The 72,089-nt window shown below is 31.5% G+C and overlaps 6 protein-coding genes and 1 long non-coding RNA gene across 9 annotated transcripts; 3 read left to right on the forward strand and 4 right to left on the reverse strand.

Annotated features, from left to right (window-relative positions):
- Positions 1-656: 656 nt before the first annotated feature.
- On the reverse strand, positions 657-3,133 carry LOC118027804 (cation/calcium exchanger 2). Of its 2 annotated transcripts, XM_073406728.1 has the most exons (2): positions 1,310-3,133; positions 1,050-1,176 (listed from the first exon to the last, which is right to left on the reverse strand). In XM_073406728.1, the coding sequence occupies exons 1-2, from the start codon at positions 2,594-2,596 to the stop codon at positions 1,060-1,062; spliced, it is 1,404 nt and encodes a 467-aa protein (XP_073262829.1). In that variant the 5' UTR covers positions 2,597-3,133; the 3' UTR covers positions 1,050-1,059. The 2 variants fall into 2 exon arrangements, with proteins under 2 accessions (XP_034887188.1, XP_073262829.1); XM_035031297.2 differs by having other exon boundaries at positions 657-3,129.
- A 13,609-nt stretch (positions 3,134-16,742) lies between these two features.
- On the forward strand, positions 16,743-18,165 carry LOC140955169 (uncharacterized). The gene is made up of 2 exons (XR_012168920.1): positions 16,743-17,117; positions 17,823-18,165. It is a non-coding gene; the product is annotated as an uncharacterized lncRNA (long non-coding RNA).
- LOC118027748 (protein PNS1-like) lies at positions 17,666-19,803 on the reverse strand. Its single transcript, XM_035031196.2, has 3 exons — positions 19,569-19,803; positions 18,137-19,279; positions 17,666-18,045 (listed from the first exon to the last, which is right to left on the reverse strand). The coding sequence occupies exons 1-3, from the start codon at positions 19,653-19,655 to the stop codon at positions 17,911-17,913; spliced, it is 1,365 nt and encodes a 454-aa protein (XP_034887087.1). The 5' UTR covers positions 19,656-19,803; the 3' UTR covers positions 17,666-17,910.
- A 2,097-nt stretch (positions 19,804-21,900) lies between these two features.
- LOC118027751 (small ribosomal subunit protein uS4y-like) lies at positions 21,901-22,260 on the reverse strand. Its single transcript, XM_035031201.1, has one exon. It carries the CDS (start codon positions 22,258-22,260, stop codon positions 21,901-21,903), a length of 360 nt encoding a protein of 119 aa, XP_034887092.1.
- A 4,116-nt stretch (positions 22,261-26,376) lies between these two features.
- Positions 26,377-28,541, forward strand: LOC118027750 (uncharacterized). 2 transcript variants are annotated; one of them, XM_035031199.2, is made up of 3 exons: positions 26,377-26,774; positions 27,211-27,469; positions 28,268-28,541. In XM_035031199.2, the coding sequence occupies exons 1-3, from the start codon at positions 26,580-26,582 to the stop codon at positions 28,333-28,335; spliced, it is 522 nt and encodes a 173-aa protein (XP_034887090.1). In that variant the 5' UTR covers positions 26,377-26,579; the 3' UTR covers positions 28,336-28,541. The 2 variants fall into 2 exon arrangements, with proteins under 2 accessions (XP_034887090.1, XP_034887091.1); XM_035031200.2 differs by having other exon boundaries at positions 27,211-27,456.
- A 279-nt stretch (positions 28,542-28,820) lies between these two features.
- Positions 28,821-31,551, reverse strand: LOC118027749 (protein pns1-like). Its single transcript, XM_035031197.1, has 3 exons — positions 30,736-31,551; positions 29,292-30,434; positions 28,821-29,199 (listed from the first exon to the last, which is right to left on the reverse strand). Exons 1-3 carry the CDS (start codon positions 30,820-30,822, stop codon positions 29,065-29,067), a joined length of 1,365 nt encoding a protein of 454 aa, XP_034887088.1. The 5' UTR covers positions 30,823-31,551; the 3' UTR covers positions 28,821-29,064.
- Positions 31,552-45,303: 13,752 nt separating this feature from the next.
- Positions 45,304-48,700, forward strand: LOC118027806 (cyclic dof factor 1). The gene is made up of 2 exons (XM_035031300.2): positions 45,304-45,544; positions 46,954-48,700. The coding sequence occupies exons 1-2, from the start codon at positions 45,452-45,454 to the stop codon at positions 48,304-48,306; spliced, it is 1,446 nt and encodes a 481-aa protein (XP_034887191.1). The 5' UTR covers positions 45,304-45,451; the 3' UTR covers positions 48,307-48,700.
- The last annotated feature ends 23,389 nt before the right edge of the window (positions 48,701-72,089 follow it).

Below are 72,089 nucleotides of genomic sequence, written 5' to 3' on the forward strand. Positions count from 1 at the left end.
ACCTGATCAAGATTTTTGGTAAATGAGCCTCTCTGTTTGTCTAACTAGGATGATGTATATAGAACATGGAAATCGCTGCATGTTGGAGAAAAGAACCATGACAGCTAAAGATGCGCAAAAAGCAAAACCTGGCAATCAATCAGATGAAATTTCTGTTTCTGTATTGTTCTGCTAAGAAAAACACAAGTTCCTTTTCGTATCTGAAGCTATACTAACCCACAATATTTACATCTATCAATCTGTTTTCTTGACAGAACCATGCTAAACTAGTGATTGACAAGGCAGCTTATCAACATCCCAAATCCCAAGTTCCATCATCTGCATCCGCATGCATGCAAGTCACACACTTAAATCTCCTACTTGGCGAGAAAAATAATCGTACATGCATATAAATCAAACAAATATCTTCCAGAATCATGTTGAAACAATACTAAAATCAAGGATCAAATCATGATATCCAACAGTTGGAGAATCAAATGAAATCCCGAATTATTTTCTAACAGCTTTTTATATGAAAATAGTCCAGGCCCCATTACTTGCTCTGCGAAATGTTCTGTGATTAATATTCTCGGGTCTTGAAATACCAGGGCATCGCACATTAGTATAAATTCATCATTTCGTCAAAATTACAATAAAAATGAATTATGGAAAAATGGTTTTCAAACAAGTTGCTGAATTCATTCTGATAGCTTTCAAATTTGTGTCATCAAGATTACAAATTACGGTTTATGGGCGATTCTAATTTTCATGGAAGCTTAAAAGAAATAAACAAACTTTCACTCAGAAGTAGCTAGTTAGTTCATCACCTGAAGTGCTACTCTAAAGCTATCAATCACTGTACAGGAACGAAGCTAGTTACAGCTAAGCATGTGTATTATCAAATTGGAGAGCTCAAAGTTTGAATTACCCTCGAAGACACAGACATCAAATATATAGCTATGAGTCCTCCTCCCAGCACCCCATCAAGCCTCATATTTCTCCTGGGTAAAACAATAAGTGCCCAAAGCAGGCCACCTACTAAAAAGCCTACTGTCTCCAATAGATATGGATCTTTTGGGATCACAACAGGTGATGGGTACGCGTAACAGGCTGAGCCAACCAGAGACAATCCCAGACCAAAAAGGATGTTGAAAATGGGACCTGCATAACAGCCTGATATAGCAACTTGTGCACCTTCTGGGCCACCATTCACAGCCAAGATCAAATTTGTTATCAAATCACCAATTGAGTTTCCCCAGGAAAGAACTGTTAGTCCTAGTATAGAGGGACTAATTCCAAATATATATCCAAGTGAAACTAACAAGCCTACCAGTTCCTGAGCTAGAATATAACTCCATGTCACACTCATTAAGAACCCTGCTGCTAGCCAAGGAAGCAAGCACTTCTTTGGTGGACCTGAATTCTCAATTGTTGCAGATGCAAGAACCCCAAATGTCATTCCAAACGTCAGCCCAATTCCATTTACTATTAGGATTGTGTTGAAGGTGGCACACTCATCTTGGGCGTTCCAAAGAGCTGATAAGAGAACTGGTGCTAATGTCACTGAAGCAACTGCGGTTGGCTTGGACCATCTCTTTTCACAAACAACAGGAATTGTCAATCTCCTAGGTAAGGAAAGAGGCATCTCAAGGATTCGGAGAAGTGTGCTACATGGAGCTGATAATCTTACGCAAAAGCAACACTTGTTCATTTCTACTTCAGGACCACATTCAAAACCACTTTCCTTCACAAAATTTTGCTCCCCTTTTTCCATGCTGCTTAAAATTGGTATGCTTAAATCACTTCCATTACTTGAATTATGATCCCTTTCGCTTTCATTTATACCACCATTCCAATGGACTTGTGAAATGTAAACAATCATCACATAAACAATATACAACAACAAAAAACCCATAGCACCCCACATGTTGATCTTGCCATAAATCAAAATGAAAATTAAGGATGCAAGAACTAAAAGGAAGAAGCAAATATCTCTAACAAAGGCATCCCTGTTGACTCTAAATTCCTCTTGCTTCGCTAAAATGCTTAAGATTCCAACCACCACACAAGTAACAAAGGAAGCACCACCTAATACTGTATTAAAGCCAAAGTCTGCTGTCCCATCACCCATAAAAGACACCACACTAGCAAAAACATCAGGGGCACCATTTCCAAGTGAAAGGAGGGTAACCCCGGCAATTGTAGGAGACAAATTCAACAACTTAGACAAGTCTTCAAGTGAAGAACAAAAGTATTCAGAAGCCGTGTTCCCCAACAGATAGAACAATACCAGGAGCCAAAGAAAAAGAAGACAATAGCCCAAAAGAGGAAATCTTTCGAAATTGCAATAGAAAAGGTAAAGATAGTCAATATAGCCTTGAGAGACACATGGATTATGTAATTTAAAGTAAAAGCACTTGGTTTTGTAGTTATCTAGATTAACCAATCCCTGGCAGTCTTGTTGACCATTATCCTTGAAAGGTTCAGCACTTCTCAGTACTAGAAATTCAGCAGAATTGAATTGCACAATCAAGAAAGTACATGCCACCAATAGAAAAAAGATGTTTAAGAATAAGACCCATCTCTTGTGCACAGATAGGGAGACCATGGTACTCATCAGAGAAAACTCAAAAAAAAATTTCTCACAACACAAAAATTTGTAACGAAGAAATAAGGTCTATGCTCCTTAGACTTCTAGTTTCATCTAAGCCAGCATTTTAGCCAAATTTGAACGCAGCAACTTTAAAGAAAGAGGTAAGGAATTTATCAGTAACCCATCAGGAAAACTTAATCAAAACCCCTTACCTAGACAACTAGATTGTACTAAATCAAGGATAAAAACTGGGTACAGGATATAGATTAATACAAGAAACTCCTTTGGTGTCTAAGATTTGGTTAAGAAATGAAGACCATGATACCAAACAACATAAACAACACTAACCTCCTTGATGAAGTGTGTTTGAGCAAATTCAAATAGGAGAAGGAATCTCCTGGTTTCCGGTTCCAAAGGCAAAGCAAAGAATCTGGACTGGACCACAGCAAGTAAAAGTCACGGATTTGATACAACGTGAGAAAATCTAACTGGTCAAGACTGGTACACTTGTCTCACGATTGCAACTTGACATCAACTGAAAAAAAAGAAGGAAACTTCCGTGTTGAAAATAAAAAAATAAAAATGGGAACCACAGCACGTGATCCTTACTTGTAGCCTTATCAAACACCATACATAGCAGCACTATGTATTGTGATAGTTTTTTTTTTTTAATTCATATTTTTTAATTTTGATTTTGCATTTATAAAACTAAATTGATAGCTAATTTAAGTAATTTATTAAGAAAATAAAAAATAAAAAAAATAAAGAACCAGAGTGAAATAAACAGAGAAAATGAGTGGCAATTTTAAAATTTACATAAAATTTGATTTTGATCCCACATTTCAAATGATATTTTTTTTGTCTCTTTAGATTTCAAAAATTTATTTGCGATAAAAAAAAATTCATTTTTCTTATTTCTGGGTTCCTTGTTTTAAGATAGAAAAAAAAGTTGTGGAACTTTAGTGATGGAGAGAAAAAAATCATTGGTTGATATCAATTTTGATATCCAAGAGTTCTATTCAATGATAGAAGTTTCACCGGGGTATTCTTTAGCCTTTTCATCGCCTAAGAAGGTAGATCTGAGATTGAGATTGTTTTTGAACTCAAGTTGATTTAAGGTATTTGGACCAAATAAATGCTACTTTGATGCTAGAAATGGGTGTTTTAAGGTCTGTAAAGTATTTTTTTAAGTGTTTTTGGAAAAAAAAAAAAAAAAAGGATAAAACATGTTTTTTTCCATGGAAGTTGGCTACTTGACTTTCTGGACACCTATGATAGCTGAAATCTAAAACAACATGTGACATGTTGCTTGTTGTTTGTTTGTTTTTAAATGAAAGGGTTGTTGCCTGCTGATTAGTACTTAAAAGTGCATTTTTATTAAGGTTTTATATCATCATTTTACACTTGAAGTATCAAAAACTTTTTAACTAGAGCATGTTTTATAATAGCATATTTAATAATATAAGATACCTTTAATTTATGATAAATGTTCATCTTAAATACAAGTCTATCACATAAATCAAGGGATTGATTGACGAGTTTAACTACTGAAATTGAGAAGACAAAGAGAGGGCTAAGCTTAGAAAATAGATGATAGTTTAGTTCAAATTGGAACACCATTCGATTATTGGATTATAACTGGAGCTGTAGAACTTGGATTTAGGTCTGCTCTATATAGATGGAAAGCTAATACATAGGCCTAAAACTTTCATGGAGTGCAAGATTCAAAAAGGCTATTTTCAAGTTCAAATTGTAGTAACAACGGAGAAGTCCGAATTTATGCTGCAGTCCAGACATTGTTCAGTATTCAGTCCATATCTCAAGTTCTGGAAGTCCAAATGCACCGATTCTTTTTTTGTTGGAAAGCTTAGACAATTTCCTAGAACTTTCATGACATAAATCTTTTCAAATTTTGATGTTAGTAACGATGTTTTGTTCAGACAAAAAGATAAGGATTGTCACCAAGTCAAGATGTGGCCACTCACTCAACAATTAGTTATCAAATCAATAGTACAAATTCTGGCCTATAAAAGGAGGCATTTGCCATGCATTTAATCATCTTGGTTGTTCAGATCAAGATCATGCTCTTTATTTTTTTCTTTATATTTTTGTAATGTTTAAGTTTTATTTCATGTTATATTTTCCTTAATCTCTTGTTTATGCTTTTCATTTCCTTTACTATACTTATATTCTTATGTTATTTATTTATGTTTATCTTTTTCATTATGTTTAGCTAAGTTCATTATGTTAAAGTGAAAAGGTTTCACTAATGGTGTTAGGATAAGTATAATATAAACTCAATATGGACTTCAATGTTTATATCCAAGAAAGTTTGTTATAAACATGTCTTATCTTTTTATCTTACTAATTCTTAATACCTTGCTTGTTAAATGGTTAATCTAGATTTGTGTTGTATAACACTTGGTACAACAAATGCTTGTCACTTTCATAACCAACCGTATGGTATAACCTACACATGTGTTATTAAAAGGAACTTGATTTGTTGTTAACATAAGTTAGCATCATGAATTCCTGATAATATTTAAAAGTTTGGTGTTATTTAAATAAGATAATTAATATGATCATGTTAAAAATTTATAATGAACTATTAAGGATACATCATTCGATTGGAACCTCCTTTGTGTGTGGTTTTTAGTTGATTAATAAAAAGAGTTTATACTATACTTATTTCTAATATTATTAATGGATCCTCTAACCTTGACATTTGTTTTTATCATTGTTGAAATTTTTTTTTATCATGGTTGAATCCTTACAATCTTACATCTCAAAGTCTTTAACTTCTTCTTCTTATTATTAGTATTATTATTATTATTATTATTATTATTATTATAGTTAACCTCTCTATGGTTCGACCTCGGTCTTGTCGGGTTTTTTACTACTTCAACACTTCTGTACTTGGGAGAAGACATCAATCTTTTGGTCATGTCACCCACTCCTTAAAAAGAGAAGAAAATAAGTAAGCTCATGCACATGGGCTATTCTAGGACTGCATGCTTTAGACTATTTTTAGGCCCAGGAGCATTAAGCCAACCAATGTCGCACACATGACCCCTTTTTTTCTTTTTTTTTTAATTGATTTTGTTTCCAATTTTATCCTTTATAATTAGATATTTATTGAATTTTATTGTTGATTTTTTTAAAACTTCACCCTTTAATATTTTATTGATTTTTAATTTGACAACAAAATTGTTTCATTTTGATATTTATATGTTTATCATAATGTCAAACAAATACCCTGATATTTTATTGATTCTCAATTTTACAAGTGTCTATTTTTATTATCATATAATTAAATAAAAAATATGAAAAAATTTATTAAACTCAATTGATTCCATGAACCAAGTCATAAATTTAGTTGGTTAACTTTTATTGATTAGGAATCGAGATTCATAATTTGTTCAATTTATTTTTTATGAAATTATTAAAGTCTTAGGCAAATGTCTTAACATTGTGTTAATGCTTGATTTTACAAGTGATTATTTTTGTTATCAAATGATTAAATAAAAAATAGTCTTAACAAAATTAAACCCGATGGAACCTATAACCCAGGTCACGGGTTTGACGGGCTAGGATGCGAAACTTGGATCAATCTAATAGGTTGTCATCGATATTTTTGAAAATATATGCCATCTTGAAATTTATATTTAAACCCATACCTATTTCTACCAATTATCTGAGAAAATGATATCAATCTAATAGGTTGTCATTGCAATATTTTTGAAAAAATATGCTATCTTGAAATTTATATTTAAACCCATACCATATTTCTACCAATTATCTACTTGTCTTTGAATTTTCCAAGTCACTATATCATATCGAGGCAACTTTTAAATGATTTGATTTGAAACACAAGCTAGGCAATGAGATAGGTTAGGAGGTTTTAGGATTGACTCACTGGCTACCAAAAAGGTTTTCCTAGATCTAAACATTCTTTTTTTAGTTCAATTTTGTTTTTTAGATGTGGCCTACAACGTGATATAGACCGCCTATCTAGTTCATTCTAAATGGCACAAAGAACATCTCCATGGCCACCTAAAATAATAACAAGGGAGATTTTGGTTTATTCTTATTTCTTATATGGATACTATGTTTAGTTTTATAAGGCTATAGATTAGGAAAATGATTTATAGTGACTTGTTAAGTTTATAATTTCTTCAATAATTAAATTAATGTGCACCTTGTGAACTACCCCAAATCTCAACTAATGAAGTTGTGAAAACTTAAGACAAGAATTGGTATTTCCATAGCTGGTCCTAGGTTGTTGAATAGTCTTGAATATATGTTGTTATTTCTAACTTCAGTTATTTTTTAAAAACAAGTCCCATGTGAGAACGAGAGACACTATGATTCTTAAGTTAGTAAATATAAGACCATAAAATGATGTACAAGAAGTTATAAATAGAATAAAGTTATAAGGAGTGTTTATGTATGAAAATTTTACAAAGCTTATTGAATTGTTAGATGGTCATTTGTGGTTCTTAAAATTGTTAAATGATTGTAACTTATGTATAAAATTGTCTAGCCTTCCTTACCTAGTGACCAAGGTATTTATAAACCTTTGTCACCTCATGGAGCATGGAGAGGGGAGTTGTATCATTGATGGAGAAATTACTATTTTCATTGATTGTGATGCTTATTATGTTATTGGTGGAGAAGTGTGGGCAGAAAATAACCATTAGTGGAAAAAAAGGATACATGGTTTGTATAGAAAAACTTTGTATGCGCTTGGTATGCGTGCCTACATAAAGAATTTGTGTGCTTGCATAGTTCAAGGAATTGAAAAAATACATAAAGGTGTGTGCTATGGTAGTTTTGAATAAACCAAGGTGAGTGTCGAGTGTTGGGCTAGTGGCCCCAACGATAAGAACTTATAGTCGCATGAATTTGTTTTTGGTGAATTTTTTGTACCATCATTTCCCCCTAAGTGTTTGAAACAATAATGTTTTGAAGACTTTGTAAAAAAAAGAGAAATAAAATAGTTATTGTTTTATACAATGATGATACCTTTTTATAGCTTTCGTTAACATGCTTGCATGAAAGTTCTCTTCATATTTTTCTTAACATTTTTGTAAATGAATGAAAGTTTGATAAGTTTATATGTTCTTTTTAAATAAATAATATTAAATGAAAGCATTGTTAAAATATTATGAAATGGGATGTTGTATAGAGGTGTTGAGATATCAATTGAGATCTTGTTGTGAAGATTTTTGTTAGAGACATTGAAGACACATTAATTAAGAGACATGAAGAATTTATTTGAAGACATGGAAATCTCATCGTAGAGATTTTTTGTTGAAGACCTAGAGATATGTTTGGAGACATAGAGAATTCATGGAGAAATAAAGATCTCATCATGGGTTTTTTTTTTTTTTGGAGGCATTGAAAACATGGAGAAACATTAATGCTTTCATTCAAAAGTTTTAAAAATAATGGAGATATAATTTCTAAAAATTATCTAACCTTATATATTGCATCATGAGGACTTTTTTCTATTTTTTCAGGCCACATCTCTTTCTTCACATATTGTTGGAAGTATCCCCAAGATAAATTTTTTTTTTTATCTTCTATTTTAGAACATGACATTCCTGAGTATCATGACAGTAATCATGGTGAAAGTGACAAAACTTGTTAGGGCTTTTTTTATGTTTGTGCTGCTCTTCATAAGACGTAGGTATCACTCGAAGTCCTTTCCTTGAATGACAACTAACATCTAGCAAGTGTAGTGGTAATAAGTGTCGTCAAGAACTCAGGGAATATCAAGTGATCACAAATGGATCCCTTTGTCATAAACCAAATTTTGACCTCACTTAAATATTAAAAAAAAGTGTTTTAATGAAAAAGTGAACAAATATTCAAAGAAATATATTTCAATCACAAAGAAATGAAGGAAAATATATATATATAATATATATATATATATTGAAATACAGAAAAATAAAGAAAGAAAAGATGCAATTAAGGATGAAATTGAGAAGATATGTTAAGAAAGACTGAAATTGGCTAAATGGTTAAAAATTAGAAAGCTAAGTACTGAATCGAAAAAGGTAGAGAAGTTAAGTGGCCATTTTAATCCAATCAGGGATGCAATTGAATAAACATTGAGAACAAAGTTCAACTTAGTTGAAAATGAAAAAAAAAAAATTCAAGGGCCAAATTCAAAAAGGTATCAAAATTGAAGGACCTTTTTGAAACTTTTATATGTCAAAATGACATCGTTTCATATTAAGAAAATGTAATTAAGTAAAAGAATGTGTTTCATTTAGTTTTAAGTGAAACAATGTTGTTTCATATTATAATTTAAAAACAAATTGTACCAAAACAACGTTATTTTAGTGCACGGGACAAAACAATCCCTTTCTTCTCCCTACATGTGTTTGCTACCATTTCTTTCTTCTTTTGCTTTTCCAAGCTTTTTTCCATGCTTTGGCCATTTTTTTCTCTTTCCCACACCTCTCACAAATGCCAAAAAAACACACCACACTCCTACTCCTCTTTGTATGTGTACTACATGCTTAGCCAAACAACAACACATTGACCCTTTGAAACCACTGCAAAACTGGTGTAAAGAGGTCAACACAAGCATACTTAGCCAAAATATACAACAATGATCAAGGAATGATATTAATTCAAGGGAATTGATGATCATGATCATTCCACCAAGAAAGGTTCTAGAAACTTAATCCTTGCCTATAAATAGAGGGGAAAATATGAAAAAAGAAAAGAAAAGAAAACTTAGAGAGAGAAAACTCCAAGATAGAGAGAGAATAAAAAATGAGTTTGCGTTGAGATAAGTTAAGGTAGATTAAGTTAGAAGATAAAAGAAGGTACATAAAATAATAATAATAATAATAATAATAAACCAACCTAGAACCAACCTTCCCTCATCTAGAACTAGCCTTAAGGTAATTTGAACCTTTTTCCTTCTATTTTTTTTTTTCATTCCTAAAAGTTTAGCATAGTTTACTATTAAAATGGAAAAATAGTGAACATGTTACTATTCCTTCATGGACACTATTTATTCAAGTCATTTTATTTTGTTTTGTGATAAAATTATCTTTATTGTATAAAACTATGTCTTCATGTTTTTACATATGTCTGTATGCATAAATATTTATTTTTGAAAAAGACCAAAAATAACATCGACAAGTTTTGTAAAGTTAGCGTCATATGTTTTTACATTAATATCTGAAACAACATAATCGATTGGAATGCAATATTATTTTTCTATATAACATTCATTATATTGTTAATGTTATTATAGATGATGAGTGCTAATTATTTTTTAATATATTTATTATATACATTATTTATTATAGGAGACTTAAAGAGCAGCAACTGCAATTCGTGAAGGGGTCCATGAGACGGGACATGCTGTGACCAATACTATGCTTAATTTGTATCATAATGGACTTTAGAAGGTTATGGAGGCTAGTCATCTTGAAAGGGCCTTAGTGTATGATGAGATCACTTATCATGAATATGGATATATAGTTAGAGAGGTAGGTCCATCTATGAGCAATCCAGGCTCATCCACGAGCATGGATGATTTTAGTGTTGACCTATACATAAGTACTACATGTTTGTCTTTGAGTTATATAAGTTAGGATGGACCAACCTGTCCACCAGTGTTCTAGGCTCATTTCTGAGGTGGACAAGTTAGAGTGGTGCAAGCCCATTCACAAGCTTTTTAGACCCATCTAAGAGCCAAGATGATTTTTAGTGTAGTTATATTTATGCTTTAATGTTATAAGAATTATGGATTTAGTTTAAACTTAATAAAATGGTATGATAATTTTTATTATGTTTAATTATGAATTATAAATTGTTAATTTTAATGAATTATAAGGGTGTTGAAAAACTGTCTAAGCCATATTTTTTAGAGAGCTATAGAAAAGACATGCAATTTGCCAGAATTTATTATTTCTCAAAATGTTTTCAAGGTTGTGTTATTGTGTTAAACTCCATTTAAAATCAAATAGGTAAAAATACTTTATTTTTTTTTGTTATTTGCAACCTTTGAACTCTTGTTGTTATTTTCCAATACAATTATGCTTACGATAACAACTATAGTTACAGTTAAATATCTAAATCAAACACAATGTAAGTTAAGCCTATTTTATATTATCCTAAAAATAAATAAATAAAATCATACTAATAACTTACCAATTTTGAAATTTATTGTATAGTAATTATTACATTACACTCTGGTTCAAATAAAAAAAAATATAAACGTAAAAAGAGAATGTTCAGGTTGCAAAAAACTATTTGAAAATATCATTAAACCTAGATGATTGACAAAAATATGGTTTGAGTTAAAAAAAAAAAAAATGACATCATTTTTATGAATTATTAAGATAGTGATATATTGGATTGGTCGTACTTTATAAGCTCATAAACTCTATTGGGTTTGGTGACATTATATTTTTAAGCTATATTTTTACTTAATTATATGATAAAAGAAAAGTAGATGCTCATAAAATTGAGCACAAATTCAATGTCTAGATACTCATTTTAGACTACGATAACTCCATAGAAGCAAAAAACAAATTATAAAGGCCAATTTCTAATTAATCGAAGTTAACTCATCAAACTCATGATCTAGATCATGGACTTCACTAGGTTTAATAACTTTGTTTGTTCTAAATCTATTTTTATTTAATTATACGAAAAAAGAGCATCAAAACAAATTATGAAAACTAATTCAAAACCAATCAAATATTGAAGGATAAAATTGAAAAGAACGACTCAATTGTTAATAAATTATGAAGACCAATTATTAACCTCCATCATTAAATGGACTCATTGACACCAACAATGATGTATTTCTTCATTGAAAATTGACTCAACCAACAACATTCTCTCTCCTAACCATTTTTCACAAGTTTCTCTCTCTTCTCTCTAACATAGAAACTAAAATAAACAAACTAAACTCTAGGACTAAAAGAAAAATTGTAGTGGATTTAAGATTAACTATGTATTTTCTCAGTGTTTTATATTTTAGTTTTTTTTTCTTTAATTTTATAATTTTATGATAATTTGAAACCTAATTTCATCTAATTAGGATATCAAAGCATTAAATTGAAAGAAAAAAAAATAAAAAAAGGTCAACAGTTTCACTATTCATTTGAAAAGTGAAACCACCCTAACATCATTTAATTGTTTTGTTAACTAATTATGCTACTTAACATGATGCTATACAGTTTTTAATATTGCGAACCTAAGTTGTATAAAAATAATTTGAGATAGATTTGACTGTGGTGTTAGCAATAACAAAATAAAAATAATGTACATGTAAAATGGTATGTAATTAGCATTTTGGGAGTTGTAAAAAGAAAAAACACTCAAGCATTAACATTAGTTGACATATAATATAACCAATGGTTTAGCAAAGACAAATAAAAACTGGGACTATTTATATAAAAGCACAACCAAGCTATTTTTCTAAATAAGTATGCTAATTAAAACAAGTGTTGGGATTGACCTGATTGTCGATTCATTAACCTGGTATTATACAAGGTTATATTATACATCATTATTTAAGAGAGTCAAATTGAATTTATGAGGTCTAACAATTATCAATAACTTTTAGACATAATAAATTCTCCATTATTATACAGCCAAGAACCAATCTTGATTCAGTAACTTGGAATACATAGATAGATTAGCTTCCAATATCTATGAGTTACCTTTTGGATTAGAGGGTGTTTTGGATTAAATCAATAAGCTATGATTAGAGGGAGTCGCCACTCAATATCATAATTACTAGAAAACCTATGATTTGCGAGAGTCTGGGTAAAGGGACTAGTTATACAAGGAAAAGACATATCACCTCCAGTGCACCCTACCTAAGATAAACTACATTGTTGATTGATTGTTAATCTAAGTCATGTTTCTATTTATTAGTCTCATCTAAAATTCAAGATAGATTCCTTTTGTGAGGAATTCTTTAATTTATCGAGTTAAAACCTAATTGTTCTAAAGCTCAAATTTTAGCACCATACTTATTTCTTAGACACAACTAATTCCTAACATTTATTGCTATTAATTCATTTAATTTAATACTAGGAATATGTAGTATGTTTTAAATCCTAATGAATAATCATAACTGGTTACGATATCTATTTTTTATTTTTCAAGCATGACAAAAACAAGATTTTGTTTTTTATAAAATATGCATGAAAAACTTTTAAAACTTGGTCGTATACAAGAAAAAAAAACATATTTTTATATTTTAAAATGAGGAAATGTTTTTAATTTGTTTTTGGATTTTTCAAAATTTTAGAGAAAACTAGGAATTTTTAATATCATGTTCATATCTTACAATGCAAGTCTACAATTCAATATTAAATGAAAATATTGAAGAAAAACATATATATTTTTTTTTTATTTTCTAAGATAAGATAATTGTTTTTGAATTTTTGAAATTCTACAGAAAAATCATGTATTTTTAATACTAGGTCTGTATCTTACAGTGTATGTCTAGAACCTAATATTATACAAAATTGTTAACAAAAATCATGTGAGGGACCTGAAAATAATTTCAAAATGGTCACTGTATTTTTTGAGATTCTTTTAAAGTTGTTTGACTAGACAATAAAAGAGATATAAACTAAAACTAAAAAAAAAAACTTAAAACGTGTTTGCCGAACACACCTTTCACCTAAAATCAAAGACATTAAAAATGCTTTAAGATAGTGTTTGACATACATGCCTTAGGGACCAAACATGGTACTATTTCCCTAACAAATATAAGGTGTGCCAAACACACCCTTAAGTCTTGGCTGTTAGGTCAACAGACAACCCAAGATGCTTTTTTTTTTTTTTTTTTAATATGGGTTGGACCCATCCTAACTATATGAGCTAGGCTTAAATCCAAACTTGGTCACTGGTCCAGTCGAGTGACCAAGTTCTTAGCCTCTATATAATGTGAATTATTTCACGTTTTGCATGCTTATGGCAACAAAGAATTAAAGTGAAGAGAGAAGGCATAAGTTGGTTTGGAGAAGGATGTGCTGGGGCATTGTTGGCTTGTAGCTTAGTTATGGCATGGTGGTCTACTGGTGTCGTTGTTATGGTCTACGGTGGGGTTGATGATAGTGCAAGCCTTGACATGGAGGAACGACTAGAGGCCAAAAAAGAAGTTATTGTGCTGGGAAGTTGTAGTGTTGAGAATCTGATAACTAAAACTAGTGGAGGTTGTTGTAATGCTAAGGAGCTAGTGGTTCTGCTAGTGACTCGGGGTGTAGTTGTTGGTGCCTTGTGGTGTAGCTGTCTTGGAAGGCAATAAGGAGGTTGACAATGTTTGTTTTGGAGTAAAAGGAAGGGTAAAAATATGTTTGTTTGACTTTTGGTTTTGCAGGGTAAGCAAAGAGTGATATTGTTTTTTTTTTTTGGTTTTCCTCTCTTATTCTCTCTCTTTTTTTTTCCTCCCTCTTTGCTTCACGAAATTCACCTCTATTTATGACTGATGACATAGGGATATAAGGGTGTTTTTTTTTTTTTTTTAATGAATATTAACCTTTGATTAGCCTAGGAAGGATCCCATCCATTGGTCATAAGCCAACAGCCTGATACAGTAAAACCAAGTTGTAAGGCTTGCTATGTTAGGGGTTGTAAATTGGCGTTACAATGGTTATAGGGCTGCAAACCAACATGGACAAATTTGAAGTTGTTGTACAATGTAAGGGCTACCAAAGGGTGTATTTGTTGTTTCATTTAGGGCAAGATGATGCATTAAATGCTTTTAAAAAATAATATCTCAATAAGCTTTTACAGTTCAGATGAAGAATATAAATAAATAGTGCCAAAAAACATAAAGTCTAACACTATTTTATTTTATTTTATTACATATTGTTTGGAACCAAAACACGTTGTTTTGGTTAAAACATATCCAAAACACACCATTTTATTTAAATAAATTGATGTGTTTTTGGTGTTTTTTTTATATATTTAAATTAGATTATAAATCTACTCTTTCAATTTTAGCCCTTAATCTTTCAATTCATTCAATTAGGTCATTAATTGATTTTGATTTAAAAAATCATTTCAATTTTATCCTTTGTAAAATTTCAAAAAAACACCCCTTGATTTAAGGGCATTTTTCAACTTGGTCTTTGGTTGTGGATATTTTTAATTTTGTCTTCAATTGACCTTTAAACTTTTAGTTTCTTTTATTTCACCCATGTTTTTAATCAAATTGGGTCTTTTAATTTATGTGTCTTTTACAAAAAGATCATTGATATTGAATTTTTTCAATTTGACCCCTAATTGACCTCCAAACTTTGATTTGCTTGCAATTTTGTCTTAAATGTCACTCAATTATGCTTGTGAAAATTAAATTTGATCCTCCAAAATTTTATTCTTCTCAATTAAGCTCAAATTAAGCTTTCAAACTTAGTTTTTCAACAATTAAATCCCTAATAAAATTAATTTGAGCTATTAAAAATCTAATTATGTCCTTACACTTAATTAATTTTTAAATATGAACCAAAATAACTCTTAGACTTAATTAAACCTTTAATTGGGCTTATGATTAAACCAAATTGGCTATTAAAAGTCTAATTCAATCTTTAGACTTAATTTTTATGCAAATTTATCCACTAATTCTTTAATTTAACCTTAAATCTACATTGCTTTTCAATCTTGGGTACAATTGGGTTCCCGATTTTTGTTCAAAATCTCAGTTTGATTTTAAAACCTTCTTAACCTACTCATGTCAAGTTACCAATTTTTTTATTTTATTTTTGTTGTTTTTCATTATTTTTATTTTTAGTTTTTAATTTTAAAAGAAAACAAAAATTTTAGGATAAATTCAAAATTAAGTTATGACACCAAGATTGGGAGAAAAATCTGAAATATTATAGAATTTCAAATATTAAAACACTAATGGGGAATCCAAAAGTCTTTTCAAATGCTTTTTTTTTTTTAATGGTAATGTTTATCTAATCCTTTTTTCTTGTTGACTATAAAAATATTGCAGACATAACAACATATATTATCATATTAGAGTGTGTTTTATGAGTATGAAAGTGATTATTTTTTAAAATAGTTTTCATTTCAAAACACATCAAAATAATATATATATATATATATATATATATACATTATTATTAAAAATTATTTTTGATATCAGCACATAAAAATAATTTGAAAATATAAAAAAAATATTAATTTGAAGTAAAGAAAAAAAATAAAAAAATTTCAATTTTTTTAAAAAATACCAAATACATCCTAATAAAGAATAAATTCTTTCTAGTGAGACCAACAAGAAAAAACAAAATGTGGGATTAGAAGGTTACAAAGAGGAATAATATAATAAGTAAGATTTATCATTTTCCTTCCCATGAATCTTTTGCAGAGTTATTTTAAACTCTTCTTCTCATTTTTTTTTTTTGTGTGTTTATATTTATGTTTGTGTTTGTGCGTTCATGTAAAATGTGTATTCAATTATTCTCCATTGCTAGTACTATAGTGATCACTTATTTACACAACCCGTAATAAAATTCATAACGAATTTAAAAAATCAAAATATATTAAAATAATTTAAAAATAAAATAAATAATAAAATAAATAAAATTTTAAAATATGAACGCAATACCAAGTCAAACAGTACTTGACATTCTTTCTTCTGCCCAATTGGCTTTTGAATAAGTTACAAGTAGTGGTATATCAAATCATTAAAAAAAAAAAAACTATGTTAATGTATTTTTAATTATTATTAACTTGGATATTGGAGCTAATTTTATAAATTTTAAAATTAATAATAAAATAATAATTTTAAAATTTATAAAACTCAAACCATCTTTAAAAAACAAATCTACAATTACAAGTTGAACAACCGTGAGGATTTATATTAATGCTGTTTTTTCAGTCACATCAACGTGTCCAATCCAGAGTGAAAAGGAAATAAATTGCTTCAACAATTTTGTTTCTTCAATTGACCCTTTAGTTACCTGAATTTACTATGTTGCCATTTGTGGTTTTGGGTACTCTTTTGTCCCAAATTGATAAAAGTAAAAGTATAGGCTTAAGTAAAAGGACTAAATTGATAAAAGTAAAAGTATAGGCTTAAGTTTTGTATTGAAATTCAAACTCAAGACCCATATATAAAATAGGATCTCATTCCACCCACCAAACTTTTCGAGCTCTCTGCGTCGGTTACAACGAACGAGAGCTACACAAGCTCAAAAAAGTTAAAAAGAAACACCACAAAACAGAATCGATTTCTCCAAAGTCTTGAGTTTTGGATCTCTTATAATTTGATAATTCTAAACATAATAGCTCTGTATTATCTTCTTGATTTAATTTTTTAATTTGTATTTTGGGGTTCAATGGGTTCTACAATTAGAATTGGGTCATCAATTTCTTGCCCATTTCTTCTTCTTCTTCTTCACCAAAATCATCAAATATACTGAGGAATGATAAGATTGGATATGGGTCTCAATTCAGTGGAAATGGGTGCATCACAAAAATCTCTGCCATCACTCCTAATGGCTCTGTTTTTCCTTCTGCTTCTTCTCATGGGGTTAGTTCCTTTTTGCTTTCTTTATTTTATTTTCGGGTACATGTTTCTTTTGGAAAATGTATTGGAATGTAGGTGATCACTTTTTATTAGTATATTATTTTCTTCTGTGTATTAACAAATTTTGGCATGACTGCTGTTGTGCACTTGCATTTCTCAATTCATAAAATGAGAGAGCAACCAATGTTTAGGCTGGTGTAAGGATTTATAGACAGGTATAATGTAGAAGTAAATAAATAAGGGTGTGCTAAATAAAATAATGGATTTATCAATTTTACTCCCAGAATAATTAAAAGATATTAAATGATTTTGCTGGTATATTTTCCTATATGTGAAATGAGATTCATGGGTGTAAGTATTGCAAATGGAGCTTGAAACTTATGTGTTAAAAGAGTTTCTTAACATGATTACTCTTGAGATCAAAATTTGGTAGATATGATTTGCACTGCATTGGAATTTGATCCTCTGTCATCTTAGATCTGCTGTCTGGAGTGTGACCATATTAAGGATCTGATCCAAGTGAAATTCAATATTTCTGAAGATGATCTACGTGCTAGAGAACTTGAGTGGATTGTATTGAATCTAAAAGCAGACATAAATGCCACTTACAGGACAAATTATCTTGCACAAACAATAAAAAATTTGTAATTATAATGTTGTCACAGAATCACATGCCTTTTAACATCAATTGATGTTGCTCTAGTGTAGGTGGTGTGTCTGGTTGTGGTTCGGATTTTCAAACTAAAACAATGAATCTGGAGTCAGCAAGCGAGATGAAGTTAGATTCAGATGATTGTTAAGCTCCACGTCTCTGAAATTCTTGAACGCGAAATAGTATAGTTGTGTCAAGCCGTGGGTTCTCTGGGTTCTCTGCGTAAGCAATGTAGTAAGCTGCAACACATGATTGTTGCCATGCCATTGCTATCCGACACTGCAAGCAAAAAAATTGTCATCGAACTTTGTGAGTTTCTAAGTACTGTTGTAAGAAATGTTTACAACACTAAAGATAGCTGATCTCTTACCATGAAGTAGCCAATCAGGAATGCATAAATTGACACTTCTGTAGCATAGCTCTTGTGAACCACAAATGTCCATGTTCCTCCAACCAGGGTGCATATCGCACCTCCTGCCATCCCACAAAGAAAACAGAAAGACCCTGTCAGATCTCTGTCAATTATAGGCTCCAACCCAACTCTCCTGAGCATCTCCCATGTGTCCATGGATGCCTGCACAAACCCCTTATTATAAACCCCTACTTGCACAAGACCCCACCGATTCCCATAGTTAACTAGTGTTGCAGCAACAGCAGAATAACAATTAGCACAGGAAAACAAGAACTCGTCTGTGCCCCCTGCAATCAAACTAATTGCTCGGGCTGATCCACGGATTACGGTAATTATAGGCACAAGGACTGAGCTGATGCACACACTTCCCATTGAATATTTGATTGTGTCCCGTAAAGCTATTCTCGAGTCCATATCTGCTCCAGATGCAAAGTGGAGGTACTTGATGCGTGCAATTGTAACTTGCAATGTGTTTTTCATCACTTGCGTACTCCATGCCAGGCTCGCAAGGATCACCACAATGAACGAAGTGTCTATCACAGTTCCAACAGCAGTGGCTCCGCCAATCCCAGATACCAAGAAACAGGAATACAAATTGCTTAGGATGATTGAGAGGTTGATTAATGTGGTGGTCTTAGCAGGAGGGGAAGCAGCAGTAACCGACAAAACCTTGGTGGCATAATCGAATCGAGAATTCACCCAGCAAGCATAAAGGGATAGAATCAGGGCAAGAACTATAGCAATGACGCCTATTGTTAAACTTGCAGTAGAGCTAATTAATAGAAACAGGACGCCTACTGCACAGGTTAGCAAGGGGCTAAGCCAGAACGCTGCTCTCAGGGCTCTTGAAGGGTTGCGGAAAGTGAACCATTGCCATGTGAAAGCCACAATCCCAGCGCATGCTGTTGCAGCAAGGAGTGGAGGATACCACTTCTTAGGGTGAAAATTGTGGCTGTGGGAGGAGAGGAGGCCACGGATGGCGAGGCAGATTACTAGGATCGCGATTAGGAGGATGTGAACAAAGAAGAGGGCTCGAAAGAGCCTCTGGACGAATAGCCCCGCCACTGTCGTGGTTTCAATCCGGACGCTTGATTCTTGAACCTGCAAAAAAAAACAAAGCGAGTTGGTAGTTAATAATTTTGTAGAGTCAACTCACAGTATGTGATGCTCAAGAAGAATGAAAAAATGAATGGTCAAAACAATGGAGCAGTTAAAAAGACTAAAAACAAGAAAATAAAGAATCAATATATAAAGACTATTAGAACGGAGAGAGAGAGATGATAAATTATGAAACCTTGGGAATTCTTGACTATGTTGATAGAGAAGGAGAACGGGTGAAGAAAACAAAATCAAGAGATTGACTTGAGGTAGGAGGAGGAGGAGAAAGAACCTTGATGGGGATTAAGGATGGAGGTTTTTCCTCTTGATCTTTACTGTGGAAGTTCTGCACATTAATACCTGTAGCTGCAGCATCCATTTCGTTGGATCTTTCCTTTGGTTGCTACACCTCAATTGATTATTCTGAATCCAATTCTCAAATTCTTGGTCTTTCGTTGTTTAAAACAACTTCTGGGTTCCAATTTCTTTCTTCCACTTTCTTGGCAGCCACGACTCACAAAAGTCTTTGTCCTTACGCTCTTGTTCAAGTGTTCCTATCAAATCATTATCGTATGAAGTTCTATTGCATGAAACTGTCCAAGTCCATCTCCTTCACATTTCCACTGGATCTGACACGTATTACCTTGTGTACACTACTAGAAAATCGATGAAAACCAACATAATTACTGGTAAATTTGTTTTATCAATAAAAATTACCGATAAAAATAATTTCGTTTTTAATTTTGTCGGTTATACCAACAGACGTATTTCATCAGTATATATTGATGTTTTGCCAATAGATTATATTGTTTTTTGAAAAGTTGCAATAGTGTGATGAAATATATTTTTTTTTCAATGATATTATTGACGGAATGACCAAGGGATTCAAACCAGGATCTCCGTACAGTGACATGACACAGTCACCAGCGAACTTACCGACGGGTATACTGATGGGACCGATTCCATCGGTAATAGCCAATATATACCCACTTTGCCGACTATCTCTTCCTTTATTTCTCCTTCTTCTTCCCCTTATTCTTCCTCATCTCAACTCTCCCCTCCCAAATTGCAGCCAACCACCCATCCCGACTCTCTCCCTCTGCTCAACGCAAGTACTCAAGTTTCTTATAGTTTTGTACGTGGTCACAACACTCGTTCTCCGAGCAATTTATTGTGGATTTTATTATTTTTTGAAACTAAATCTATCCTTTTTAGTTTTAACATTTAAATGTCAATTTTTTTTTTATTATTGTTAATTTTATGTATTTTGTTAACGTATGTACTTGTTTGATTGTTATTTGTCAAAGAAACTTGTAGTATGAATGTATAATTTGTAGTTATAGTTTGTTTTAGATTTTGTCAAATTGTATTTGTTTGTAAATTGTTGAAACTTTGTTTGAATTACATCGAATTAGATGTGTTATGATGAAATAAATAAAAGCTTGTTTAATGGGTCCATTTTAATTTTTATTAATTCTATTGTGAAGTTGTGATTTCTGTAAATTTATATATGTATAAATTTGTATGGACATTGATAATTGATAATTGATAATGAATATTTAACATAAGTTTTTTTTTTAGTTTGTTGCATAATGTCGGGGTAAACCAATATTTTTGTAAATTTATTTATGTAACATAGTTAATTAATACATGTTGTCGTCATAATTTCATAGAGGTTCGATAGAAGTAATGGATGATTGTTCATGGAAGTATTAGGACTCACCCCAAGGATTGTGGAGAATTGATTATTGTAATGGGGTTCAAGGTTTTATCAATTTCATAATATATATTCTGAGGAATTTTATTTATGACGGTATTAGGTGTCCATGCAGGAAGTGTAAAAATAATAAGAAATTATGCTATTAGAGCATTAAATTGAAAAGAAAAAAAAAATGAAGAAAAAGGGTTAGCAATTTTATTGTTCATATGAAAAATAAAAACGCAAAAATATCATTTAATTGTTTAGTTAACTAGTTATGCTACTCAACACGATGCTATACAGTTTTTAAAATTATGAACCTAAGTTGCATAAAAATAATTGGAGATAAATTTGGCCGTGGTGTTAGCAATAACAAAATACAACTAATGTACATATAAAATGGTATGTAATAAACGTTCAACTTAAAAGGTTTGGTACTCCTGACTATGGGCGCTAATGAATAAATCTGTAAAATTTAAAATTTTTTAAGAAAAAAAACTATTTTATATTTTTATTTATTATTATTTTTGGGTTGGAATTAGCCTAATCATACGGGTTGGACTAGATCCAGCAGCAGCCCAACCCGGTTGCTGGCCCAAGCCAGTAACCCGGTTTGCTGGTGCACTGTGCAAGCATGCAAATGAATTATAATGCATGCTTGCATAGTAACAGGTTAATCAACAATGGCAAGACAGGGGGAAAGCGAACTTCCCTGGTGTTGGAGCTCATTGCTAGGATTTTCCCTTCCGCTCTTTTTCTTCTCTGCTTTGTAGTCTTTCTCTTCCTCTGCTTCTCTCTGGTTAAGGGCAGTTCTTCGAGTTCATTCAAGCTGGCGCTTCCTTTCCTTTCCATTCCAACTTGAAGCTGACGAGGGAGCCATCTCCACCAGAAGCCTTTTTGGCATCAACATTCCGATTCTTGCCCTTCATCTTCCAGGACAGCCACCACCAAGTGGACCAGCCTTAAACACAAGGGTCTGGAGGCGACGCTCAAGGGAGTTATCAACAGTGAGGGCCAGGTCCGCTAGGACATAATTAAGCGTATTCTGTTTCTCCTCCAAAAGACCATACATGGACATCCTATGGAGGAGGGCTTCACCTTCAAATATTCGACGTGGATTCTTCTCATCCAGAGGGAGACGCCTTCTTGCAGCATTACGGATGTGGTTCAGATCATATTGAAACCTCCATAACTCCCTCTTGGCACGAAGACCATACTCTCCAACAAGTTTCAGCTCGGCGTCCAACCGTTCTTTCTCATATGGGCGTCCTGAATGTCTTCCCATGGTTTCTGTAAAGATTTGACGTGAACCATGGTTTAGTCGGCTTATCTTTAAGAGAGCAAATTGAGCGGAGATCAGCAAGGAAGACTTTGGTTGCTAGCAGGGGTGGATGCTGAGGGATATGATCTCTCAGTTAAGATTGAGTGCTGATATTGAAAGAGAAGATTTATAACCTAATTTAAATAAAAAAAAAAAAACACCAAAATAACATCAATTCATTTAAATGAAACGATATGTTTTAGCTATGTTTTGACCAAAACAACGCATTTTGGCTCCCAACTACATGTAAAAAAACAATTGTACTAGACAACATGGTGCCTAACACTATTTATTTGTCTTCTTCATATGAACCGTAAAAGCTAATTGAGATGTCCTTTTTAAATGAATTAATGTTATTTTGGTGTTTTTTTATTTATTTAAATTAGGTTATAAATCTTCTCTTTCAATATCAGCCCTCAATCTTTTAATTCGTTCAATTAGATCATTAGTTGAATTTTGATTTAAAGATTCAATTCAATTTCACCCATCACAAAGTTTCAAAAACACCCCATAATTTAAGAGCATTTTCAACTTGATCTTTGATCTTGTATATTTTTAATTTTGTCTTCAATTAACCTTCAAATTTCTAATTTCTTTAATTTCACTCCTGTTTTCAATCAAATTTTGTGTTTTTTACAAAAAGATTTTTTCAATTTGACCCCTAATTAACCTCCAAACATTGATTTGCTTGCAATTGTTTTATCGATTTCATCCAACTGTGCTTGTAAAAATTAAATTTGGTTCTCTAAAATTTCAACCTTCTCATTTAAGTTTAAATTAAACTTCCGAACTTAATATTTCCTACAATTAAGTACCTAATAAAATTAATTTGAGCTATTACAAATCTAATTATGTCCTTACACTTAATTAATTCTTAAAATATAACCCGAATTAATTCTTAGATTTAATTAAACCTTTAATTGAGATCATGATTAAACCAAACTAGCCTATTAAAAGTTTAATTAAATCCTTAAACTTAATTTTTATACAAATTTATCCACTAATTTTTTTAATTTAACATTGAATATGCATTGTCTTTCAATCTCATATACAATTAGGTTCTCGACTTCTATCCAAAATCTCAGATTGGTTTCTCCTTCCATTTGAAATCCTTCTTAACCTACTTTTACAAACTTATGAATTTTTTTTGTGTGTTTTTGTTGCTTTTTATTTTTTTTTTAATTTTAAAAGCAAAACAATAATTTTGAGAGAAATTTAAAATTAAGTTATGACACAGGATTAGGAGAAAATTCTAAAATATTATAGAATTTCAAATATTAAAGCACTAACGGAGAATCCGAAAGTATCAGCACAAAAGCTTGAATTACTTGATGTTTCTGTGGCTGATGTAAAATAATGCCCGCTATGTCAAACTTGAAATTAGGGTGTGTGTGTGAACAAAAGCCAAGTCTCTTCATATGCTTGTTTCTTTGATAGTAATGTTTATCTAATCCTCTTTACCTCTTGACTATAAAAATATTGCGGACATAAAAGTAGATATTATTAGAGTTAGAGTATATGTTTGTGAATGTTTTTTTTTTAAAAAAATATATTAAAATAATATATTTTTTTATTTTAAAAAAATTATTTTTGACATCAGTATATCAAAATAATCTGAAAATATTAAAAAAATATTTTTAAATATATATTACGTTTGTGTTTGTGCGTTCATGTAAAATGTGTATTCAATTGTGTTTATATTTATGTTTGTGTTTATATTTATATTAATGCTTTCACACTTGGATGCTTCGTGGGGAGTTGATTTTTTTAGTCACATCAACATGTCCAATCAAGAGTGAAAAGGAAATAAATTGCTGCAACAATTTTGTTTCTTCAATTGACCCTTTAGTTACATGTTTTTACTATTTTGCCATTTGTGGTTTTGTGCAAGTACTCTTTTGTCCTACTATAAGATCACTTACATTCTACGCTTCATTGATAACTTTTTGTAAAGGCTCTCACATCTCATTTCATCTTAGATAACTCATATATTTATTATCTAGTATAGTCTTTATCTAACACATTTTTGTTTAGGAATCATATAATTTTATCGTCTTTTTTATGTTGGTTTTTTTTTTTCAATTTTATCCATAGTCAGCAAATACAAATTAATTGGCTATTAACTTTGCAATTAAAGGATTAAATTGATAAAAACAAGAGTTAAGGGATTAAAATGAAAAAAACACTCCTCTAGTCCATGGTATGATGAGAGCATGTGAACAATTTTTGATACTGTTTAAAACCACCCTTCCATTTTAGTGTATTTCTTATATCAGTAAAATTAACAAAGCTTCTCTCAAACCTTGGGCCACAGGATCGAGTACAACTTCAGAAAGAATTTGTAATTAGGATAATGGAGTCCTAATAAATACTTGGAAATGGAAAACCCAAATTGGATAATCTAAAGTAATGATATTAATCTTGCATGCTTTTGTGATAATTACCATCGTATTTCTGTATTTGTTAATTTGATGGAGTTTAATCTAAAAAATATTAAAAAACAAAATATAAATTAATTTCTTTATACAAATTTTACTTCTAAAAATAATTTAATCTTTTATACTATTCTAATACAAGGTATAAAACTTATTTATCCCAAACAATTGAATAGTAACGAATAAATCATTTGGAAACTACAAATAAGCTAATAATTTTTTGGTTGGAAAGTCAACAAAAAGAGAAAAAAGAAAAAGAAAAAGAGAAGTTAATTTCTATTCCGACAAATAGGAATATGTGTTTATGTACATAGTGTTTTTTCAACGTCTTTCACGTTTTCTTTAATATATTTCCATGTTCATGTTTCAAAAAATGTCTTTTCATATATAATTTAGATTTACATTTCGGGATTGATGAGTGTGTTTTAAAACTAATTTAAAAAAAAAATTTAATTTTTTTACTTCAAATTAATAAATTTTTAATGTATTTAGATCAATTTATATGTTAAAGTTAAAAATAATTTTAAAAAAATAAAAATATTATTTTGCTACATTTCCAAATAAAAAAATACTTTAAAAAATAACTATAAACACACTTCCAAATACACTAACCTTGAACCAGGTTGTGAAGATTTTAGTCATGTAAAATATGTTTGGCAGTGTGGTAGCGGTTACTTTTCAAATAATTTTTCATGCCGAAATACATGTCAATGATTTTTTTTTTTTTTTAAAAAAATTATTTTTTGATATCTGCACATCAAAACGATCCAAAATGTATAAACCATATTAAATTTTAACAAAAAATAAATATATTTGAATTTTATGAGATACAGTTTCAACCGCGTTAACAGCGTTCCCAAACACACACTAATTGGCTCTTCACCATTTGGCACACTATATATACAAAGCTGCCTGAAGAGAAAATGGAGAGAAATGTTTATGCACAAAAATTGTTTGCTGAAATGTTTAAAAGGGATTTTATTTTGAGGAATTACGCAAGATAATATTTTAATTATAAATTATGAATACAAATTTTGTTATTTTGAGGCTTTAAGGGTTTTTTAGTAATTAAAATAAATATAATGATAAACATGTAAATACTCAAATATTTTTATTGATTTTTTTTAGAATGTTAATTGTTAGTGCATATAAAATTTAAAATAAAAAATGTAAAATTTTAAATTACAGCCAAAAAGTAAATTCATGAATAAATTTTAAAAAGTATTTTGTAATTAATTATTTTATAAATAATTAAATATTTTTGTTGATAATTTTTGGAAAAGATGTTAAATGTTATCATTCTTATAAAATTAATAATGAAAACTATATTTTTTCAAATTATAATGTGGAATTATAATTTAGGCTGAGTAATTTTCCAAAAAATCAAAATATGACTTGTATAGTATTTTCTTCTCTTTTTTTTTACTAAAAAAACACAATTTATCTAAAGCTAACTTTTTTTTATCTATAAAACTTACATTGAGTTTACTTTTAAAGGTTTGAAAGATTTACACATAAAAAACTTTGTTTTTTTTTTTTTAATATTTTCAAAAGATAAATAATGCAAAACTTTTTGGGCCCTTTGGCTTAAGTTTTGTATTAAAATTCAAACTCATGACCCTATATAAAACAGGATCTCATTTCACCCACCAAGCTTTTCGAGCTCTCTGCATCGGTAACAACGAGCGAGGTACACAAGCTCAAAAAAAGTTAGAAAGAAACACCACAAAACAGAATCGATTTCTCCAAAGTTTTGAGTTTTGGATCTCTTATAATTTGATAATTCTAAACATAATAGCTCTGTATTATCTTCTTGATTTAATTTTTTAATTTGTATTTTGGGGTTCAATGGGTTCTACAATTAGAATTGGGTCATCAATTCTCTTGCCCATTTCTTCTTCTTCTTCTTCACCAAAATCATCAAATATACTGAGGAATGATAAGATTGGATATGGGTTTCAATTCAGTGGAAATGGGTGCATCACAAAAATCTCTGCCATCACTCCTAATGGCTCTGTTTTTCCTTCCGCTTCTTCTCATGGGGTTAGTTCCTTTTTGTTTTCTTTATTTTATTTTCGGGTACGTGTTTCTTTTGGAAACTGTATTGGAATGTAGGTGATCACTTACTATTTTTATGTTATTTTCTTCTATGTATTAACAAATTTTGGCATGACTGCTGTTGTGCACCTGCATTTCTCAATTCATAAAATGAGAGAGCAACCAATGTGTAGGCTGGTGTAAGGATTTATAGAAAGGTATAATGTAGAAGTAAATAAATAAGGGTGTGCTAAATAAAATAATGGATTTATCAATTTTACTCCCAGAATAATTAAAAGATATTAAATGATTTTGCTGGTATATTTTCCTATATGTGAAATGAGATTCATGGGTGTGCTAATTATTGTCGTGCAGTCAATTTTTCATCTTCATGTGTTTCTCAATGCACGAGTTCCTCAGAAATTGTTGTTTGATGTTTTAGGAGTCAAGTTCAATGGGAGATGTGCATAGAAGAAAAAGCAGTCTTGAATCTCTGTTTTGTTATGATAAGCCTATACCAGAGGAGAGAATTGAGGAGCCCGTAGGTGTTTCGTTGGCTGCGAAAGTAATTGGAGATAATCCTCGGTGCACTGATTGCCGAGCCAAAGGCGCTGTTCTCTGCACCACATGCTCTGGTTCTGGCTTATATGTTGACTCTATAATGGAAAGCCAGGGCATCATTGTCAAGGTCAGGTGCTTAGGTAATTTTTCTTTCGCTTATTTTTCATGTGAAATTTATTTTAGTTGACTGTTATTGGTGAAACCATTTTATTGTTATGGCAAACTATGGTCATCATCAAAACCTACTAATTTTGTACAAATTGAACAACGTGCTTACTTTCTGAGCTAATTGGCCTTGTCAATTACTATTTTGTTTGTTTTATGGAGTTAATTATCCGCATGTCACAAGTTTTTTCTCTGGAAATGAATAATTTTGTATTTCAAGAAAGTGCAATGTACTTTTTTCTGTCTCGTGCAAGCTCTTTATGCATAGGCTCAGCAGGACCTTTTCTGTGTGTCATCAGCCTTTAAATAAAGCCTTTATTATTCTATGTAGGGCAAGTCTACTGAGTAGAATTGATTCTGATGTAATGCTACTATAAAAGAAAACTTGTTTACCGCCATACCATTGACAATTATTTCTTGTGATGAGATCCCTTTCTGCAAAATAGCTCAATTAGTTACCTCTTTAGGGCTCCTTTTTTTGACCATTCACCTTTGCTTATAAATTTTGATGTCTATTCATGTTTGTTGTTAACTTCAACTCACCAAGAAGATATGCTTTAGTGAGTATACATTAGAGTATCTCTGTACATATTTGGGAAGTAGTAAACGTTGACTAGCTTGGCCTGTATTCGTCCATGGGGCTTGGTCTTGTGGTATGATTGCTGCATGCTACTTCAGAACAGTAGCATGGTAGCTGATTGGTGGTTATCTTCATCTGCTGTGTTATATTTCGCAAAGACGACAATGATCCTATGTCACATTTGTTTTTGTAGGTTGTGGTGGAACAGGGAACATCATGTGCTCAGAATGTGGTGGCCTAGGTCATCTTGGAACCAAGTAACTTATGTGTTTTTCTTTCTTAGTGCATTTTGTTGTACCTTTCTTTGATGTTAGCACTTGCAGGTTGTCATAGTTTTTGTAGTCATGTAGCCTCGCATTACTGTATTAATTTTTTTTGTATTCAACTTCTTCATTTCTCAATGGCATTCTTCGTCTATAGTGTATTCTTCTTGATCTTTTGAATGTTAATGATCTGTTTTCACTTTATAGGCAAGCTTCTCATTTTACTGTTTCCATTTCCCTTTCATTCAGATGCAACAATGGAGATGCATTCATTTGCCTTAGTAAGTATTACAAATGGAGCTTGAAACGTATGCAGTTAAATGAGTTTCTTAACATGATTACTCTTGAGATCAAAATTTGGTAGGATATGATTTGCACTGCTTTGGAATTTGATCCTCTGTGACCTTACATCTGCTGTCTGGAGTGTGACCTTATTAAGCATCTGATCCAAGTGAAATTCAATATTTCTGAAGATGATCTACGTGCTAGAGAACTTGGGTGGATTGTATTGAATCTAAAAGCAGACTTAAATGCCACTTACAGGACAAATTATCTTGTACAAACAATCAAAAATTTGTAATTGTAATGTTTTCACAGAATCACATGCTTTTAACATCAATTGATGTTTCTCTAGTGTAGGTGGTGTGTCTAGTCGTGGTTCAAATTTTCAATCTAAAACAATGAATCTGTAGTCAGCAAGCGAGATGAAATTAGCTTCAGATTATTGTTAAGCTCCACGCCTCTGAAATTCTTGAATGCGAAAAAGTATAGTTGGGTCAAGCCGTGGGTTCTCTGGGTTCTCTGCGTAAGCAATGTAGTAAGCTGCAACACATGATTGTTGCCATGCCATTGCTATCCGACACTGCAAGCAAAAAATATTGTCATCGAACTTTGTGAGTTTCTAAGTACTGTTGTAAGAAATGTTTACAACACTAAAGATAGCTGATCTCTTACCATGAAGTAGCCAATCAGGAATGCATAGATTGACACTTCTGTAGCATAGCTCTTGTGAACGGCAAATGTCCATGTTCCTCCAACCAGGGTGCATATCGCACCTCCTGCCATCCCACAAAGAAAACAGAAAGACCCTGTCAGATCTCTGTCAATTATAGGCTCCAACCCAACTCTCCTGAGCATCTCCCATGTGTCCATGGATGCCTGCACAAACCCCTTATTATAAACCCCTACTTGCACAAGACCCCACCGATTCCCATAGTTAACTAGTGTTGCAGCAACAGCAGAATAACAATTAGCACAGGAAAACAAGAACTCGTCTGTGCCCCCTGCAATCAAACTAATTGCTCGGGCAGATCCACGGATTACGGTAATTATAGGCACAAGGACTGAGCTGATGCACACACTTCCCATTGAATATTTGATTGTGTCCCGTAAAGCTATTCTCGAGTCCATATCTGCTCCAGATGCAAAGTGGAGGTACTTGATGCGTGCAATTGTAACTTGCAATGTGTTTTTCATCACTTGCGTACTCCATGCCAGGCTCGCAAGGATCACCACAATGAACGAAGTGTCTATCACAGTTCCAACAGCAGTGGCTCCGCCAATCCCAGATACCAAGAAACAGGAATACAAAATGCTTAGGATGATTGAGAGGTTGATTAATGTGGTGGTCTTAGCAGGACGGGAAGCAGCAGTAACGGACAAAACCTTGGTGGCATATTCGAATCGAGAATTCACCCAGCAAGCATAAAGGGATAGAATCAGGGCAAGAACTATAGCAATGACGCCTATTGTTAAACTTGCAGTAGAGCTAATTAATACGAACAGCACGCCTACTGCACAGGTTAGCAAGGGGCTAAGCCAGAAGGCTGCTCTCAGGGCTCTTGAAGGGTTGCGGAAAGTGAACCATTGCCATGTGAAAGCCACAATCCCAGCGCATGCTGTTGCAGCAAGGAGTGGAGGATACCACTTCTTAGGGTGAAAATTGTGGCTGTGGGAGGAGAGGAGGCCACGGATGGCGAGGCAGATTACTAGGATCGCGATTAGGAGGATGTGAACAAAGAAGATGGCTCGAAAGAGCCTCTGGACGAATAGCCCCGCCACTGTCGTGGTTTCAATCCGGACGCTTGATTCTTGAACCTGAAAAATAACAAAGCGAGTTGGTAGTTAATAATTTTGTAGAGTCAACTCACAGTATGTGCTGCTCAAGAAGAATAAAAAAATGAATGATCAAAACAATGGAGTAGTTAAAAAGGCTAAAAACAAGAAAATAAAGAATCAATATAAAGACTATTAAGAGAGAGAGAGGATGTTGAAGACATAGAAAGATGATAAATTATGAAACCTTGGGAATTCTTTACTATCTTGATAGAGAAGGAGAACGGGTGAAGAAAACAAAATCAAGAGATTGACTTGAGGTAGGAGGAGGAGGAGAAAGAACCTTGGTGGGGATTATGGATGGAGGTTTTTCCTCTTGATCTTGAATGTGGAAGTTCTGCGCATTAATACCCGTAGCTGCAGCATCCATTTCGTTGGATCTTTCCTTTGATTGCTACCCCTCAATGATTATTCCGAATCTAATTCTGAAATTCTTGGTCTTTCGTTGTTTAAAACAAATAACTTCTGGGGTTCTAGTTTCTTTCTTCCACTTTCTTGGCAGCCACGATATACACAAAAGTCTTTATCCTATCGCTCTTGTTCAAGTGTTCCTAGCAACTCATGATCGTATGAAACTGTCCAAGTCCTTCTGCTTCACATTTCCACTGGATCTGACACGTATTACCTTGTGTATGAGTTTTGGCTTTGATGATGTGGTGCAACGACGACGTGGAAGGTAGAGAGGGTGAGGGATAGATAGGTCAACAGAAGTGACTTGTGGAAGAGGGTCTCTTCTCTCTAGGTCTATGCTGGTTCTCGTGACGCAGTCAGCGTTGCACAAGAAAGAAAAGAGAAAAGTAAAGAAAAATAGACACAACTGTTTCTTTATGAGAAGAGAGGTGTTTTGTAGGCTTAAATGCTGACTAATTTTGGGCTTCTGTTATCATTTGATCAGTGTAATGGTGTTAGCCTACAAATACTGCAGATATCGCACTGCCATAGATGACCAAGATTCAAGGTAACACGATCTTGATGCGTCTTCTCTGGGAAATAAGTGGAAGAAGATTCAAAATGTTACTTGAAGCCCAAGCGACGTCAGGCTACACGACGAAGGAAGTCTTCCTGGTTTCCAAGTCTTAATTATCACACTCCTTCCGAAGTTTGAAGAGAAACAAGATATATAGTTTAATCCAAAATGAATCTGCATTTCTAAAATTAGAAATGCAAAATTCAAAAGAAAAGATTTGCCAACTAAAATCCAACTACAGCAACTATTATCATATTCTAAACAATTTTGGCTCTGATCTATTATCATATTCTTTAGCATAAATTAAATGCAACTATTCAAAAGAAACCATCAACTTAAATTCAATCACAGACCCAACTTAAATTCCAGCAGCGGCGGCAATCACAGACCCAACTTAAATTCCAGCAGCGGCGGCAGCGGCGGCAGCGGCGGCAGCGGCGGCAATCACTTCCCTTCTCATCTTCAATAGTGACTGAATTAGGGATCTTCAACACAAATTCTTCTTGCATAGTCTACTCTTTCTCTTGATGCGGAGGGCGCAAATTACCTGCATGTAGATAACGACTGTTAACCAACCAAATAAACAAACAAGTCAATTGCGTTAGGTGGGATGGCTAAGGTTTAGTTAGGGGAACAAGAAAGCTGCTAAACATTGTTTCAAATTATAAAATACACATTGTCCATGCTTTTGCAGAGGAGAGTTCAAACACAGATAGATTAGCGCGCAATCAAATTTGAGCTGCAGTATAATGATTTTGGACCTGTTTTCTTAAAATGAGTTATTGATTTCTAGTGAGGCCTATTGGTTTTCTTCCACATATTTATATAGATATAGATATGGTTCCTTCCATGATGTTTACCATGCACAACAAATATAATTATTATATTATCCGCGTTCATAGCGGATCAATAATAATTTTTTTTTAAAATATAAAACAAATATAAAAAATAGAGCTTTATGACTAACAAATATAAAACAAATTTTTTTTAGACCTAACAATATTTTTTGACTAAAAACAAAGAAAAAACAACGCTTTAAAATGTTACAGTTGTTTATAATACAAATACTTAATATTTATAATTTGATCCATGATAGAATAAGTTTATATCCATAGTATATACATAATATTTTTCTTACACCTTTTAAAATATAGTATAATAGGCTAGTCTTGTTGACTATTGAATAACTTGTTGGTATGAAAAAAAAAACCCCATATGTCAAGTTAAATATAAGCATAAAGTTGGATTAACGTTCTCATCACCCTAACGAGAGAGGACTTTTACAGTTTTGCTCTTTGCTATATCTATGGTAATAACTAATAATTAAGGTTTATTGGTGGCATTAACTTTTTTATATCTGAAATTGTGGTAGTAGTTATAATTTAAAATATTTTTATTTAAAAATATATTAAAATATATATTTTTTTAAAATTATTTTTTATATCAGTATATTAAAACGATATGAAAACATAAAAAAAATAATAAAAAAAATTAAATTTTTTAAAAATATAATTTACACCACATTTTAAAACAAATTTATACATAAAAAATGACAGCCACACCCCTCCCTTGTTCAACAATTTCCACTGCGGATTGTGAACGAGGATAAAACAAATCCGAGTCTATGGAAGTTATGTAAGCAGTGACGATTGTTATGATTTTCTACATTGAGCTTGTGGCTGGAACATCACAGGGAGATCGACGCTGGTAGTGAATGGTTGTCCGATGAGGGAGCAGTCGTGTTGCCCAACGACGAGTATGAGGATGCCACCCTCAATAAATAATAGACATATCCTTAAAAAAAATAAAAAAAAATAAAAAACTTTAAATTATGCAATGCTTTCAACATAACCAATAGTCATGTGAATAGACGCCGTATGGAACATGGCAATCAAATCCTAAAAACAATCAAATTACTTTCTAAATCAATTTTATTCTCAAACTATGTTTATTTTTCAATCAGTTAAATAATCATAAATAAATTGTTAATATAAATACTAATATAAATTTTCACCAGTAAAACCATTAAATATAATAGTGTTCCTTTATTATTATTTTTTTATGAAAATCTTTTAAAAATAGAAGAAAAATCCTTAAAAATTGATATAAATTCTTTTATTGCATAATTAAGACTATCTATATTGTTGGTGGTATTTCTCTTGTTGATTTTAGTGATGCCTTATTATATATATATATATATATATATATATATATATATATATATATATATATATATATATATATTAAGTAGTTAAAGCTATTAAGGCTTGGGCTCTCGGAATTGGGCCAAGCTAGAACTGAGACTAGGCTTGGACATGGCTGTAACTTTCTTACAAATATATTTTATTTTGAAATAATAATAAAAAAAAACCCTCCTAAAATATCAATATAATTGATAATAACATATAATGAATCAAATGGAAAACTAAACACACAATCTATATATGTTATCTATATTAACTTCAAAATTATAAATTAATTTGGAGATCTTATTATAATGGTGATGAAAAGATCACTAATAATGTAATTTCTTATTTTTAAAAATTTATAATGACTACTTATCTCCAATTTAATCTGGTGGTTTATGATACAAAAATAATTTCTAATCTAGAGATAATAATTAAAATAGTTTTTAAAAATTAAAATACCTCTAATATGAAAATATGATCATTTATAAATTTTATTATGCTATTAGCTAACATCATTTAAATAAAAACTAATTTACTAGATGACATACTCGCGCGATGCCACGGGACTTTGTGGCATGCTTGTGTGTTGTCATAAGTTTGTGGAAAAAAAATAAATAAATAAACATTATATGGAGAAAAACTATTACAATCCACAATGTTTTTAAAAAAAAAAAACAAATTTAAATTCTTAACTAGCTTAATATTTAAAAAAATAAAATGAACAAAGAAAATTTTGAAAAAAATCATAACAAAAAAAAATAAAAGGAAAAAAAAAACTATGCAGGGAAATACTATAAGCAATCTATAGTGTTTCATAAGAAAATCTACAGTTGTAATTCTTAATTAGCTCAATATTAAAAATAATCAAATCGATAAAAATAATTTTTAAAAAAATTCATAAAAAAAAAAAAAATCATATGAAGGAACACTGTAGCAATCCACAGTGTTTTAAAGAAAAAAAAAAATACAAAACTAAATTATCAACTAACTCAATATGAAAAAAAAATTTGACAAAGACAATTCTGGAAAAAAAAAAAAAACAAATCATAAAAAAAAAGGAAAAAACCATGTGGAGAAACACTATAATAATCTATAGTGTTTTAAAGAAAAAAAACTACAAAGCTAAATTCTCAACTAACTCCATATTAAAAAAAATAAAATCAACAAAAAAAATTCTGAAAAAAATACAAAAAAATAGAAAAAAGAAGAAGACAATTTTGAAAAAAAAAAGCAAAATAATAATAATAAAAAAAAAATTGGAAAAAAAAGTTATGTGAGGAAAGTTAAAGCTAAATTCTCAATCAGGTCAGTATTAAAAAAAATATCAACAAAGATAATTTTGAAAAACAATATCTGGGAAAACACTGTAGCAAAACAAAAACTATATGAGGAAATATTATAATAATTCACAGTATTTAAAAAAAAAACACTATGAAGCAAAATTCTCAATCAGCTGAATATGAAAAAAAAAATCGAAAAAAACCATTTTAAAAAAAAAAAAAAAACAAGAAGAAAAAACCCATGTAGAGAAATATTATAGTAATCCATAATGTTTTAAAGAAAAAAACTACAGAATTAAATTTTTAACCAGTTCAATATTAAAAACAATCAACAAAGATAATTTTGAAAAAAAAAAACACAAAACAAAAAAGAATAAAAAAAGAAGAACAAGACAATCTTGGGGGAAAAAAAGAAAAAAGAAAACAAAAAAAAAACATGGAAAAGCCAAAAAAAAGGAAAAACAAAACATGTAGGAAAAGCTACAGTACTTTTTCCATGCTTTTTAGAATATTTGTTAATAAATTATCATAATACTTTATTTTAAAATATAAAATTTCCATTGAGTTAGATCCTTAATTCCTAACACTTAAAATTACAATTATATCTTCTTCTTTTAAAAAAAAAACTTCATTTCAAAATACATCATCTTCATTTCTCAATACATTTCTACCACATATATCATGTATCCAAAATTTCTATTATTAATTTTATAAATTTCTCTTTGTTTTTAGATATACTCCCTCCCTCAACTTTCAAAATTTAAAAATCAATATTAAATTTTTTTATTAAATTCATTTAGATATATCAAGATGATGTGGAGGGTCCGTCATAAAATCATTAAGAGAAGAGACTTTTTTTTTAATATTAAAGGAAGAGATTTATATTTGATTAACAGCTGAATCAAAGATGTCCCTAGCTATTAAATAAAACAAAATAAATTAAATCATATGAAGACACATGTCAATGCAAGAATGAAAGAAAGAAAGGAAAAAGATATTATAAAAGAAAAAAAGAAATATTGTTCTTCTTCTTTTCTCTCTCCCTCTTTTCTCTTTTTTTGCCTCAACAAAAATCCTCCTTTCAATCTCAAGTTGAGCCTCCGCCAACTACAAAAAGCCAATGACAACCCCATTTTGTTATTGTTATTTTTTTTTTTTATGGTTGAAAATTTTCTTATGTTTTCGTTTATTTTCTAAGATAAGGATCTGATATTCTCATATATATTGTATGTCTCATGAATAAAAGTTTGGAGATTGTATTTTGTTTTTTTAAAGAGATTGACATCTATTAATAGTATTGAATGATTAGGATTTTCAATATCGATTATTTTTCTTTGATCTATTATAGTAGGAGTCTATTTATGTGCATAATTTGGAAGAAAAAAAAAAGGTGATGTTTTAATAAATCTTGGTTATAAAAATTCCAAAAAAAATATTTTTTGTTGGATAAGATGTTCAAATGAAAAAACTATAATTCACCAATATGGTGGAATATTTTTTTCAAACATATTCTTTTGTAATAAGTTCTTGTTTTCATTTTTAAAATTGAGTAATGTAAATGTACTAATTTGTTATACATCAATTTTATATTAATGAAATCAACGTGTTTTTTTTTTAAAAAAATAAAATAAAAAAAATAACAACTATTATAGTGACAATTGGACGCCTTCCCTTCACAATAAGGAACCCTCTTCAACAAGATCTACCACACACTTCCATGGCTTTTTATCTTTCCCATGCATTCTCACCTCTCACAATGCCCTCCTTCACCATTAACAACTTTTACTACCTTTCTCCCTTCCTTCCCTACCCAACTTCCCATCCAAAACTTCCCCTTGCCTTTTCTTCTAATTCAATGAAATAGGCATCAAAATTTTCATGATCTCATTCATGGCGGCCCCAATTTACTCTTCTCTCTAATATATATCCCAACAAAACTAGTCACGCCTATTACCAAATACAACCCTTTGATTAAGTTAAACATGTTAGAAGACCTCAAACCATATCCAGTAACATTTGCTTACTTTGATATCAGCATCTAGAGGTGATACAAAGATGCTAATACATGTGATGTCTTTTCTTCATATCCATGCCTATTGCTTACTTTGATATTAGCATCTAGAGGTGAAACAGTTTTTGCCTCTAAGGGGAATGTTTGGATTGCTGGGAAACCAAATTTGGTTACTTATAGAGGTCCTATTATGCTTGCTACTACACTTCATGTAATGTCAATATTGTTGAGGTCTTTCAAAGGGAACTGGATCATTAATCTTAGTGCCTCTGATTATCCCCTAATTACCTAGGATGGTATGGTGAGTGGCCCCTTTCATTTTTGTTTTATTTACACTATCCTATTTAGGTCCACCATAACTTTTTTTTTACTTTTTATTAAGGTGGTGTTAGGAATTATAACAGCGGTTACTTTTTAAAATACTTTTACTTTTCATACAACAGTTTACTTGATAAATCGCATATTGTCTTTTGTTTTACAAAATCAAAATCCATTCGAGTGTCTATTTAGTCGCTTACTTGATTATACAAAAATGTACATTTTTAGTTGTCAATGTTATCCACCGCTAAAACCTTACACAAGTAAACTACACTCAAAATCAATGCCCTATCTATTTCTCGGTTACTCAACCATATAAAGTGCTTATAAATATATGGGTCTCAATTCCTTTCGCATTTACTTGTCTCGCCATGTGTTTTGTTTTTTTTTTTTTTTAAAGTCATTTTCCCTTTTCGACCTTTGCCCTTGTCACTATGCCTTCTCTGTCAATTCCAGGTGTTAAAGCACAAGATCTTCCTATACCAATAATACCTTCCATTGGATTGCTATCGTCCATTACTACCACTGTGTTGAATAGTTCTCCTACTGCTTTATCTTTATTTTCTCCTCCACTAACAAAACCTCCATCTACGGACATCCATCAACGTACCAGCCCTGTAGCCTCACAACAACCCATTCATACACATCCTATGACTACCAGATATATGAATAATATTCATAAACCAAAATAGCTTTATCTAGCCACTAAATATCCTCTTCCTTTACCTATAAAGCCCACCTGTGTGTCTCAAGCATTACAGGATTTAAAGTGGTGAAATGCCATGTAAGAGGAGTTTATTGCCTTGGTTAAACACAAAACATGAGAGCTTGTTCCCCCCAGCTTCACCATTAAACCTATCAAATGCAAATGGGTTTTTCAAATTAAACGTAATCTTGATGGCAATATCTTTCGCTACAAAGCTCAACTGGTTGCCAAAGGGTTTCATCAACAACATGGTTTTGACTATAATGAGACCTTTAGTCCTGTTGTGAAATCAGTGACCATTTAAATTGTTATCTCTATTGTTGTTAACAACAAGTGGCCTTTTTTATAGCTTGACGTTAATAATGTATTTCTGCATGGCCAACTATAAGAAAATGTATTTATGGTTCAACCTCCAGATTGTATTGATTATACTTTGCCTTCTCACATTTCCAGGTTAAAGAAGTCTCTTTATGGCTTAAAACAAGCCACATGTGTTTGGTACCAAGAACTACAAACTTCTCTTCTTCAACTAGGATTTCAGCAGTCCAAGTCTAACTCTTATTTATTTATTTACACATGTGATGGGGTTACAATATCTTTCTGGTTTATGTTGATGATCTCTTAATTATTGGAAGTGATTTTGCATTTATTTCTAAAATTGTCAAACACCTCAATACTCGTTTTCCAATGAAGGACCTTGGCTTATTGCATTATTTTCTTAGTGTTGAAGTGTTCTCCGTCCAACAAGGGTTATTTCTGTCACAACATAAATATATTTGTGATCTACTGACACGCACCAAGATGGATGGTGTCAAGACTATAAAGACTCCTCTTGCCACTAAGGATTGTCTATAACTGAATAATGGATCTTCTTCTGTTGATCCTACTGCATATCGTCGCTTTATAGGAGATCTCCAATATATTTCTCTGACTTGGCCTAATATCTCTTTTCTTGTCAACAAATCTTAGCTTGATTGGATTGCTGCTAAACTTATTTTGCGTTACATAAAAGGTACTCTTCATCATGGAATTCTACTCAAGTGCACCAATGATCTCACTCTTTAAGGGTTCTTTGATACAGATTAGACAGGTGATAAGGATACCATAGTTTCCACCTCTGCCTATCTTATCTTTGTAGGAGATTGTCCTATTTCCTGGAGTACACGGAAACAATGTGTTGTTGCATGCTTTTCCATTAAGGTAGAGTATCGGGCTCTTGCTGCTGCCACTGTAGAAATTATTTGGATTCGTTCCTTACTTCGCGAACTCGGTATTCTAGTAACCAAACCTCCAAGTTTATTTTGTGATAATATTCATGCTACTCAATTAAGTCTTAATCCTATATTGTACTCATGGATGAACACACATTGCAATTGATCTTTACTTTGTCCATGATCTGGTTTCTAAAGGCTTGCTCTAGGTATCTTAAGTTAGCACTCACGATCAGCTTGTCGACCTACTTACTAAAGCTTTATCTCATAAAAAATTTCAAACATTATGCTCCAAGATAGGCTTATTTGATGGAACGCCTATCTTACAAGGGCGTGTAAAAGAAATCAAGTAGTTGTAACTGTATTGATCTCTATTACTAGATCAGCTGTAACAATATTGATTTCTCTCCCCAGATTAGCTATATCTTATCCCCTATACAACTCCCATCTTATCCTACTTTGTGTAGTCCTATATATATTGCACTTCTCCAATCCTATTAATATAGGATGTATTGCTAATAAAAGAACATCTTTTCTATAAAACTCTATAATGGGGACTAAATTAAATAATTAAAAAAAATACAAGAACCTAAAAAACAGTGGAACTATGGTAGCGTTTAGTTACTATCTATAAAAAACGAAGAAGATAGAAACAACTAAGATAGAGTAGAAGAAGCGAGACAAGAGATCAAGATGGATTTGTGTTAGGTAGTAATATACAAGACATAGTAAATATTTGGTTGATAAGGAATAAGATAAAACTAATTACAGAAAGGTTTGTTTTACTAATTAATATATATTACAACTAAACTTATAATGTTTGAAGCAATAAACATAAATCATTACTTCATTTAATTTATAATGAATATTTTTTTTAACTAACTTAAAATAATAATTTATTCACTCAACAAAAATCTTCTGAAAAAATATAATTTGTAATCATCATGAAAATATAATTCATTTCTAAATGGATAATATAATTAAATTTGTAATTTACTTAGTCATTAAATCATTTCTTCAAATCATATTTAATAATAAAATAAACAATTAAACCAATCATATGTTAATATATATTGGTATAATTTTACATTTCTAACCATGTTAGGTTTTAATTTTGTGTTAATGAATATTTTATTTAACATATGATTGGTTTAATTATTTATTTTATTATTAAATATGATTTGAAGAAATGATTTAATGACTAAGTAAATTATAAATTTAATTATATTATCCTTTTTAGAAATGATGTTGGTATATAACATGGGACATGTTGCGAATACATTTTTGGACTAGATATACAAGGGTAAGTTTGAAAAAAAAAATTCCATAAAGAAATTTGGACGCATTAAACATAGATTCTAACAAAAATAAATATAATTAGAAATTCAATTGTTAAATCGTGGATAATTCTAAAAGTTGAGTTCCACAAGAAATTGGCAGAGCCGGTCATCCGACACATGGATATCCTCAAATTAGATCTATAAGATGATTTTTTTGTTATTGAATTATTTTTCTAATTAATTTTGTATTTTAATTATTTTTTCTATTTAACTTTGAATTATTTTACTTGTGTTATTTTAAACCCTGTTATAAACAATTTATGTGTTTTTTTAAGATCAAATTATTAATTTACAGGCTTTAAAACTATATTAGAACTTTTTCTAATTTTTTTTATAGTTTCATGATATAATCTTTGAACTTAAAAGTCCTAATTTTTATTCATAGAGGATAAGACATCTAAGAGGACTAATTTGTAATCCAACAACGTAAAAATAAGGACTTTACACTTACATATTTTGAAACCTATCACTTTACTTAAATAGCAAGTATATGATCGAAAAAGATAAGAAGTACCATTACATTAAGAAATCGATTATTTGTGAACAATCATTTTCTTTTCAAGTTAATTTTAAGAGATGTAACTTAACTGGTTATATTCTAGATTTATTTATTAGAGATTATTAGTTTGAATTTCACAAACTTTAAAATTACTAAAGACTTATATGGTTGTTAATTTCAAGGTCTATGGGAGTAATTATGGTGCACACAAGTTGGTCTGAACATCCATGTTAATAAAAAAAAAACATGGTTTGCCATATCAAACATTGAACCGACCCCATTTGCATGCAAATTGCAAGGAATTGGACCCATTTGTTGCTACCTCCATGAGAACATCCATTGCACACTCCTATGATTTTATTCAATTACAAAAAGAAAAGGAAAAGGAAAAAGAAATGAAAAAGAAAGGTTCTTTTCTGTTTTATATTTTTCCTTGTTTAACAAGTACAAGAAGACCCAAGGGCCTCTCCCTCACAGGAGCTAATTGACGAAGACATGGAGACAATTTGAATATATATTATGATTTGTGTTTTTTAAAAAATTATTATTTTTATATATTTATATAATTTTGATATATTAATTTTAAAAATAATTTTTAAAAACTAAAAAAAATTATTTTAATATATTTTTAAATAAAAAAATATTTTAAAACAAAACCGCGTTCATAAACTAAAACAGTCCCAATGAGGGGAGGTCCTCGTCATGGTTGTCAAAATCGCGTTTTAACTCGTAAAATCGTACGATTTTACGAGTCAAAACATGCATTACGGGTTGAATCGCTTGAAAAAATCGAAAATGGATAAAATCGGGTTGAAATCAGGTAAAATCGCAAAAATCGGATGAAATCGCACAAAATCGCGATTTCAGGACCGATTTTACGATTTTGAAAGAAAGAAGGGATACCCGTGGTCTGGTCTTGGGGTAAGCACCTTTTCTCTTCAAAAGCGTGGGGCCCTGTGTCCCTTTTGTTGTTTGCTTCCTGCAATGGGCATCCTCCAAGTGTTTCTTCTCTTCTTTTTATTTTTAAAGCTCTGTTTTCACCTAGGGAGAGGCAAAACTCTCCTGGACAAATAGCAAAAGTGTGGGCCACAAAATAGTGCTGCTTGTTAATTAATATTTTATTATTATTTTGAAACATAAATTTTTTTTAATATATTTTAAAATTCCTTACGATTTTTTTACGATTTTACGATCCGTTTTTACGATCCAAGTTTGTGAAAGGCTTTCCGTTCCGTGTTAAAATCGCGATTTTAATAACCTTGGTCCTCGTCTTTTAAGTTTAAGCTCTTTTTCGGGCCACAACATTAAAGAGAAAAGTTCCTTTTGCTTTTCTGCTTTTGTCTTTCTTTCTTGCGTCAGCTCCATCCACAGCCACTACATCTCTTGGCTGACTCGGATGCCAACTGTCACCAAACCCCATTTCCTTTTATCCCCCCACTTTTCATGTTAGCGATAGCCATGGTACTAGCTAGTAAATCACATCATTTATTTGTTTATTTATTTTTGGAATTATATAAGAAGTTTGACCGGAATACTATCTTTTAGACTGACCTTATATCAGGTTAAAAAAAAAAAAATAGTTTAAGATTATTGATGATATTCTAACAAGTGTTTTGGGTATAATATATATATATATATATATATTAAAGGATTCATTTATCTTAAAATTTTTTTTAATTGGTATAGATAATGATATATTTATATTTAGATTAATTATGTATACATGTATATTTTTTCTTATTAATATAGGTATCCAGATCAGCTTGTGCATACCTTAACTAATTTCATAAGTTCTAAAATTAACAATTTTGTAAATTTCAAATAACCATCATATTTTTTTAAGCTTTTAATTTGATATAAACATGGTAGAATTCTCTGAATTTATGCAAATGCCAAATATACAAAGTTTTCTGTTCAATGTAAATATATTATCAACTCATTCTATACTTGTATTTCATTAATTTATTCATTCAATTTTTTTTAATAGTTTTATAATGAATTAATGAAAAGAAAAGGTAGTTAGATAGCAGCTATTATCCAATTTTATAAATTTTGGGCACTTGCACATTAGTGTCAACTAGATAAGTATTTGAGGTGGATTACACTATTTTTTTTAATCTAATAAAAAAATATTTATAAATCTTTGTCAAACTATCTTGTTAAATTTTGAGAAAAAAATTGTCCACTAGCAAGGAAATTTGAACTAAAAAAAAACAAAATCCTAAGATGATATAAATCTTTTTTTTTTAAAAAAAAAATACTAAGAAAATAATTTATTGAATTGACTCGGGTTTTATAGTCTAAGCTATTAAACTTGTGATTTAGATCATAGACTTGTGTTTATATTTTTTAAAAATTTACCTAAGTTGGGTGAAGGACTAAATTTGATTTTAAAACTTTGTTCTTTATTAAATTATCTTTTTGTTCAATTATATGATAAAAAAAAAAATAGAAGTTTGTAAAATTAAGCATCATCTAAATATTGAAATTTTTGCTTGAAACCGTTAAAAAAACTCACAAATATTAAATTAAAATAAATTAAGTTGTCTAATTCAAAACAAATAAATGTTAAAATATAAAATTAAAAAACAAATAAAAAACTAAAAAAACTAGGAGCACGGGCCTGGGAAAGCCCATGCTCCATGGCCCTTTAATTTTTAATTTTTAATTTTTTTAGGGACAGATCACATGTTGTTTGCCTTACCTCATTTAAAAAAAAAACAAAAATAAAAGATGACATGTTGCCTATTATGACAAGCGACACAACAAATTTTGACCATTTATGATTGCCAAAAACACCTAAATATCACTTTAAAGACCTAAGAAAACTAATTTGGGTATTAAATTACTATTTAATCAGTTTTAACAAAAATCAACATAAATTAAAATAAAATTTTAAAGCCTGATCTATTCTTTTGAGGCAAGATAAATAAAAAAGAAGACTTGGATATAACTTTTCTAAGCAAATGAAACCCATGGTCAACCTTTTCTTTCATCTTAATTTAATAATATTCTCTCCCTCTTTCTCTTTTAAATGCAAGGACTCAAATGAAAAAAAAAAAGTTTTGAACCTAATCATATAATTTCAAAACTACAAGGATGAAAAATGATTTTTGACAAAACATGAAGACAAAAAATTTAGAAATGATGTGAGCACATTTTATTTTAAAAACTTTTAAATATTTCACTAATATAGCTTAGGCTTCTAACTTTCAATTATTCTAAGATAATAAAATTGGACTTTTTTATTTTATTTTTGTGAACTTGAGCACAAAAAATAAAAATGACAAGATGGCTTTTTGTAATTGAGATAATCACATAAAAAAGATATATATAAAACAAAGTTATTAATTTTAAATCTCCAACAACACAATATTAGAAGTAAAAAAAGAATAGCGAGTGTCATGAATAGACCTCTTTTTTTTTTTATATATATAAAATAAATTACATATATATATTTTTTTCAATATCAATGGCCTCACTTTTAATTCCTTACAAACAATCAAATTGATTATTTTATTTTGAAACAAGCACCAACATGATGACGGGTTGCTTTCAGAAGCCTCAATAATTTTATATATAAAAAATAAAAATAAATTATTAATTAAAAATTTCAATTACACATAACATAATTTTTTTAAAAAATAAAAATAATACAGGTGGTAAATTAAGGAGACAACAAATATCATCGTGATTTGAATATCTGAAAAAACAAAGAAAACAAAGTTTTTTTTTTTTTTTTTTTTTTTTTTTTTTTATAAAAAATAAAACTTCTGATCCCTTCACCTCAGACTTTTTCAGGGTGGAAGGTGTTTAGGAGTGTGGTAGCGGTTGCTTTTCAAATAGCTTTTCGTGCCGAAAAGTATGTCAATAATGTTTTTTCATTTTTTAAAAATCATTTTTAATATCAGCACATCAAAACGATCTAGAAAGTACAAACCGAACTCAATTTTAGTAAAAAAAAAAAAATTTGAATTTTTGCAAAAAACTATTTGAACCGCAGTGCCAAACAGCCTTTAACTTTGAGAGGGATTTATGATTTTTTACTTTTAGTGATAGAAAAAAGTACTTTAGTGGTTTTTTATAGTGTGATTTAATTATATATTTTTTAAAAATTTTTAATTTTTAATTTTTAATTAATTTTTAATTTTTTTAATATTTTAATACATTAATATTAAAAATAAAATTTAAAAATATTATTTTAATATATATCTAAACAATAAATATTTTAAAAGAAAATATTATTCACACTGCCACCCCGTACAGTCCCCAACAATTACTTTATAAAGCTTATTACTCACTAAAAGGAAAAGAAAAGAAAAGAAAAAAGCCTATCCTTTTCCATCTCTTTCTCTTTCTCAATCTTTTTTGACATTCCTTTTGCTTTATATTGTTGTACTAATTTCTATATGGGTTTTGGTGTCGCTATCACTGCTCTTCAAAGCTTGCAACTTTTATTTTGATACAGCAAAAAAACCATGAAGGGTGAGTCCAAAGATCCAGCTTTCAAGCTCTTTGGTAGAAAGATTCCGGTGCCTGACACTCAGTTTCCGGCCGAACCACTAGCCAAGGTACACCCACATCTATGCATATAATGATATTCCCATTTTGCATTTTTTATGTAGTTTTTGAAGAGGGTTTTTAGTTAAGTTTTATAGCTGAAAGTCTTGAGATTTTACCTCGGTTGTTGGATTTGTATTGGTTTGTGCACTAATATGATGTTTTAGGCTGTTTTTTGGTCTAGTTTTATACAAGAAGCAATGAGCTTGAGCATAAATTAATCTTGAAATTAATATAATAGAGACTGTATTTTGTTGTTTCGTGTTATTGGTTTTTGGTTGAGCAAACACTGGCATGAAAAAGTGCTCATTTCTTGACGGGAAATACTGAAGGTCTTTGGTTTATAAGTTTTTGTAAGCCTTGTAGTTAAGAATAAAGGATGTCATGTGTTGTTTGTAGAAATATTGTTTTTGGTATATCGTGTTCGAAACGCAGGTTCTGTTTCCTCTGTTGTTCAAACGTGAAACTTCTTTTCCTCGTATGTTTTTCTCTTTTCATTTGTTTATTTTTGAGAAGGCATTTACTTGTTTGAGGAATGATGTAAATATAAGTAGGAATTTTTGAAAAAATTGGGCCCAGAATTTTCTTTCGATGCCAGAAATTCAAGTTATAAATTTTATGTTTGTGTGATTTTAGCTCGATGGTGTACATCTTATTTCAAATGAGTACTTTCATTTCTGTTTTAACCGTGGACTGTAAATCGAGAGATGAAATTGCTTTATCTAGGAAAATCTATGAAATATTGTTTTTCATCTTTTATAATGAGAAAAGCTTTGTGAAAAGAGGCTGTATGTTGCATTTGATCTTCCTTGTTCATTTTGAATTAAATTCTGAAATATTTTCATATTGTGATCAGAATTAGTCATGTGATTTTGGTTTTCCAATTCATTGGTAGTGGGGCTCAAAACGAATAATTCATCATACTTCTCCTGTTGCATCAAAAGTGATTTAATCATGGCAGTCACACTCCCAACTGCTCCATTGTTTTTTCTTGCAAGTTTAAAGCAGGTTGATTTTCAACTTTGTTTCCCATTCTTTGTATACTATCAAAAGTTGCCTTTTTTAAATAAATATTCTTGTTTGTAAATCATGCTTTGATGTGGCAACTGCATTTTTTGGTGGCTGAGCATGATGATCCCTTCAAGGCACGCTCATTTTATTTTATGATACAAGTCTGATGGAGGAAGAGAAGAAAGTAGCTGGAAAACTGGAAAGATTGATTAGTCTCGAGCGAACCAAATTCTCAAAATTTCCCCTCTTTATTCCTGTTTAAATTCTTTCAGCATAATGCTACACCTTTTATTTGTAATGTGGTGAAGATATATAGGACTCTTAATTCCATTTCAACTCTGCTAATCTATTTTTTCCCCTTAATTTTGCAATTCTATTCCGACTCTAATGTTCTTTTGTTTAATATCAGGGCAGCTGCAATGACATAACAAAATTAGAAACTAAGGGTCCTGGTGAAGAAAACTCAGAAGAACCTGAATTCTTCTCTGCTTTAGGACAAGGTGAGGAAGAGATCCAAGCTGCAATGCAAGTGAATGAGACAGAAGTAATTGCTAAGCCTAAGGAAGGTCAGCTTGAGACTAATGGTACAGACAAAGAGAGAGTCTTCAAGAAGCCAGATAAAATTCTACCATGTCCACGATGCAACAGTTTAGACACAAAATTCTGTTACTTCAATAACTACAATGTCAACCAACCGAGGCATTTCTGCAAGAATTGCCAAAGATATTGGACAGCTGGTGGAACAATGAGAAATGTCCCTATTGGTGCTGGCCGACGGAAGAATAAGCACTTAGCTACTCAATATCATCAGATATTAGTATCTTCTGATGGAATGCCTATTGCCAGGATGGAAAACTCAGACTCAGCCGGTCACCAACTTTCATCATCTGTTGAATCTGCGACCACTTTGAGTCCCTCAACAGCAAATGGGACGGTTCTGAAATTTGGTCCTGAAGCACCTCTTTGTGATTCCATGGAGACCGTGCTTAATCTTGGAGACCCAAAAAGATATGTTGAGACGAGTTCAGTCAATTATCAAGATAATGGAGAGGAGCCGCCCTCACGAGGATCATCCAAGGCAGCTTTCATTGTTTGTGAAAATGAATTGCCTGAAAATATTATGCAGGAGCAAGTTGATCTGCCAGCATCTTCTAACAACCTCAGCGCTCCACATTCTCTGCTTTGTTATTCTGTTCCTTCATGGGTTTTTCCTTGGAATCCATCTTGGAATAACGATACTTCCATGGCTGCAGCTCAGTACTCCTCTGGCCAGGCTTGCATGACAAATGTTCCCACTCAAGTTCAATTGTGCCCCACACCAATGTTGGCGGTTCCCAGCATTTGTCCGCCCAACATTCCTTTGCAATTTGTACCTGCTTCTTATTGGAGTTGCATGCCCCCATGGACTGCTGGAACTGGAAATGTACCACCGTGTGGATCGAATGGCTGCCTTTCTCCATCATCCTCTACCACCACCAGTTATTGCTCGGGAAATGGCTCACCAAAATTAGGCAAGCATTCTAGAGATTCAAAATTTATGGATGAAGAAAAGACAGAAAAATGTATATTGGTTCCGAAAACTCTGAGAATTGATGACCCAAGTGAGGCTTCAAAGAGTCCTCTATGGGCTACATTTGGTCTCCCGCCTGACCAGAAGGATCCCACATCAGAAGGCTGTGGTCATGTATCCGACGCCACTAATGTACTGGAAGCAAACCCGGCAGCTCTATCTCGCTCTCAAACCTTCCAGGAGAGTGGCTAAAGGACACCTGCTGAAATTTTGAACGGTGAACCTCACTCCCATGATCCTCTCTAGGCGTATCACGGGTACTTGGGCTTCCCTTCAATTTGCATGCAATTCCTACTGATATAATTCTGATTAAGCCTGAAAGTCGAGTTCTTCGGAATCAAATGCTGGAATATAAGTAGCAGCGCTGTCAACACATCTCTCTTCAAGTCAACATTGTAAATAATAGGGGTTGTTCAATGAGTTGTTGTTATGGTCTGCAGCCTACCTAGATTCAACTCATACACTCATATGCCTCCTTTACTGCTTAGATTCAGCAGAAGAATAAGATGAAACTCCGTCTTGTATGTGAATTAGAAGGCTAACCAATGTTTTCTGAATCTGGAGGATCTTTTCTGAATTTCTGTAACTGTGTTCTTGTTGGCTATACCTCAACCACGTCGAGGGGAATGGTAAATCTCTCCCGGAGTTTGTAAAGACCAGTGATTTAGGACTTCATCTAAGGTTTCGACTTCTGTGTAAATTTGTCCCGAAGTTCTTTAAGCTTGCTAGGGTGTTATTAAACATGATGACTCCATAAGTATGTAGACCAATCCTGGTTTCAAAGCAAATCAGTTCAGCCTACATAACTGGTGTACTCGTGAATTGTTCTGACTTAGTTTAAACCTGGTTTAAAAATACATGGTTTTGATATTTTTTTTTTTAATATTAAAGCCACATTTCGGATTGTACTAGATTAAACTAGGTTAAAGTTGCTCCACCTTGTAATCTAGATTATGATCTTGGTCGAGTCTATAAATAACTATAAAAAATGATATTTGTACGAAGAAAAACAAATAAATTTTTAATGAGAAATGCATTATTTTTTATTGAAATTATCTTTTATGATTAATGTATTTTTTTTAATAACAAAAAATGTATGTTTCTATTAAAAACTAAATTTTACTTTGCACAATGTTTTTAAATTTTTTTGCAATAATATATATTTTTTTATGAGAAGTGTTGTTTTTTAAGCAAAAAGTTATCAAATTGCGATTACAAACTTCAATTAAAAACAAAATCATGAATCCATTTCTTTTCAATCATAAACAAAGAAAAAAGAACAATAAATTTTAAAAAAGTATATAAGAAATTACAATAAAAAAATTAAAAATATATTATTTAAATATTAATTCTGCATATCGGGCTAATACATAAATATCCATTAAAAATCAATAATACTAACATAAAGAAGTCCTAATCTTTTTTATAAGGAGCATTTTTTTTTTTAATAAAAGGCAACAACAATTAAAATAAAGGTTTGTTAAAAATCTATCATTTGAAATAAGTAGGAAAAATGTGTTTCTTCAGTTTAAACGTTATTTTTTTTATTGCATCTTTTGATTATTTTAATAAAACTATTTTTTTTTATTAAAATAAAGGTTTTATAATAAGTAGTAAAATTATATTTCTTTAATTTAAACTTTATATTTTTATTAACGTATCTCTTGATTGTTTTAAAGAAAGCATATTTTTTAATTGCAAGCACCATATTTTAAACAAAAACACTATCATGATCCTAAGAGAAAAATTTAAAAACATATATCAAAATAATGTCTCAATAATTTGTATGTGATTGAAAGAATTTTTTTTTATAATAAATATGATAAAATCATGTCATAAATCTATTCAAAATAGTTTTTTTCAAAAAAGTTTATTTTAATTGAATCATGAGCAATTTTGTTTTTTTGCATATTAGATATATAATAATTGAAAAAGAAATTGTTAGCATTCACATAAAAACCTATAATATTATTTAATAACCATTAAATGAAAAAAATTGAACACTAACTAAAACATCATGTTGAGCATGCACTTCAATCAAAATAAAAAAAGAAAAAAAGAAAAAAAACTTAGGAAATGGCTAGAAGCCTAGTATTAAAAGATGAGACCTGCATACCTAACCTTAAAAAAGACCTAACATATCTGGGTCTGCAAGGCCAGATTCATAAGAGAGATGTCCTTTTCATTAAAAGAAGAAGAAGATGACTCGTTGTTTGTTTGTTTTAGTAGACATGCAACATCTACTTTACTAGATTCTATCAACTAGAGAATACTTGAAAACTTAGGTGGAAAAACTATTTTTCAACCTATTTCCATCTTAAAACATTAAATAAACATTATTAAAATCCCAACAAATCAATTATTAAACTTAAAAAATCAATAAAAAACATAAGATTAAATAAAAAAAATATTTTTTCTCAATCCTCATCTACTTTCTATAGCAAGATGAAAACTTAAAAACATCTCAACGAAACTTGTCATTAAATTGTGTGTTTCTACTACAAACATCGAATACATGTCATTAAATTGGACTCTAATCAATCTTTAAAATTTGATAAAACTCTTCAAATCTGTACAAAACGTGAAGAAAAGAAAACTAGCAACCCACAAAACTGAGATCATGAACAATATTTCAGAGGTGATATATGCAGGTTAAGATTGCTGTTGTGAGAGCTATGAATTTTCTTGCACAAAACAGTTCATTGCTCTCACAACAGACAAATTCACTTGACATCATGCCGGATTCCGCTCTGTTTAATTACTTTATTTGTGGAAGATTCAACAGTTTGATAAATGTCTTGGTCTTAATTTTCACTTCATCTATCCACTTTTTCTTTGCCATTATCTCTTGTCGCAAAGCTTTATGAGTGGCATCAAGCCATCCCTCCCCAGTCAAATAAATTTTCTTTCTTTCTTAATTTCTTGTTGATTTTTTCCAAGGATTTTAATCAAATGCATTTCCTTGTGACTGAGGAAACCTTTTAAACATGGTGAGCTAACTTTTTAACTATTCTCCTGTTTATCTTATTTTTTATTTTTTGGTACTCTCTTTTTTAACTGTGCCAAGTAAGTGGTTTCGTTAATCACAATATATAAAGCTCATCTTTGTGATTATATTCTTTCTTTTTTCCAGAAAAAGTTCCTTTCCTGTGACAGGAATGATTCACCACTCCTAAGGAATCTGTGCCTTGTGAGTCCTCTCATTGGAAAGAATGGTTTCAATAGTTTCCAAGATAAAAGCAGTAAAGTCATGTTGGAAAGGCACTTCTAAGGCCACTATAAAAGAGAGATTCAAAATAAACTATTTAACAAGAAATATTAATACAATTTAAATAAATTGTAGGTAAATAAAAAATTAATCTAAAAAAATTATTAGTTGACATGTTTTGAAAATGCCCAAAACCTTCTAAAAACTTCAATTCGATGTAGAAAAGAAACTAGTTTTGCTTGTTGTTTATATAGTAGGAAGGTGTGAAGTTAAACCTATGCTTAAATTGGTTTTATAAAACATGTAATGGACATATTCAAGATCGAATTAAAAATGAGATCCACTCACATTTAGGGTTAAAATCTTTATTGGAATATTAACATATTCTAAAAACTAATTAAACATGAATGAGAAATTGTTATCAAATAACCTTTGGTTAACAAAAGTTTTAAATCCAAAATAGTTTTATAGATTGGCTAGTAGGCTAATGAGTCTGGGCTTTGGTTTGATTAGTTAAATTTTTTTATAAAGTCTCTATCATGATTAGTGATTTTTATTTCCTAAAACTTCTTAATACATAAATCAGTACATTAATTATAATGTGATAAGAATGAATATATTTATTAATTAAATTCTAAACACTAACACTCATACTAAACCCTTAGTGTAAGTGTTAGTGTTTAGAATTTAATTTTGGGGTTTGAGATTAGTTAGGGTAAGGATTTAGGATTAGGGTATTGTTTAAGATTTAATTCTAGTGTTTGAGTTTAGTTAAGATGAGGGTTTGGGCTTAGGGTATTGTTTAGATTTTGGTTGGAGGGTTTGGTTACACGTTCCAATTGAGTATCGTTATATATTTAGTTCTTGTGTTTGCAAATAATGAAAGATTTTAGTTATTGTAATTGTAAATCGTGACATAAAATAGTGTTTAGTTAAATCCTTTAAAAATTTATAAATTTGTTATAAAATCCATGTAATATTTTTTTTAAAACATGCAAAAAATATTTTAAATTTTCTTTGAAAAAGATGCTAAAATAATTTTAGAATTTTTTCCATGTGAAAAAAAAATATATTTTTATTTTTTAGGCTTTATTTGATAAAAACTTATTTTCTATTGTAATAAAACTACTCAAAATAAGTCAAAAGGGTGTTTGCCAAACACATTTTTAAACCCAAAAAAACCTTAACATAAATTGCAAACCAAATAGGGTATAAGACCCTTTGACCTAATTGTTTTTACATAACCTGACTGGGTCGACCAGACCAAGTTGACCTAAAAGTTTTGGTTCCGCCATAGATTGAACAAAAAATCTTGGTATGACCTGAAAATAATTCGAAAGCAAAACTAAAGCCAAAAAAAGATTAAACACCTAAAAAACACAAAAACTTAAAAATTCATGAACAAAACATATTAAACACAAGAACACTTGAAACCAAACTTAGCAACATGGGTTCCAAATCAAACCGGATTTGATCACAACAAAGACATATACATGTTAAAAATCATGCAAATTTCAATAATCTAGCATCTAAGCACTTCAATTATCACTAAAATATCATAATTTTATCAAATGAGTTTCGGTTCTAAACCAAAACTCTATGGTTAAAAACCATTTAAGTTGTGTTATTGATGTAAATAAATACTAGATTATTGATCGATCATGCATAAGAAAGGGTTCTAGGAACATAAATGAAACAAAACAAGTCAAAATCATGTAGTTAAGGTAATGTTCTTTGGAATAACACTACGAACATTCAATGTGAACCTAACAATGTGGCTTTCAAACCAGAGCAGATATGGGCAAACTGAAGGCATATACACGTTGAAAATCATGCAAATATCAATAATCTAAACATGTTATCATCTTTTCACTTTGATTTTCAATGAATCATCATAATTTGGCCAAAATAGGTTTCAGTTCAAAACCAAAACCCTAGAATTAAAAACCATTTAAACATGTTATTGATGTGAATAAAAACTAGATTATTAGTTACTTATGCATAAGAAAAATGTATGTGCAAAGAAATGGATCAAAATTGGTCCAAATCTAGGGGTAAGACAATGTTCTTTCAAAGAACATGAAGAACATTATCTAAACCTAAAGAAAAAAAATCAGCCATGTCGAAGTATAGTAGCCACTAATAAGCCTAGAAATTGTCTTTGTCTTCAACTTGGTTAACCTGAAATCCTAATATTGGCAATTCTTTTTAACTATAACAATTTTTTTTTTATTACTTCTCGATCGTGAAGTTTGAGAACTTAGTGTTTTCTAATTGTAGGGTTGAATTGATAGTTTCCGATTGTGGGGTTTGAAAAATTAATGCATCTTGATTGCAAGGTTGACCTGATACTTCCCAATTGCGAGGTTTAAAAACTTGGTGCTTCCTAATTGTAGGATTGACCTGAAGACTTTTCCTAATGATAGAGATGATCTTCTCCTCCTTTTGAGAATTTCCTACTAGTAGAGTTCTCATTTTCCTTCCTAATTATAGGAAGGAAAATACTCTTCTTTAGTTGCATTAAGTTTTCTAATAATCAAACTAGATTATTAGTTGAACCATACTATTCTTTCTTAATCTGAGCATTATTAACTGATTTGACTAGGCTTTTCTGCACTATCTTCATAAAGGATTTTGTAAGCCCCATCAATAGACCACTTACTTTCACACAATCACCTTTTCCTCAAGAGCTAACCATAGACTTTCAAAGATCATGCCCACTCCTACCTCATTGTTGAAATGAAACCAAAAGAATGCTAGTTTTGAAAATTAACTTGGTCAAAGACCCAACACACACCATTTATTATATGCAATCATATGATTATTTTGCATTTTAAAAACATAAATTGACTCGATGTAAAATGAAAATAATTTGTTCGGCTATTTTATGGTTCTTTATGTTAGTTTTAATATCTCATTTTAGTTATATCATTCGATGGTACATGATAAGGTGCCATTGTGTTGATTTCAACAATAAGAGGTTCAAGTCAAGACTAAAGGTTTTATCAAGATATATTGTCTCTTTTGAGCTACCTTTTTATCAATATACATAATAACTAGTAACTTAGTTCGTGAAGCTATGACCTTTATCAAATAACTCTTTTTGTTTTGAGAGCATCATTTATCAGCTCAAATCACTTTGTTAATTAAAAAGAGCTTTTAAAAGTACGTAATGCAGACTATGGCTCATGGTTATGAAAGAAAAAGAAATTCATAGGTTCAAAAAGTGTTTGAGGGTTTCGATGACCTAGGACTACCATCAAATATTCACTTCACTTTATTTCTTTTGTTTTCTTTGTAAAAGAAATGACATATAATCATGCCATTCATTTCAATTGGAATCTTTACCTTGATCAATCAATGGTTTATGAAGCTTCATAATCATGTCATTCATTTCATTGTCAATCTCAAACTTAAAAAGAAGACTAAAGTTCATTGTCCATCATTTATCTCATGATAATCCTTTATGTTTTTGTTATCTTAACAGAGGCTATAAAGCAACTCCAACTCCTCATTTGATGCATAACTTATTATTTATCTAATCATTTGAAGACATAATAATCTCAATCACATTTTCCTTGACAGAAGGCTTTATCACAAATATCAAAAGACATGGTATTTCACTTTCTTATCTTTTGATCTTTTGGGTATGTTTTTCCTTTAGTTTTGTTTCTTCTTTCTTTTTTCTTTTTTTTTTCTTTCACTTATGCCCCCTTAGTCATCAACTTTTGGCATTTTTATGCTCATCCTTAATAAAATCTTTCTCACCTTTCTTGTCTAGGAATTTTTCTACTTTTGGCCCTTTCTCATTCTTTTGTTTTTAACATTTACTTCACCATTGATTCTATTATTGTCTTTATTCTTTCTATCGTGCTTATTCATAGTGTCGAGAACATCGAGTTTTCCTCCTGAGAGTGCGTTGAAAATGAGATTTGAGAATAATCATAAGATTATGATTATGAGTTTAGGAGTCCCCACCTAGTGTTTATGGTCATTAGAAAATCTAATGGTCCACGAGAGTCTGGGGAAGAGATTGTTTTTGCAAGGGGAAGACGCATCACCCCCAATGCACCCTACCTAAGATAACCTGCATTGTTGTTTGATTGCTTTTCTAGGTCGTGTTTCTATTCATTGGTCTTATCTAAAGTTTAAGGTAGATCTTCCTTCGTGAAGAAGTCTTAGACCTTATCGGGTTAAAACCTAAATGTTATAAAACTCAAATTTTAGCATCACATTTATTTTCTAAATATAAGTAATTCCTAACATTCTGAACAAAATAATTGTTATGGGTTTTTTGTATTTTGACCTAGTCGTAATGGATAATCATAAACTAGTTACGATATCCATTTCTGCATTTTAAAACATGCATACAATAACCCGTGTTAATCCTTTCAACCTATGACCTAAGCCTTATCTCTATTGACTCTCGAGTTGGGTTTTAAAAATATGATAATAACAACTTTTATCTTTACATTGACTCAGGACCACCTAGGTTAACCCTCATAATTTGTGACCTAGGCTTTATCCCGAGTTGACCCCTGAATCAAGTTTTAAAACTATGATAATAACTATTTTTATTTTATATTAACCTGAGTTAACTATGATTGACTCTCCTGACACGTGACTCGGTCTTAACCCGGGCCTACCCCCGAATTGAGTTTTAAAACTATAATAATAATTATTTTTGTCCTTATGCTGACCTGAGTCAATAGTCAATTCCACTTATGACCTAGATCTTGCTTCGGATCAACCCATGAACCAGGTTTCAAAATAATGATAACAACCACTTTTATTTTTATATTGACTTAGGTTAACACGACCCATAACTTGTGCCTGACTTGAGTTTTGCCCCAAATCGACCATTAAGTTAGGTTTTAAAACTATAATAATAACCTTTTTTATCCTTACATGTCTTAATTGAATACTTTTGAAATTAGAAGTTTTTTACAATAATATTTTATAAATAAAAACTAATAAATATTTTATCTGAAGACATGATATTTTTGTATCTCCTGTTTTGAAAATATAGAAATCTATTCTAAAATAATCTCAGAGACATTATTTTATGTTTTTGTCTGTCTCTTTAACCAAATATATTTTTGAACCCATTGTCTTTGTTCCTTCTATTTCAGGACACTAACAAAATGCTAACATACAAATTGTGGTATTTAATTAAAATCTTTTAAAACTATTTTATTTTGCTGATATTTTAGATCAATAGTTCTAATTTTTTTTAAAAAAAAATTCTAGATTTTAACTGTAACACACAAAAGCCTGTTACCACACACAATGGATGGAGATTCCTTATATGGAACATAATTAGGCAGCTTTCCATTTGTAGCTAATGTCCAGAAAGCCTAGAAGACCTTGTAAAGTGAGACAAAAGCCGTAACCAGCCAATCTTTCACAGACCACATGCAACAGCATTTATATAATAAAGTTATTTTGTTTTTCTTTTCTTTCCTTGTCCTTTTTGGTTGTAGAATTTGCAGATATTTTCCAGAGACACCGACCAAAATATGGTTCAGCTTTTAGGGCACATGTATTGAGCATTTTTCTCTTAAATCTGCTCGACATTTAACCAAACTATCAAACTATGCGGTTCCTGGTCTTCTTTTTACTACATGCTGGGGCAGAAGGCGGAATATATGCGTGCACCATTGACTTAAAAGTATCAAACACCGGCAATGTGTGCATGAAGAAGAGGGAAAATTTACCACTCAGAGCCAAAGAAATTAAGACATACCTTATATATAATGACTGTTCTTCCTTAACCAACATCAATCACTGTCTTTGTGTTTTACTTTTTATTTTTTAGTCATCATTAGTGGTTTAATTTTCTTTCAAGGTAATAGTGGAATGTTGGTAAAAGTGAACTCATGTTTGAAGCATAAGAAAGCAAGTCAATGTGCCTAGACAAGAAAATCTACGCGGTCTCTTGCTGATTTACAAATATGGTGGAGAGCTATACATATATATATATATTAGAGAATAATATAAATTATATTTTGGGATTTCAGTTAACAGTTTAAGCTATTGGGTTGAGATAGTTTTTTGATATGATATCAGAACCTTAATGATCAAGTAGTCACGAGTTTCAAATCTCATCATCTTGATTTATTTGATAAAAAATTAAGTACAATATAATGTAAGTTTGTGCAAGTTTCAAGCCCTAAAGAGTTTTTACTCGAAGGGGTGTGTTAGAAAATAATATAAATTATATCTTGATACCTCACTTAATAATTTAAATTGTTGGGTTGAGATGATTCTTTAATAAGAATAATTAAAAAAAAAAAACCTCATATTTTAGGTTTGGTTATCTCTTCGATCTAAGATCTGAAAAATTATAATTTGTCTCAATGATCAACGAAAAAATCAGATTAATAGTAAGTCTCTTTAATCAACGAAAAAAAATCAAAATTTGCCTTCTATATAATAAACGCATGGACACTGAGAAGGTTCTTCTATCAATGAGCTGCAATCATTCTTCCGGCTTGTCGATGATGACCGCCCTTTGATTTTATCAGGCTGTGATAAACTTTTGCAGGAAATTCTTTTTAGTAATTAAGCTTCAAATGACCGCAAAATGCAACCTTTCGTTGCTTCCACATGTTCGTTGTCTGCAAATTTATTACTCCTCTCAGCAAATTATGTCCAAACTGGAAGGTATAAATCACTCCCCGTTAGCAACTATTACAGGTTTCACTCTCACCGCAACAAAACATCCATACTTACCTGATTGCTTCTGTTAGTGTACTAACACTGGAAGACAAGCATGGAAGTGATCATAGAAAAATTAAGCTACTTAAAATGTTGATTTCATCCGACCTGACTTTAGAGTTGTTAACAAATTCTGTTTCTATTCTTGTTCTTGTTTTGATGGGTGGGTCTAAAATTGTATTTCTTGAATGAATAAATGAATTGTATTAATTTTTTATATGCAACACTATTATGAATTCTTTGGTTACTTTCTTTCCAAATATAGTAGAAAACAAATACCAATGATGCTCAGAAATTGTTTGATAAAATGTTTAAAAGAATTTTGTGTTCATGAAATTATGGATAACATTATTGTAATTAATTGCAAATTATGGATGGTAATTTTGTTTTTCTATGCTCCAAGAGCTTTATAGCTATTAAAATGAATATGTATAATATATTTCTTGTTGAATGTTTTTAATGATATTAGTGTTAGCTTGTATATAAGGTCTAGGAAGTAAACTGTAATTTTTTAAATCTTAGATTTAAAATAAAAAACAAACTAAAATATATGATGCTGTTTGTAATTATATATGTACACACACATATTGTTGACAGAGCTAATTTATAGAAATTAAACCGTAAGAAATAATAATACTTGAAGGAAAAAGCATTCACTTTTTATTTTATATCCTAATATTTTAGAATAAAACATCTTACTTAGAACTAATTTTAAAATATTTAATAAGTAATAATGTGAAAAATAAGTTAATGGAATTTAATGGGCGATGATTCTCATAAGACTATGGTGGTTGCAAAAGAAGGGACAATTGTTATGGTAGGGTGGTGATTTAGTAGCGGTTGCTTTTCAAATAGCTTTTCGTGCCGAAAAAGCATGCCAATAATAATTTTTTATTTTTTAAAAATCATTTTTGATATCAGCACATCAAAACGATCCAAAAAGTACAAACCGCACTCAATTTTAGCAAAAAAAAAAAATTGAAATTTTTCGAGAAGCAGGTTCAACCGCAGTGCCAAACGGGCACTTAGCAGTGGCAATCACAGGTGTGATGTTGGGGTGATGGCGAGCTTTTCTTACCTTCTGAAAGGTATTGTTATTGAGAAAAGAAACGAGTGTGGGTTTAACTATAAAATTATAATTAAGGTTTAGGAGTCGTCACCTATTATTATGGTTATTTGGAATATATGGTCTGCGAAAGTCTGAGTTAGGGATTGGTTGTATAAGAAAAAGACGTATCACCCCCAGTGCACCCTACCTAAGATAAGATACATTGTTGTTTGATTATTTTTCTAAGTCAAGTTTATATTCGTTGGTCTTGTCTACGGTTCGAGGTAGATCTCTTTTCGTGAAAGAGTCTCTATCTTATCATGTTAAATCCTAACGTTCTAAAATCTGAATTTTAGCATTGTATTTATTTTGCACTTTGTATCTTTAATACTTGGGGGTATGCTCTATTGTGTAGTCTAACACCTCCAAATATTAAAGTCTGCATCCAAATCCTAATATAAAATACTATGGGATTTTTGATATTTTGGTCATATCCTAATGGATAATCATAAAATGGTTACTATATTCATTTTTTGCTTTTTTAAAACATGAGAAAAATGCAATTTTTTTTGCTTTTTTATGAAAATATATTTTGAAACCTTTTAGGATTTGACCATATGCATAAAAACAAATTTTTTAGGGGAAATTAATTGAAGTTTTGAGATTTTTTTTAATTTTTTTTACAAATATTTCTAAGAAAACCAGGTATTTTAATACCGGATCTATATTTTACAATGAAAATATATAGCCCGATATTATGCAAAATTGGTAGGAAAACATTTGAGAAAATCATAATTTTTTTGAAAGGGTTTTTTTGTTTGTTTATATATATATATATATATATATATATATATATATATATATATATATATATATATATATGGGCTGGGTTGACCCAACTAATTGGGCCGAACTCAGCCCAAGAAAGATTGGGCAATCTCGACAAAAAATGAATTTGGGCCGATCTCGACGCAACATATCTTTCTTTCTCTTTTCATTTTAGGTTAGGCCTCACCCAAAGTTCACTACATGAATAGTGAATGCGAATTATAATTCATGCATGAACAGTAGAATGTGAATTATAATCCATGTCTATTGTTCATGCAATGAACAGAAGAAGAGGAAGAGGAAGGGGAGCTAAACTGGCTCAGGGATTGCAGTTGTGATGAAGAGGCCCAGACAGTGGCTTAGGAGGCTTCACCACAAGGAATGGTGGTCGGCATTGGTCACGAGGGAAGAAGAAGAGTTTTGCAGAGGAGAGAGAGAAAGACATTCACGGTGGCTATTCCAGACGTGGGGGTGGCCATCTGGTGGTCATGCTGGTGACACATGGTGGCGGAAAAACTAGTGGAGAGGCGGTTGGCAATGGTGAGAGAGAAAGAATAAAGGGAAATGTTGGCTGGGAAGAAAAACAGGTGATGAAGGCTAGTTTTTCATCAACTTTTGGCCCGAATTTCTTTATTTTCAATCCATGGAATCCACCCCTATTTATAGGGGGTAGAAAAGGGTAATCTTGTTTTTATAGAAAAAAATTTCAGCCTTTGATTCGACTAGAAAGGATCCTAACCGTTGGTTCAAAGTAGGCACAAAAAATTGTTAAATCTGACAGTTCAAGGCCGCTTGAGTTGGCCATTTTAAGCCGGCGCCATGACTATTATGTTGTCAATCAGCATGAATGGACCATACTAGGTTGTAGAGAAATGTCAAGTGAGCATTTGCATGGAAGTTTTGTCAAATTTAGTGAAGGTTAGAGGCATTAAACGCACTTGCAAAGTAGCCTTCCTAGACTGTCATTTGAGAGAAAAATGAAGAAGAAGATGAATAGTAACCAAAACAGCGTCATTTTGGTAAAATGCGTTTTGGTCCTTTGATTTCTGATTGATCTCATATACAACCCTGATTGGCTTCAAACTTTAAATATTATGCAATTTAGCCCATATAAAACTTCAATTTCATCCCCGACTTGGTGCGCCTTTTTCACTTTGGTCATTGGTTTTATATTTATGCAATTTGACCCTCAATTGACCATTAATTTTTAATTTCTTCAATTTCACCCCATATTTCAATCAATTAAGCCCCTATAGTTTGGAACTTTATGCAGATTGGTCCTTGATTGTGAATTTCTTCAATATAACCCTTAATTAACCTCAAAACTTTAATTTTCTTTCGATTTTCTCTCTAATTTCAATTAATTGACTTAGTAAAAATAAATTTAGTTTTTTAATTCTAATCTTCATAATTAAGTTCAAATTGGGCCTCCAAACTTAATATTTAACCAATTAAGCCCCTAATAAAATGATTTTGGCCCATTTCAAGTATAATTAAGTCCTTGTATTTAATTAAATCCTTTAATTGAACCTAAATTAATTCTTAAATATAATTGAAATTTAATTAGGCTCATGATTAAATCAAATTGACCCACTACAAATTTAATTATGTTATTGAAATTAATGTTTATGCAGATTCGACCAATAATTATTTAATTTTACTTTAAATTTGCATTGTTTCTCTATTTTTGGGCATGATAAGGTATAATTAAGCCTCGAATTTCCTTTAAAATTACAGCTTGATTTTCTCATATGTTTGAGATCCTCTTTGGCCTGATTTCTCTACATTGGCAACCTTTATTTTATTTTTTGATTTTTATTTGGAAAGAAAAATATGTAATTTTGAGGAATAACCCAGAAATGGCTGCGATCTTCTTTGACAAGCGATCCTCTTTGGCAAGCTTTGCTTTCTTTCATGCGAATACGCAAAATGTTTCTCATTATTCATGCAACTAAAATTCAGCTTTGAAGTAATCTTATAATGTTTGGGTTGTTTTCAGGTTTTTCTTTTATAGATGTATTGTCACCTCTTTAGGAGATCACTTGAATTTCTAGAACTTTTTTGTTTGAACAAACACCAATTTTATTTCTATTTTGTATTATAACTTTGATTTTGCAAAAATCTTTGTGAAAACATGGGATCATGTGTAGTTTTTTTTTTTTTGGAGAAAAGAGGAAGTTACCAAATAATTATTGGTGCAGTGATTTTATAAGTGAAAGGATGTTCTTGTGTAGCTGTGTTATTTGCATGAAACAACAACAAATGAAGGCACATCATGAACACAAGAAAGCATATGATCTTATTAGTAAGAAAAGCTCATTTAATAGAAAAAGTCCTGTGGCATTATGAGCCAAATTGCCGACATGACTAAAACAGGTTGAAATATGACAAAATCAAATTAACTTTGTAGGCATGATCAAATAGAGGCAATTATTTTTTGACACAGTAGGGGCAGACTCCATTTTCTAACTCTAGTACACTTCCCTTTTGACCATTCTTCTTACAAAAGCTTTTATAGGCATTTACTTAATGGTGTGGATAGCAAACCGCAGACATGCCTTTAAATTTGAATTCCTTAAGAACTTATGCTACCTTCTTCACACCCTGACTTCATTATTGGTGCTTTCAGATTTCTCAGACATTCCACCTTCAATGCATTCACCAATCCACTACCTGAAGCATGATTGGGTAGAGGGTTTGTACTTATATTTGGAGTTTCTTTGAACATTATCCATCCAGTTTTAATCAAATGCATGAGTTATAAAGACACTGCATGAATAAATGTTATGTACTGTAACACCATCATGGTATTTGCAGGTGAGGTCAGGTTTGTACCAGTTAGGGTAAGGTGGCTGCAACGACATGAGTGGTTCTAGAGCTACATGCTTAATGCTCAATAGTTTTTGGTACATCTTGTTTAAGGGTAGTGATAATAAGGGTAGCTATTCTTGGACTATTTGGTAGTTCTTCTTTGGAAAATTTTCAAATTGGCTTGGAAGTTTAGGGGCTCAGGTTTTTTGGTGGGAAATAGAGAGTTGAGATTGATGTTGGCAATTTGGGATGAAGTGTGTTAGTTTTGGAATTAGTTTTTCTTACTCTTGTGACCACCTTCAACATGGTCGACCTACTCCTTTTCCCTTTAAATTCTTTTTTCTCTATAGACGCAGAAATTCTACAACTTCTGACTCCTTCCTCTATAAGCTCAGCTACTGCCACAACGTCAGTAAATTACTAGGATGAACTACCCATCACATGCTCTTAGTAAGGTGCCTTGAGCATGTTGGAAAATATAGTCACTATTTCTTTATCCAAGAGTAGGAGATGCACCTGTGTAGTTATATCTCTCCATCTTTAGGCATATTTCTTTATGCTTTTTTTATCCCCTTTCTTTAGATTGGACAAACTAGTTCTATCCAGAGCAATGTTCATATTGTACTCGTATTGCTTAACAAAAACATCTACCAAATCTTTCCATCTTCGGATCTTAGTATTGTCCAATCTCACATACGAGCTTAATGTTGTCCAGTTAAGCTATCATGGAAAAAGTGCATCAATAGTTTTTCATAGTGTACTATTTCTGTCATTTTATTGTAATAGGACTTGAGATGAGTCATAGGACATTGTGTTCCAATATATTTGATAAATTCAGGAACATGAAACTTCTTTGGTACAACTACATTCGTGACCAGACATATTTTTACAACCTTATAAGTTATACAAGTCTACACCTTTAATGGCTTTAATTTTGGCTTCCAACACTGTCATATTATCTTGATCAATGCCATCAAATAACTTGGTCTTGTGGGACTTATTGGCAAATGCATCTATGACTATTGGTTTGGTGCTAGTGTCGTTGACTGCATAATTATTGGATTGGATTGAGGCTCTTGACCATATTTGCTCATTCTTTCTTCAATCTGAACTATTGTTAGGGTCTGAATAAAGGTGACAAGCTGGTTGGAAAGACCTTCACCAAAGGCATTTCTAAGTGCTTGCTCAAGTAGGCTAATGAGGCGAGCCACACTTTTCTTCAAAGACTCCAACTTTTTTAAAAAATAAGCATCATGGTGGGTGCGTTCTTCATCTTTTATATTTCTTAGTCAGAGTCAGGTGTTATAAATTCTTTAGGGACCAATAAGTCAATATGGTGCATTTACGTTATTTACAATGAATGGATGCATGTTTATGGATGCAAAAATAAATATACACATTGGGTATGGATGGAAAAAACCCATGCAAAATGAATGTTTAGGGAGTCCATACTCTAAGGGAAGGTTTTAGGCCCTTACATGATGCGTAGACTTTCTACCTTGTCTCAAAAAGGTCAAAAAATTGCCCAATGACTACCTTACATGAAGGCAGTATAGAGGTTTACAAGGAATGGTTAGATAACAATATGACTGTCATTATCGAGTAAACATTTAGTTCATAGTTGAATGTTTGATGAATCTGAACCCCGACTGAAAGTCATGAGGTAGACTATTATTCTCGACTAAACCTAGAATTGGATTAACTCATGAAATCAACACAAGGGCATCAACCTATACCTGATGTACTTATGCATGAACAATAAAAAAAATGCTAAAGTAGTGAAAATACGAGGTAAAATTAAAAAGACCAAAACAAATAAGCAAAGCTTAGTCCGACCAGACAAGGGTACTTCTAGTGGAGTCGCCATCCAGTCACGGGTGCAACGTCAAGGTGAGGACGAGCTTTTTGTGCCTCCTAAGAGGTATTATTATTGGGAAAAGAAATGGGTTTAGGTTTAATTATAAAATTATGATTAAGGTTCAGGAGTCGCCACCTAGTATTATGGTTACTAGGTACCTATGGCTTGCGAGAATCTGGGTAAGGGACTAATGGTGCAAGGGGAAGACATATCACCCCTAATATACCTTGTCTAAGATAAGCTGCATTGTTTTTTAATTATTTTTCTAGGTCAAGTTTCTATTCATTGGTGTTGTCTACAGTTTAAGGTAGATTTCTCTTTATGTTTATTTTGCACTTTATATCTTTAATACTTAAGAGCATACTCTACTATATAGTTTTACACTTCTAAATGTTAAAGTCTACATCTAAACCCTAATATAAAATAAAATAAAATAAATAAATTGGTCAAGGGTTTTTGACATTTTGGTCGAATCCTAATCTATCATCATAAACTACTTATAATATCTATTTTTTACTTTTTAAAAATATGAGGTGGTTGGCAGCGGTGAGAGAGAAAGAATAGAAGGAAATGTTGGCGATGAAGAAAAATTGGTGGGGGAGGCTCATTTTTCACCTACTTTTGACCCAAATTTCTTCATTCTTAAGCCATGGAATCCACCTTTATTTATAGGGGGTGGAAGAGGATAATCTTGTCTTCAATAGAGAAAACTTTATGCCCTTGATTGAGCTAGAAATGATCTCAATCGTTGTTTCAAAGTAGGCACTATAAACAATCAAATCTGACAGTTCAAGGCTACCCAAGGTTGTCACTTGAGGCCAACATTGCGACCATTGTGTTGTCAATCAGCCTGAATGGACCATACTAGGTTGTAGAGAAATGTTAGGTGAGCATTAGCGTGCAAGTTTTGTCAAATTTGGTGAAGATTAGAGGCATTAAATGCATCTGCAAAGTAGCCTCTCTAAGTTGTCATTTCAAAGAAAATTGAAGGTTAGCGACGTCGTTTTGGTAAAGTGCATTTTGGTCCTTCAATTTCTAATTGATCTTACGTACACTCTGGATTGGCTTTACACATTAAATATTATGCAATTTAACCACTGTACAACTTCAATTTAAGCCCCAGTTTGGCGCACCTTTTTCACCTTGGTCCTTGATTTTGGATTTATGTAATTTGACCCTCAATTAAACTTTTAATTTCTTCAATTTCACCTCAGATTTCAATCAATTAGGCTACTATAGTTCGAAGCCTTTTGCATATTGGTCTTTAGCTGTGAATTTCTTCAATTTAACCCTTAATTCACCCCTAAAACTTTAATTTTCTTGTGATCATGATCCTGATTTCAATCAATTGACTTGATAAAAATTAACTTTGATTTTTTAAAATTTGAATTTTTTGAATTAATCTTAAATTGGGCCCCCTAACTTAATTTTCACCAATTCAGCCCCTAATAAAATTAATTTAACCCATTTAAAGTTTAATTAAGTTCTTACAGTTAATTAAATGCTGTAATTGAACACAATTTAATTCTTGAACATAATTAAAATTTAATTTGGCCCATGATTAAATCAAATTGGCCTATTAAAAATTTAATTATGTTTTTGGACTTAATTTTTATGCAGATACATGCAATAATCATCTAATTTGATCTTAAATTTGCATTATTTCTCCATTTTTAGCATAATAAGGTATAATTAGGCCTTGAATTTCTCCATGTTTGAGATCCTCCACGACCTAATTTCTCCACGTTGCTAGCTTTTTTTTTTAGTTTTTGATTTTTATTTTGAAAAGAAAAATATGCAATTTTAGGGAATAACCTAGAAAATGGGGGTGCTAGGAGATAAGGAGGAGGAGAGAAGTGCTAATCCAAAAGCAGGTCCTTATGACCTGTTTTAGTTGTTTTTTATTCATTTTTGGTTCTATATTTATATTATTTATTGGCGTTTTAAGTTTTTATATATATTATTTATTTATTTTATATATATATATATATAGTGTTGTTTTAGTTTGTGTTTTGACCTAGCTTATGCATATTAATGCAAGGGTGTTTATCTTGACTTTGCTATGTATGTTCATGCAAAAAATATGTCCAAAAAGCTAATTTTGAATCCATATTGCATGAACATATAAGTTGTATTCAGTTGTTATTTTAGATTTATGCCTCTAGCTTGATTTTGGTGTTTTGATGTTTCTTTTATAGTGTTGTTTATTTAAATTTATTTGTGTATGTTAGTGTGACCTGTTGAGATAAAAAAAAAAAAAACATGTTTTAAAAGCAAAAAATATGAGTTTTGAAGGCTTGACAGTGGCTACATTTTGGGCATGTTGCTAGGTTTTTGGTCGGGCAATGTTCTTCATGTTCTTGCGAAGAACATTGCCTTATCTACATGATTTGGACTAACTTTGCTCCATTTCTTTATACAGAACTATTCTCTGGACTTGATTAGTCAATAATCTATGATTCATAAGCATCAATAACCTATTTTTGGCCAGATTGTATTGATGCCTTAAAAATTTAAATAAATGGATGCTAGATTATAGATCTTTGCATGATTCCCAACATGACTATCCCTTGGGTTTGCCCATATTAGGTCTAATTTGAATTTCACATTTGTTGGGTTCGGTTTTAGGTTGTTCTTCGTGTTCTTCCCAAGAACATTGCCTTAGCTATATGATTTAGACCAATTTTAGTCCATTGCTTTGTCTATGACACTTCTTCGGACATGATTAACAAGTAATCTATTGTTTATTTGCATAAATAACATGTTTATAATAGATTTTAAGCCTTAGCTTTCAGTTTTGAATTGAAACTCATTTTCATAAAACCGTGAATTTTTAGGGAAAATTTAAGAGATTGGATGCTAGATTACTTTTTCTTGCATGATTTCCAACACGTATGTGCTTTTTATTTAACCAAATCTGGTCTAAATATGAGTTCATGTTGTTGGATTCATGTTTGGTTTTCTTCTAGTTTTTCATTTTTTTGGTGCATTTGATCCGTTTTGCTCAAGTTTTTTTTTTTTTTTTTTTTTTTTATAGTTTTTGGAAAATTTAATATGTTTTTTGGATTTGGTTTTGTTTTCAAATCGAACTAGAGTTTATGGTACGGTTATGAACGAACCAAAGATTTCCGATCAACCTAATCAACTCTACCTAGTCGGGTCAACCCAGTTGGGTTTGCTCATAAAACAATCTGGGTTAAAGAACTTATACCTTGTTTGGTTTGCCATCTTTTTTGTTAAGTGTCGCGAGGGTGTGCCGACGCGACGTCTTTTGGCAATAATTCCAGCAGCTTCTGAAGGAAACAGAACCAACCCAAAGATGGCGAAGGCAATTATCTGATATCTTTCTTCACCTAACTTCCCCTTTTCCTTATCTGTCTTCAATTTATTCTCGATCACTTTCCACTTGAACCCTCCATTAGATGTCCTGTACCGATCAACTTGGTCTAGATGTAGAAGTTTTGCAACTGCTGTAGCTGTACTCTTGATTCTTTGCCTAAAGTACACTTTGTAAGGGTCGTTCGGAAAAGACAAGATATGAGCATACTCTTCAAGGGTAGGGGTCATATCAATATCCCCAAAAGTAAAACATCTGTAGCTTGGATCCCAGAAATGCATCAAGGCTTTGACTGCTGAAATCTGAACAAGAATTGTTATTAGATGAGCGATTCTTCCATACTTCTTCTCAAACAGATTCTTATCTATATATCCCAGAATTGGGGCCAACTTCTTTATGCTGTCTACGGAGCACTGCACTTTGGTTATGTGCGGTAATTCTTCAATCTTGGTTCTTGAGCAATCCCCTTCAACTAATTGCATCATCTCAGATCTTTCCCCATATTCCGAAAAGGTAAGGGAAGCCATGGTCTTAGCTCAAAAATCTTGTGGAGTTCAGACAAACTCTAGTTTATTATATGAGGGATATGTTTTCTAACTGGTCTTAAAAGGTCTATGAATTGCCCAGTGACTACCTTTCGTGAAGGCAGTATGGGGGTTTACAAGGAATGGTTGGGGCATAGTGTGACCGCCATTACCAAGTAAACACTCAGTTCATAGTTGGATGTTTCATGAATCTGGACCCCGACTAAAAGTCATGAGGCAGACCGCTACTCCCCACCTATCCTAGAATTGGGTATTTTTGGCAAAAAATGCATGAATGCATTAATATTTATGCATGAACAAGAAATAAAAGTGTTGAAGCAGTAAAGTTGAACAGACCAAAACAGATAATCAAACAATCAAACAAAGCTTAGTCCAACCAAACAAGGCGTTCCCCAGTGGAGTCAACATCCTGTCGCGAGGGCGTGCTGACGCGACGTCGTCTGGCGATGACGGAGGCGCTTTATCGTGCCTCCGGTGTGAGGTGTGGTGTGTTGGGAAGATTTTTGGATTTAATTATAAAATTATGATTAATTTTTAGGAGTCGCCAGCTAGTATTATGGTTACTAAGAACCTATGGTTTGCGGGAGTCTGGGTAAGGGACTGATTATGCAAGGGGAAGATACATCACCCCTAGTGCACCTTACCTAAGGTAAGCTGCATTGTTGTTTGATTGTTTTTTTCTAAGTCGAGTTGGTGTTTTCTAAGGTTCTAGACAGATCTTTCTTCATGAGAGAGTCTCTACCCTATTCGGTTAAATCCTAACCATTCTAAAGTCTACATTTTTACACTTTGTATCTTTAATACTCGGGGTGTACTTTATCGTGTAATTTTACACCCCACAAATATTAAAGTCTACATCTGGGTCCTAAAAAAATATTGAAAAAAGATTTTTGACTTGTTGGCCAAATCCTAATGGATAATCACAAACTGGTTATAATATCCATTTTTTTTATGAAAAATATGTTTGAAAAAAAAATATATTAGGATTTAGCCATATGCAATAAAATATTTTTTTCTTTTTTCTGAATTTTTTTTTAAATATTTCGGAAAAAAAAACCGGGTATTTTAATGTCAGATTTGTATCTTACAGTGTAAGTATACAATCCAATATTGAAGAAAATTGGTAGAAAAATATTTCACAAAATTACAAATTTTTTGAAAGGATTTTTGAAATATTTTTTGGAAAAATTTTCATTTATTTTTATTTTATTTTTTATTTTTATTTTTAATTACATATTAAGTAATTAAATATATTAAAGCATGTGGGTTGGGCTCAAGACAGGCCCAAAAAACAAGTGTATTGATTATAGGCCCAAAATGGTTGGGTCGGCCTTGGCCCAACATATTTTCTTCCTGCATTTTAGGAACGGGTTGGACCCGGCCCAGCCAACTGGGCTAGGCTAAGGCAGGTCCAGCCCATAACAGCTTAGTCACTCGGCAGCCCAGTGACTAAGCTGCAAAAATAGTGCAACGTGAATTATAATTCATGTTGCATTGTTCACGTGCAGCTATGGTGACGAAGAGAGGAAGAAGAAGAAGAAGAGAGGAGAGACTCACCTGGCGCTGAAGGAGTTGACGGTCTGGATAGTGGCGCCCGGTGCGACTGGAGGTGGTGAGGCCGGCGGTGGGCTGTGGTTGCAGCTGGAAGAAGAAGACGCCTGCAAAGGAGAAGGGAAGCTCATGGTTGCAACTGTTGGAGCGGCTGAAGAGAGGGCTGCTGTCCTGGCGGTCTTTGGGAAAGGCAGAAGCTTCTGGTCGAGGTGGTTGTTGCGGTTGCTGCTGCTGCTGCTGGGGGCTTCGGTGACAGGGGAGAAAAATTTTGCAGAGGAGAGAGAGAGATGGTGCAACCACCGTGTGTGAAGTTTTGATGGTTGCTTGAGGTGGAAAGACGAGTGATGATGCTGGTGGTGGCTGAGGGCCACGGCGGAGAGAGACAGAAGAGAAAGGGCTGGTTGCAGGAAAACTGGGCAGGAAAGGCTGGTTTTCGGACAAATTTGGGTTCAATTTTCTTCTCCCTCAGAGCATCAACAGAGCTTCTATTTATAGGCGGTGGAAGAGGGTAATCTCGTCTGCATTGGGGTAAAATTCCAGCCCTTGATTTGGTTGGGAAGGATCCCAACCGTCGGTTCAAAGTAGCCTCCCTGAGTTGTCAAATCTGCAGGTAAAGGCTGCCTGAGTTGACCTCTTCACGTCGTCGCCGGCGTCGCCGAGCTGTCATTCATCCTAAACTGTTCACGTGGGGTTGTAGAGGAACTGCAGGGGATCCGTTTCGTGCAAGTTTGGTTCGATTTGATGGAGAAATCAGGCATTAAATGCACCTGCAAAGTAGGCACCCATGTTGTTTCCTTCGAGTAAAACGGGGCAGACAATGAACAGTGACCACACGACGCGTCGTCTGGTCCTCTTTTTTTTTTTATTCAAAACGGCGCCGTTTTGGTTTTAATTAAGGATTTAAACTGAATTTCAATTTAGTCCTCCGTCTTTCAATTGATTTTAATTAGACCCTCGATTGACTCTAAACTTTTGATTTAATGCAATTAAGCCCCTGATGAACTTCAATTGGAACCCCGAAGTTAAGCGCCTTTTACAAAATGGTCCTTGGTCTCGGATTTTGTCAATTTAACCCCTAATTGACCCCAAAACTTCAATTTTCTTGCATTTTGACCCCTAATTTCAATCAATTAACTTGGTAAAAATTAAATTTGGTCTCTTAAAATTCCAATCTTCTCAATTAAGCCTAAATTAGGCTCCCAAACTTAATTTTTTCACCAATTAAGCCCTAAATAAAATTAATTTGACCAATTTAAAGTATAATTAAGTCCTTGCACTTAACTAAATCATTTAATTGGACCCAAATTAATTCTTAAACATAATTAAAAATTCAATTTGGCCCATGATTAAATCAAATTGGCCTATTAAAAATTTAATTATGTCCTTGGACTTAATTTTTCACTAATTAAACCCAAAATAAAATTAATTTGACCCATTTAAAGTATAATTAAGTCCTTGCACTTAATTAAATCCTTTAATTGGACCCAAATTAAGTCTTAAACATAATTAAAAATTCAATTTGGCCCATGTTAAAATCAAATTGGCCTATTAAAAATTTAATTATGTCCTTGGACTTAATTTTTATGCAAATTCGTCCAATAATCATTTAATTTGACCTTGAATTTGCATTGTTTTCTCCCTTTTTGAGCATAATGGGGTACAATTAGGCCTTGAATTTCCTTCAAAAATTGCAGCTTAATTCCCCAGCCTACTTTCTCCATATTGCCAGCCTTTATTTTATTTTTTGATTTTTGTTTTGAAAAAGAAGTTATTTTTGGGGAATAACCCAGAATTGGGTTATTACAATTTTTTTTTATCAAACAAAGTCTAAAAAATAATTAAAAAAAAAAATTTCCTGTATATGGCTTAAAAATCATAAAGTTATTTTTTAGCATCTTTTTTAAAGAAAAATTAAAGCACCTTTTGCATTGTTTTTTTTTTTTTAAAAAATAAATTGCATGAATTTTACAACATGTTTGTAAAATTTCAAAGGATTTTGACCTATGTTTTAAAAGCATATTTTTTTAAAAAAAAATTAGAAGAAAATAGTATTCACTTTTAATATAAGG

Source organism: Populus alba, chromosome 19 (genome assembly GCF_005239225.2).
Source record: "Populus alba chromosome 19, ASM523922v2, whole genome shotgun sequence".
Lineage (NCBI taxonomy): Eukaryota > Viridiplantae > Streptophyta > Magnoliopsida > Malpighiales > Salicaceae > Populus > Populus alba.

What these genes read in the sequence shown, in the direction of transcription:
- LOC118027804 (XM_035031297.2), bottom strand. Translation starts at nt 2,596, where the DNA reads ATGAGTACCATGGTCTCCCTATCTGTGCACAAGAGATGGGTCTTATTC.
- LOC118027748 (XM_035031196.2), bottom strand. Translation starts at nt 19,655, where the DNA reads ATGGATGCTGCAGCTACAGGTATTAATGTGCAGAACTTCCACAGTAAA. An exon ending in CATCCTTAATCCCCATCAAG is followed by an intron (nt 19,280 to 19,568) that starts GTTCTTTCTCCT and finishes TTTTTTTTGCAG; the next exon opens with GTTCAAGAATCAAGCGTCCG. An exon ending in TCCTGATTGGCTACTTCATG is followed by an intron (nt 18,046 to 18,136) that starts GTAAGAGATCAG and finishes TTTTGCTTGCAG; the next exon opens with TGTCGGATAGCAATGGCATG.
- LOC118027751 (XM_035031201.1), bottom strand. Translation starts at nt 22,260, where the DNA reads ATGGGAAGACATTCAGGACGCCCATATGAGAAAGAACGGTTGGACGCC.
- LOC118027750 (XM_035031199.2), top strand. Translation starts at nt 26,580, where the DNA reads ATGGGTTCTACAATTAGAATTGGGTCATCAATTCTCTTGCCCATTTCT. An exon ending in CTTCCGCTTCTTCTCATGGG is followed by an intron (nt 26,775 to 27,210) that starts GTTAGTTCCTTT and finishes TTGATGTTTTAG; the next exon opens with GAGTCAAGTTCAATGGGAGA. An exon ending in TGTCAAGGTCAGGTGCTTAG is followed by an intron (nt 27,470 to 28,267) that starts GTAATTTTTCTT and finishes TTGTTTTTGTAG; the next exon opens with GTTGTGGTGGAACAGGGAAC.
- LOC118027749 (XM_035031197.1), bottom strand. Translation starts at nt 30,822, where the DNA reads ATGGATGCTGCAGCTACGGGTATTAATGCGCAGAACTTCCACATTCAA. An exon ending in CATCCATAATCCCCACCAAG is followed by an intron (nt 30,435 to 30,735) that starts GTTCTTTCTCCT and finishes GTTATTTTTCAG; the next exon opens with GTTCAAGAATCAAGCGTCCG. An exon ending in TCCTGATTGGCTACTTCATG is followed by an intron (nt 29,200 to 29,291) that starts GTAAGAGATCAG and finishes TTTTGCTTGCAG; the next exon opens with TGTCGGATAGCAATGGCATG.
- LOC118027806 (XM_035031300.2), top strand. Translation starts at nt 45,452, where the DNA reads ATGAAGGGTGAGTCCAAAGATCCAGCTTTCAAGCTCTTTGGTAGAAAG. An exon ending in CGGCCGAACCACTAGCCAAG is followed by an intron (nt 45,545 to 46,953) that starts GTACACCCACAT and finishes GTTTAATATCAG; the next exon opens with GGCAGCTGCAATGACATAAC.